The following is a 72,089-nucleotide window of genomic DNA, read 5'->3' as shown; positions in this document are numbered from 1 at the left end:
AGATATCAGTGGAACAGACACACACACACATACACACATACAGACGCACCAACTGCAAAGACTCCCATTTTGTGCTTCGCACACAGGAGTCAAAAATGAATATTACATGGTATATCACATGGATGACGTCACTGAAACTACTGCGCATATAAAATTGTTACACTGGTGCTGTCATGACCATTATCCTTTGGGCAGGCAACAAATCCTGATACATGTATTCCCCTCACAAACATGTGTTATTATTTAAATACCAGACATGGAGAAAGGGGGTTCTGTAAAATAGAAGTTCAACAGTTCATTATTTTACTCAACCAAACACTATGTAATACCGGTAACATGAAATACATGAACAATGGCTCATTTGCATGCAACATAAATATAGATATCAGATTTGATGTACCGCAATATCATCATGGTGATATGGTACAATATAAACTCAACAAATGACATTTCATTCTACTTCAAACTGATTTGTATAAGTAATCACTATATATAGCCAGCAGTAATGTTGAGAAAAGGTCTGCAAATGATTGCGTTTTTTTTTTGTAACCTTTTTCTTACATCAAGGCTTAGTAGATGGTACAATCAGCTGGAAAACTGTACTATATATAGGTTAAAGTGAAAGTTGCAGAACAAGTCGGCTTCATTCAACAATTTTTGCGTATTCTGATCATCACATGAATTGTCACAGATAAGAATGTTTAATGGAAGTAGCAATGCTATACAATTGCACAAAGTTTCAAATGACAAGACAGATTTATATCAAACATATTAGTCTCAATGAAGATAAGACGTCTCTTGCGAATTACAATTTATTTCGGCATCAAAATACTGTGGTAACCATGGTATTGGCATATGTGATGCCTGTACAAATATGATCTCTTCAAATCTCTCTGCACAAAGAAGTTAAAAATATTATTATTTAAACTTAAATACAAAGAAAATGTAATTCACCACAAGAAAATTAATTTAAATTTATGGAGTTATTATTATTAAAAGTTATTCATTTATCATACACTCTTAGCTATATATGTGAGAAACTACGCACCTGCCGACACTCTAGCAACACAAACTAACATCGTCCAGACTCATTAACTAAAAATAAACACAGATGAAGAACTGCGTCATGAATCAATCCATAGTTAGGAGGGTATCAAAAAAACCCCAAGGATTAACCTGATGGATGAGACCGTAATGCATTCAGACCTACGCCGTCAAAATGAGACCTTGTCCAATTTCACTTCTAATAATTGAACATTAACTCATACTTTACAGAGATGATTTATCTATTATTTAAAAGACTATGAGCATACTGATGCCGTACGAATTTGTCACCATGGCAGTAGCTGGTTATCATGAAACGGCTAATAATCATGGCAATAAAGCCCGAAATATACAGCCGTTGATATCACAATTTAGTTGAAGAGAAAAATACTTCACTACGTGAGATATGATGTTTTGAAGCTCGAAGCCTCAGGCACGAATAAAACATGCCTGGTCAATAAAAATTAGGCAACGATTACGTGACTTCCATGGTTGACACATTTGGTGTTTAATACGCAATATAAAATGCTTCCTGTTTCGCCGTAAAGGGATTGGCAAAATGCAAGGATAAATGATGACGTCGTAATACAAGAGAAGTTATGACTGCAAAGCCGCTGTACTGCATTTTACTCGATATCAAGATTTGATGTTTACTGTTTAGACCAATACAAAAGTGTTTTTTGCTGACTTTTCCTATAATACAAGGTGCAATGCATTCACACACATTCAAATTAAAGAGTATTATACATTGAGCTTCAATTTGATTATTCATGAATATTAGCAGTATTTAGTTTTGGGGAGGAACAAACAAAATTATTTTTTACTCCCACGAATTATATAATCGTATATAAATTGAATCAATATTTTGTATTTCATATGTAAATCATTAAAATATGTCTAATTTTGATTATACATGTATACACACGTCTTGGCACTTGCATATGCACATACGCTTCTAATAGGGAAAATATGACATTTTGTTGGATATTTGATTTTTTTCAGGGTGTTCACACAAAATAAACTTGACCATGACTTCTCATTGAAAAAAAAACAACATTTCACTGCTACGAAATTAAACGTTTTTCTCGCAATCACGCCAGTGATTTTTGCTTGTGTGGATAAGGTAGTTTTCACTATCACGCTTCAAAGAATACTGATAGAACCATTACACGATGTTGATTTTGAATTTCATGGTTGAACAGTATACATAAAACCGTGACAACCTTTATATGGACACCATGTCTATTTCTTTGCTTGTGCCATCATAAATGGACTGAATTGACATTTTAAAGCAAACAAAAATCAAATTGAATTTATTTTATTTTCAAGTTTATAAATGCTGCATAGTTTCCATGAATTACAAAGGTGACTATCTATATAATAAAATATTAACCTTATTAACCCCTGAGAATCTGAACCACTAATGAAGAGCGCCACATAAAAGCCATGACGCAAAATGATATCAAATAACCTATCATAGAAGCCTCTATACGGATTTACCATAAAATGGGATTTCTGAAAAGATCATCAAATTGAAATTTATGCGGAGCTCCACTTTATTTTAATATGATTTTTTTTTCCGTTTGCTTGAAATTCGCTTGCTTAATATAGGAAAATGAAAACTTGGTCTAAAGTGGTTTGATAGTTTTGTTACATAAAGCAATACACCTACAAGAGCTGCTAAGTGCAACGTAAAACTGACAGAGAGCCATCTCTTGTACATGTATATGCACGTTGAAATCATGAACCAGATAGAACCAGATAGATTCAATAAGGTTTAATAGAAGGATGTACTTGTTTTGTTTTGCATGCATGTGCAGTGACTGCTTGGCACACAGAGACAAAATAATGGCGTTGCTTTCATCAAATATATGCATCCAAATATATGCACACAGTTGTAGCACAGCTGATAATAAAACTTACGAGCTACCAGCAAGCCATATACGAGGATTGCCAAAATATAGGCATGCATAAGAAATTGGGGTTATGTCAACTATCAAACGAGATTTAAACAAGTTTGTTTAGCATTACCGACATCATGCTATATAAAAATGGTAGACACGTTCCAGAACAACTGAACCTCGTGATTTTTTCGAAACCATTAATTTTTCAATTCAATCATCAATACAGCAAGCGGTGTTTTCAAAGAGTTCGTTCAGGCCCTAATTTCAGGCTAATTACTGATCTACACGATTATATTGAACAACGATTTGATTTTTAAAATAAGGAACAGAATTTACGTCCATCAATTACCTTCGAATGGATCCTAATATCATTGGGCCAAGATGTGAAATAAAGGTCACGATGACAAGTCTGAAAATATTACATTTGTCTGTACAATGTGCACGGCAGACAAACTTAAAATAAATTTGAAGTACCGTATAGGCATTAATTATTCGCTGGGTTTTTATTTTGCTATTTTCACTAAAAACCCATGTGAACATGTAAAATAACAATAGAACTCATTGTTTACTGACAAATTCATGCACTTAAAAACCAGTGAATATGCTCAAAATATCAATATAATAAAAATGATTGGTATTATTGTAACATGGCATACGAACTAAAAATAAATCAGCAATAGACACTCAGCAAATCATTACAATCACTGTAATCAATTATGCACATACATTTGTACCATATTTGCATATATAGCTATAAAAACAAAAAGTGCATTTATTGTATTTTGGAAAAAACGACTTACTTTGACCAAAGCATGCTACTATGCCCCCCCCCCCCCAAAAAAAAACGAAATAATTTTGCTTCTCGTACAAGAGAAAATTGAAAAATGATGCAATGACACTGATTAATTAATTTGTTTTTTGTATTAAGATTATTACCACGAGATACCACAAGATCAAGTTCAACATTTATTAAATAATACTATCAAAGGTTGATTTAGAGCAACAAAACATCCCCTGAAACAGAAAACAAAATATTACCCCATTCTACCATATGCAGAAAAAAAAGTATGATGATACACAGGTACAGTGAAGCACACAATAACAAGAAGTATTAACAATATTTTATGTTTTAGCATACTAGAGCAAATACAGAATTTATTTTCATGCTAATAATCTTTTTTTTTTTCATGATGCCAAGAATGCTCAATGGTAAATGAATAAAAACAGCTAGATATTAATATAAATGTAATGATAAATTTAATATGTTTACGATGATCAGACAGCGTTACAGAAGGTCATAATATATTAAAAGGAAATAACATTCAGTCACTAAGAAACTTGGATTTAATATTTTTAATTCAATTCAAACATCTGTCTGTATTGTTTGGGTAAGCGGCAGATACATGTATGAAACATAATATAGTGTTATACTTTGTTAATACGAAACACAGTGCGTGTCAGCAGCGACTCATCCACAATTCATCATACATGTATGTACGTTTTGGCATGTGTGAATTTCGCAAATTTTTTCCCTGGTAAATTATTTTAGGAAATTACCAGTATCATGCATAAATTACAACAACATGTATATTGACAAAATATTTGTTGTCTAATCTGTACATTTAAAATGATACCATCTCAGCAATGTGATGTGTAATTTACACAAGTACTTAACCAGTGCCGAAATAGCGAAACACTCTCGGTAAAATCTATTCAACGTGGCTGACAATGTAAATATGAAAATGAATAATAAAATGAAGAAATTTTATCTCGGTTGGGAGCAGAAACAAAGAATAGCAATAATCATCAATGCTAATATATTCTCAAAACAATGGTAAGAATGAAAATCATAGAAAAAAACAAGAGAAAAAAAAATCAACAAGATGAAATTGTGATACAACCCCGATACGACTGAAAAAAAATGTCCAGAAGATATTTAGTATTGATAGGAGAATATCGCCACCTTTTTTCATATTCTTGATGTCACACAGTGTCAGCTATGAAATGTTACATTTTGGTAATACATGTACAAAGTGTGTCTTAGAAAAGTGCAATAAAGTAGTACACTGTAGTGTAAAGCCTGAGTTGGATTTGTAATACACTGTTACATTTTAATAATACTGAGTGATGTAAGTGGAAGATATGAATGGCAACTTACATTTTGTTAATACTTAGTGAAGTGTCACATATGAAGTATAATATGAGTTAACACTGAAGTGGAGAAAAGTGGCAGTTATGAATGGTAATAGGACAATAATTAAAATGAAGATTCCATTGGCTTCTGACGTCAGTTCTTAAAATTAGTTGTAGTTAGACACAATACGAATGTAATAATGAACACAACCCACAGTAATTTGCCATTCAACTTTCAGTTTTGATGAAACACACATGATATATCACATGCCAAACAGACCAGCAAATCCAATGAATTAAAGTAAAGTACAAATAATTAGAGTTCTTGAAAAAAAAAAAATTTTATAATCAAAAATAAATTAAAAATTCTACTTTAATTAGGAGCACAATTGGTGCTTAGTTGTGAGAGAACAGCCCTGTGGGTTGCTAGGAAACTAAACAACATACAGGCAGTATAGAGGTAATGTTTATTAGGAGGTGTGGAATTATCTTACAAGTGTGTTTTTATTTGCGTAGTTTGTTATGGTTGCATGAGTTTATTGCAGCGATATAACATTCAGCACATCCCCTGTTGGAAGCCTCCACCTCAGCGCCAAAATGAATGGGGGGGGGGGGGCAGCATCAATAAGCGATGTGTTTAGGTGTGTGAAACAACGGTGGGATGAAATAAACGTTGCATCACCGTGTAATACGAATTGTTGCCCCTGTCAGGGAATGGCAGATTTTACTATGTTGATAATATCCAATCCAGCGATCAGTGAGGCAGCGTAAATGGCAAGCAGAATTCAGTGAGCAATGTTCAGCTGTTCACCAAGCCTGACAAGAAATCACTACTGTGAACGGTGAGCAAAATTTGATTACAAAATCTGACAAAAAAACCTAACCTGTATACGGACGATAACAAATTATTTTAAAAAACAGTCCTTCAGTCCTTATCAGGAATTTGTCACCACCGCAGGGTTCTGCATCCTTTAATTTAGTTCCTAGTGTACAATGTATTTGTAATAAATGAAGTATCTAACCACTGGACTGGTATTAGTGCATAAGGTAAATTTACTCACTTTATTAAATTTAATCACCAAACATAATCTATTCAAATTTACAAAATATATATTGGAACAACTCAAATTTTGCTCACGTATCGCATTTGCCTGATTTAGTGAGCAAAATTTTAATAATTTCTTGTCTGATTTGGTAGAGTTTTACTCACTGTTTATCTAACTTGCGATATTATTTCTTCCAAGTAAATGTGCTATATCTTATAATATCACATGACCACATCGATAACAGTTATGAACATCCATGGCATGCTAAGACAGACATCATGTAAATTTAATGATCTGTAACCATGGTGACATAAAATAATAATTTTTGTTGTCTTCTGGCAGTCAGAGTCGGTCATATGATAAAAAGGTCACATCACTCGATACCACTAACTCATAGAGTAGGATGTGATGCTTTGGATATCATTAACAAATGCTGAGAGATAGCGGATAATATCCTATGTACCTTATATAACAATAGGACAAAAAACGCTTTATTTGTGGTCTATTTTTGCTGATGTTTTTGGTATTTTTTTCTAGCATTTTTACAACTTTTACCTGCACCTTTGAACTTAATGCATGCTGACAAAAAATAAAACATATTCAGGAGACTTAATGTACTTGAGGAAATTCTCCAAAGTGACTTGGCTTCAATCACCGAATTTAAAAGTGTGCCAAGCATTATATTTGATGTTTTGGTCAAAACTACTGGTAACACATGTTCATTGGAACACCAAGACCCAGTATTATAATGCGACACAGTCATGTGATCTTGTATGCGAGCTCAGATTAGTACTCTAAGCTGTCTAAATAAAGAATAAGCAAAATAAGCCTATTTGAATAAAAAAGATGGAATAAACAAATTTCTATCATATTATAAACTGCTTTAATTTTGCGTTAGACTATTTTTCATGAAGTTAGTAAAAAAAATAAAAATTTTACGGGCATCCTGCAACATGAAGTATTAGCGACTTTTGTCTGCCATAAAATGCCATAAAATCATAAAAGCGTGAATATCACTAGTAGCGAAAATTAAGCGGCTTACTGCACAAGTTGGATAATAAAAATAGAGATTCTGATTTGTGATTTTAATAACACAGATCTAACACAGATAATTAATTTCCTTTTGATAATAAAGCGCTTTGAATATTTCTGATCTAAATAGTTTCAAAATGATATTTATATCAGAACAGACAACATTGTATGATTGGATTCAAAACAACTCTTAGACTAACAACATTTTTTTTTTTTTTTCAGGATACTGTAATTTCTATTTTTAGCAAACACTGGATTATTGCCAGCCGGTTTTAAAGCTGGAAGCACGAAAGTGAACATATTATACATTCATAGATATAAACTATGGCACAGCTGTCATCACAAGACATTACCTATTGATTGTCAATTTTGAGTAAAAACACATGAAAGGTGGCATAAGCAGGTACTAGCAGTACATCTCATGAAAAAGGTTGGATGGGAACATTTCCATGGTAACTGCTTTCATCACATACAAATTAATATCTTACAGAATGTTTGAAAGAGGTATCTTTGCATAAAGCACATTTTTTCGTCATATTCCTACTGTTTTTGAATTTGACCCCATCATGATACTAAATTCAAAATGGAACTTGTATTATGATAGGGGTCATTTTTTTTATTAATAAATCTTAGTTACCAGCAGGGGATGATATGACAGTGTAATCCCATATAGTAGATTATAGAGGATTAAGATTCATACATGATTTAGGAAAAACAGGCGTGCAGTACTGCGGGTCAATTTTGGGGTCATTGGGTAAACATTATCAAGTTGCGGGTCACTTTAGGGTCAATAGGTAAACATTATCATGTTGCAGGTCAATTTAGGTACATATTATCATGTTACAAGGATGAGTACATGATTAAATAATATTCTGCGGGTTTTTTTTTTGTTTTTTTTTTGCAAATGAAGTCAATTGTGAAATTCTTTACACCAAACAAAATAGAATGCTTTATTTTTCATAAAATACAACACTATATTTGAAGGGCTTGAAGATAAAATAGCAATCACCTAGAAGCCCAATATTAAAGTTAGTTTCGATACCCTTTGATATTCTCTATACGACATGCATTCGTACATGTACCGGTTGTAATGCCAAGGCAATTTTAGCAATTTTGCTAAAATTTGGTGACATCGTCTCAACTGCAAATTAGATGAATGGTATGAATCAAATCACTGACAAAGATGCAACACTGTATGCTTTAAGGTTTTTATACAAGACTGGATGTTTAGAAATAACACTGAAAAGCTGTTTCTATCTCACCTCTAGACATGTACATTCAGGCACAACAAAATATAAAATGCAAATACTCCAATAATAGTTTCCAATAGTCTCTTGTAGAGATTATTTCTGGAAGACAAATTGGCAGTAATTACTGTAAAACATGTCTTTTCGCGAGCATGTTTTGATTCGCTAAATCAACATTTCGCTATTACGTCATTTTACCACAATTCGCTAAAATTGCATGTCGCTTTTTCAACATGTTTTACGGTACTTTATTTGGGAAGAATTGTTTTTAACCATATAAAAGTATATATTTTCTGAAAGCTCATAAAAATTGATCACATTAAATACTTAGACTTCTGAGTAAATAAATCCTTTATTGAAGATTCTGGGAAGTACTGGGAAAAAATTGAAATTTTTTTAAATGTAGAATATAACATGTGAAACAGAACAGCCACAACATTTCTAATGTCCATTATCACATCATGATTCAGGTAGCCAAATCTTCAGAATATGTAAATTTGACCAAAATTGGAGTGACTTTATGCTCATATATATATAACATCTGCCATCTCTGGAAAAAGTTATGAAATCTGATTAGTAGATTAAATTTAACTCATCATTTCAGTATCATAATTAGAACAATAACACTCATTTGCATATTGATAGATGTTTCATTTGAGATAGAGCTCTAAAATTTTTATAAAATAATCAGATACATGTATATGTATATTCTATAAAAAAAAAATTGACTACATCCTTAAAATAACATAAAACATAACAGAATGTGTTATTTGTTTTTGGGAGAAATTAATTGTACATGTACGAACAAGCCAGTAACATGTACTGTATATTAAAGCAATGACGAAATCAGTACTAGTAACAGCGATGAGAATATGTTATATTACTATAATTATAGTACAATAATTATTGTTTTTCTAACATGTTTGTCAGCAACATATTTTCAGCAATGATTCTAACATGACTATGCTCACTCCACCAATCAGATCGCCAGATTCGCGTTTTATATTCTCTGTATGAATTGAGAGAAGTTAGTTAGAACATGGTTTTGTCAGCTGATCTTGATTGACTGTACGAGCAAAACAAAAATAAAATTGAATAGATTATTGCAAATCGTTGCCATGTTAGAAGTCGGTTATAAAATGACACGCCCTTTATACATGGTTTTAAAGTCATTTACGCTTGCGCTCGTGACTTCAAAACCATGTCATTATATAGCCTATACATGTATACCATTTTTACAAGCTTTCTTAATATATTCCCCCAAACAACAACAGTATAACAACAACAACAACTCCTAATATGATATTGTAAACTGATAATTGGTGGTAGTTATCACACTGTATGTGTTTTGACATGCAATGGGTATTAAACTAAGCATAGCAACATACCTTGTATGAGCTTATGAATCAAATATGTTGTTTATTCACTCAAAATATGAAAACCATTAAAGCATTTATAACTCGTCAGTGTGGATTTAGTGGGTAGAAGTAGGAGAACCCCCTCCCCCTTCCAAACTATTCATATTATTCTCCATCCCAAACTATTACTCATACATATATATCCCACAAAGCATTGCAGCAACGACATAATTCACCAAACATACTGTATCTGCCCATGCTCGCACACACACACACACACACACACACAAAACTGTATTTTACATCTGAATGCCATCAACACGCGATAACACTGCTCAGAGTGAGTACACATGGTAAATATGGTATTAATATTGTGTTCTAAAATTAGACCACCACAAATCAGTGATATTACATTTTCACCACCTGCAAGATGACCTCAACACATGAGCAAGACTACAGGCAACCAGGGGACGCCTGTCAATACAATAACCACCATGCCATTATTTGTTGAAATATTCCTTTCATATTTACATACATATCAATTTACGATACACGGACATTCACATACCAGTTATTTTGAAGATCATAAACACTAACAAAGAGTTATGACAAACACAAATCAATTCTGGTAGAAATATAATTGTAAAATATTATAGCAGTAATAAATATTCATTGCCGAGAATAATTTGCATATACCCCATGCTCCCCTTGCAGGATCTGGAATACATGATGTACTTCAAAATACCAATTACCATATTTAAATGACTTTATCTTGTTCATTCACTCTTAATCAATAAGACTGCACAGACGGTTTACCCACCACGAATATAAACCAGTGGCCATTACACAGTGTACATGGTTATCAGGTTTAGGGGTAAACCATTAGAAATTCTGGGAGGGGACATGATAGAAAAACTATGCAAATTTGTTTTTCCCTTCATTCTTATTCGAGCTAGGCTTTTTCCAGGATATTTTTCCCGTAATTTTCCCTGTAGAATTTTTTTCCTCAAATTTTTTCTCTGTGAAAATATTTCATAATATCATTCATATTATCACTGAAATGAATAAAATGTAATACCGGTAAAAGTGAATAATTTGCTTAATTTGGAAGATTAAATTCATAAGGTTGCAATCATGGTTACACAATGTCACAGGTTAAATTACATCTACAAAATATCAAGACTGGCACTGGTTGAATCTCAAGAATGTACAGCAATCAGCCAATGTTTGATTCTGAAATTCACATTTTACAGATTTCTTGATAGTGCAAATCTTTCCCATTTTTGCAAATTTTGAATTTACCGGGGTACATACATTTAAATACCAACCAAAATTTGATATTAACACAAAATAAAAAACGCACAAGACCTACAAAATGTACGCACACTATCTGGGAATCTGGGATAGTGATTGACAGAACATGATTTACAATAAAAATAAGGAAATTGAAAAAAAAAAAACCTGAAGTAGTCATTTCGGATTTAAAATCAATCTGATATCGAGATTTAAGCACTGTTTCTAATAAATTGAGGAACTGGAAAGGTAAGTGCAGTTATTATGAATGCTTGAAGAGCTACGTTTATGACTAATGAGCCGAGCTGGCACGTAACTACCAGACAGTAACAACACTGCATGCATTCAATGAAAGAGTGGCAATTTAGCGACGCTGATTTCGTGGGAATCAATGAATGCAACAGGCATTATATTACGCGTAAATCATTTATCAATTTATTAATCAGTGTCTTAGAAGGCAATCATTAAACGGAGGAAAATGCATACTTTATATATTGGTACATAAACTACCCATATTTATCTATACACGTAATGAGACTTCTGTCAGTTGATGATGTATTCACACTTTGTAAATTTGTGAAATATCACTCCCAGAAAAAGCTAAAAACATTTAATGTGTAAAAATGATAATGTTTTTGCTGAATAATATAAAATGTTAAAAGTAGATATCCTGCCTCATCTTTCCAAAAATTTCATTTTGGGAGTGGCGGGCGGGGAGTGGGGGGCTCGGTCTTAACCCGAGATAAATAATATACCTACATATATAATGTATTTTATTATACATTTGTCACCGTAACGCCACAAGTTACAGCTTGTCGAAATTTTGCGGTACCGGTATTTTACAGGGTACTTTCATCCTACTATATAAGGAAATGCAAATTCCAAATATGGAGTGATAACGTGCGTAAGCGTCCTCTAATAATGAAAAACAAACATGGCTGCACATACAAAAAAGTTCGCTTATTCTGTTCTAAATTTTTTGTGTTTCGGCATTCCCATGATGTATCCTTGGAAGGAAAAGATGTATAATAATAAGGTTATTACGAGGATACCTCAAAGTACGCTTTCAGACAGTACGCTGTCGTATCGACCTCCGCTGTGCGTTGGTTGATACTCACGATGTACGCTTCGTAATAACCTCATAATATATATATAAAATGGTAGTAGTTAATCTTAGGCTATATATACATTATATTTATCGGTCCTAGCAGCTTTCACCTATTTTTAAATTTTACCTACAATAAAACCGACTTTCAAAGACAAACTCAATGAATTTCTATTGTTTACAAATCAAACTTGATTTAAGAAACACGCTTAATTTCATATTCTGCAGTTAATTTTTCATCAGCTATCAACATTCTTAAAAAATTTATAATATTGGTTAGTAGATAGTACCCCTTGGATTTTGCAAAGTGGGAATGCCTTTAATTGACTAGACATAATTTTAACTGGGTAATTCTGAAGATGGTGAAATTAAACCAACATCATCACGTTCTATTCAACATACACCTCTGCTTGTATAAGATATACCACAATACGGTATGCGGTTGAGATATGTGAGCAATACAGTAGGATCTTATTAGTCAAATAGTTGAATCAAACCATTAGGTTACATATTAATAAATAACACAGAGGGAGATACGCAGTGTAATGAAAAGGTAAACAAACCAATGAAGATGGGTAACAGTATATACTATGATATAAACATCATAGGATATCACAGTGTCATCAGCTGTCGGTTTGTTTTTTTGCAAAATCTTTCAGCTGTGTTTTTTTTTTTTTTAGAAACCTTTTATAATCTATGAAACATTGAACCGAAAATGGCCTGTATGATAGCAAATGAACTCACAATGTTAGGATGGTCATGCTTTGCATATGTAAACAGCCTGTACATGTACAGTGTAGACAGCTGGAAAATATTCTTGATATGATTATGAATATAAGTCAAGACATATCACCATGTGAGAGCCCTGCTCCTCCGCTGTAAACAGAAAGAGCAACGATACTCCTGACAAATTTAGATAAATGAACAAAATCTGTTGTACAATTATACACAGTCCCTCTATCTGTTATAAAAGTCACACAGACAGAGGTAATCGGTATTCCTGACAAACCTAGCTCTCTGCAATAGACCAAAGATGTGATGTGCGTCTTACTTTAGACTAAATATCTTTGTAAGACTATTTTGTATCAAAATTAAAATTAAAAATGGTCAAAAACTGTCCTTTATGTACCGGTACTACTAATTTTTTAGTACATGTATAGTGCATATTTTACATTAACAAGGACCCCTCCCCCCACTGTTTTACCGTATTCAGTGACAAAAACATATACAAATTATATGTTACTCTGATTACACTAATGTTTCAGATAATGGGCTGAGGTTCATTTTTTTTAAATATAATTATAAAATTAAACAATCTACAGAATACAATACTAGATGCTGAAAACAATACAAAATACTTATTTGGTGGCATGAAGACTTTTTTTTATAATTGAATCAAAGAAAAAAATTAAGTATAGTCTTATAATAAAGTTCATCATTATTATTACTATAATTATTATTATTAAATTATTTTTTAATAATTATTATTATGATACATCTGTCATAAATTACAGTGTGCCGTATTTTATGGGGTATTTTCATCCTACCATATAAGGAAATGCGAAATCCAAATATGGAATTATCACGCGCGTAAGTGTTCTCTAATACCTAATAGAAACAAACATGGCTGCCACCAAGGTTTGACCGGACTCCACACAAAGAAGTTTGCTGATTCTGGATTTCGGCATTCTCATGATGTATTATTAGGCCGAAAAGATGTATAATAATAAGATTATTACAAAGGATACCACAAAGTATGCACTTAGACAGTACGCCATCGCATTGACCTCCACTGAGAGCAGGTCTATACTCTGGTTGTACTGTCTTCGTGCATACTTTTCAGTATCTTCGTAATAACCTCATAATATTACAGTTAACAGTGTTCTCAGGTAGAGTAGCACGAAACAACTCCATACGATTCACGTATTCCAATAATACACCTGTACAATGCACAGACAATCGCATTTAAGTATCAAACGCAGGTGTCTCATTCTAATAACAAAGAACACAATTTAATAGCCAAATCCCAACAATAGAGCATATCAAGATGCATTGGAAAATCCACACCATAATAAACAATGCGTATGTACTGAAGCTATCAACCCTTGATGTCTGTGCATTATTTAGCCAGCATGCAACTAGATCAATATAGAAGCTGTATGAATTACTATACAAATGATGTTAATAAAAACATGCATTCATTCAGGAAACTGTATGATTATTACACTATGTCAACAGAGCACTTAATTACCACGTAAAAGCTCTACCGGGCAATTTGAATGTTCATTTCCACTTCCGTGCATTATAAAACCTAATGCGTAATGAAAAAGATTGTTTGGGGGAAGCAAATCCAACGTGCGCGGATGGTAGCTACCGGTAGATCACGGGCATGGCCATCCGCAACTGTGAATACACATACACATCGGGGTAAAATAAATATGACAATGTTGGGTGGAAAGACATTAAGTCTTGCGCTACACTACATGTATTAACAATTTTACTATCAATTTATGTGGCAATGAGGACAGGCTGTTTAAATACAGCACTATTTGAAACAAAATATTTATTTTATTGAAATATGCCTTTTTCATTCTCAAATGTTTCTTTTATTTAATTCTGTATTTTTTTTTTACTCATTTTTAGCCCATCTACCCCCATCTCCTCGAATACACAAAATTGATCTTACTCTATAATTTGTTGCATGCAAGATAGGAAAAACACCAGCATTTATCTGTGATTAAAAAAAATAGCTGCGCTCAAGGTTGAGAGTATTTCAAGTGGCTTTGAGTTAAATTTTAAACAGTGAGTGTCCACTACAGAATGCTATGTTGATATTGCAGAAAAGAACTATGAAAAATGAGAAAAAGTAGGAATTTAAATTAACATTTGTTTATTATTATAGGATGATTTGATACAGCTGTCCGAAAATATTTCTATTCATGTTTTATTGATTTAACCGGATACCAAAAAATGGTTGACAAAATACTAGTATTGCACATTCATTGAATAGAATGACCAGCCACAGCAACCCACGAAGCACTGCGATTTTGTGACCTCAGGATATTTGATCCTCTGAAACTTGAATTCGAATTAAGAAATATAAGCGTATTTTTCTATTAGTAGTACATCCACTCCCATACATGACAGAGGAGTGTCTATAAGTCAAAATAAATCATATTTGAGTGACTGGGCATACAGAAATGTAATTGTTAGCTTACATGCCCTTCTATTTGAGATGTTTTTATTATAATACAGTATATACAGCAAATGCAGTATTTACATTGTCTCCTGAGGGAATACTCACAACCAAGTGGGTGGACAATGTACTTTAAAAAATTAATTGGGAGGTTCCACATATAATGGATCTTTTCTAAAAGTTGAGTATGCAGGACATCTGTGGCAGCGAACATGTTATGTGTTTTTTTGGAGGGGTGAGGGGGGATAGAGTGAAGGAGGTTGAATCAATTCCTCCTTTCTACCACGATTTCATAGTTTTCACAATATATATACAATGTAAATTAGGTGATTTTGAAGACCAGTTTTAGGAATTATTTTCCCTGATTAATCCTAAATATTGACAGTATCTGGAGATGAAGGTTGAATTGGTACATTACCAGGATAATTCAAAAAACATCAAAACATTGTTGGTGGTGGTGGTAATAGTTGCGTTATTTTTTTTTTTTCAATTTTCATATGTATAGGGTAATCAAAATAATTTATAAAAATCATTGAAAAAAATAATAAATTAAACATCAGCTCAGCCACTCCAGTTGCTAACATGCATTTTGGTTATGATTGCTTTAATTCCTTTAAATTTCAAAATACTTATATATTTAATAATTTTTTTTTTGTGCTTTTTTTGCAGCTGAGTAGGGAACATTTGATTCAATCTTGCTGTGCAGATAAAATGCCGGATTTCATGAGATCTCACAATTTATCTCCCTAGTTACAGTACCTTATCTTATCCATGGTGATATGTATTTATAAGTATATAATTACCAGTCCATACTGGGAAACAATGTGTTGTATCCGTACAGGATACAATATCCTGTTCAAAAAACCCTAGTACTATGAAGACAACAATTAATTTAATACATATGTGTAAATAAATCAAGTAGGGTTAATCATTTTAATCAAAAAAATCTGAACCGAATTGGGATTTATCTGTTAATTCAGATTGATAAGGTATTTAAATGACACTTGCCTGTTTCCATAGAAACCAGTCGCCGCTGTTATTTGCTGCTGCACAAACAATATGAAAGAGTGCAAGACAGCACCCGCCTAGGACCGCTAGCCTCATCCTCACGGGCAGTAACGTGTAGATCATGTAGATAAAGAAGATGGTACACCAAACAGCAGCTGTAGCTGAAGATGGCACCGCAGACAGCACAGCAACCAGTATAATAATACACAGGAGAATGATTATTATGTAACAGACGATACTGAGTTGTCGCTGAGAAAAGCCGCTGCGATTACAAAAAAACTGCAGCCCAACAAGGAATATGAAGAAAACTCCGAGAATAACTCCTCTAACCCATGAAGTGTTCCCAGGGCCATAGTAGAAAATTATCATCACAATACAAACAAGAGCTATTAAGCCAATTAGGCACATCAAGCTGCTTTTGTTCAGGCTGAAAAAATATCTTTGATATAAACGTTCAAGTTTTTCTGATTTGAATTTTTTAGATCTGAACACCTTGGAGAATTCCCTCAACGAGTCTGTACATGTTCCCTCATTGTTAAGAATCGACTCTGCATCTCTGTCCTTTTTCTCTTCCAGTTCCACAGACTTCAACCTAATATCACCGTTTTTTGATCGACCATTTTTTATCTCAGGCCTGGCTCCCCTCGATAGTCGGGTCCGAACAGTGGGTTCCGGGTTCTCTGCCTCTTTTTCCCAGGCGGATTTGCGTGACCGAGAGCTCAGAATAGACGTTGCACTAGCAGGTCTCGACGATGTCAAATTTGGTTCTCCCTTATTTTTGTTGTCTACGTTCAGTTTTGTATTACTTGAGTCAACATTCTGTTGCTGTTGTTGCTGCTGCTGTTCCTGTTGTTGTGCACCTGGGTTGCTGTCCTCCCATGCAGATTTACGACTCCTTGTCGAGCCCGCCGAATCGGGTGGTGTGTTATCAGCTCTCGTCGTGGACATCTTCAATAGCTGTTGTATAGTAAAATATTGAAAATAAAAGTATAAATAAATAAATATAAAAGACCTGAGTAGTGTTCAAATATGACAAAGATAATACAATTGGGGGCATGTCTTACATCGGCGTTATTGTACAATGACGATGTATAGTTACTGTTCTATATTTGGAGTGTATCGTATCTAATAGGGTCGAAACAGACATACACCACGATACACTGTTCTTATATAAACAAATTTCATAGACAACCCCGCATTACAGGCCACACGACCAGCCGCACTGCACGAGAACGGTGGCTCTGCGACTAAACGGTGATTGTATGACTACGATCATGGTCGACCTTCATCATAGCGAAAATCATCGCGCATACAGCCCGAGCAAACAGAGTCTACACGATTTCACCATTGAAAAATCAATAAAAATTACGAGTGTGAGATAACGTAAGAATATACCTACGGTCTGAGAAATATCTGCTTGAGCTTGGATATCATCAAAAATGAAGATGGAACTTAAGATTCGGCGACTGCCGGTGAAACAATCTTAACCCGCGGTGCGACGATACACAGCAGCAATGACGGGAAACACCGACATTAAACACACACAATCAGGTTCTTACAGCTCACTATATCTGATTTACATTCTCTAGCATGCGGTGGGTGCTTGCGTCAACTGAATTAATACATCCACGCGGAATATTATGATGGAATCTGAAAATCTAATGTCTGCTGATTTGTTTTTCTCGCGTCCTGCTTGCCACATTGATCATCGTTATTGCTATTCATGTTCTCGGGCGTTTTACCGGTCATAAAAATCCAATTGGCTGATTGGTCCATATGCCACTGGCTGTTATTTATACTGTCGGACACCCCAGATACAGTTCCGCATTTTTTTCAAGACTTCTTTTGGTAGATTTGAATTGGCGACGTATTTGACTGCAGTTTTATTTTGAACTGCAAATAAATTGAATTAATCGTTTGTTTGATTGCTTTTCATCGCGCTTTGTTTTATAGTAATGTTTGTAAGTAATCGTAAGTCCATGTGAAAATCATAATGTAATGTATTTATACCATGCAAGTAGCTCGCCGAAGTATTAGGAACATTGCTTCCCTCATTTTGCAAACTTCTATATCACCTACTTATTTACTGTTTGTTGTATTATAATCGTACTAAAGCAATTCTGTTCAATAAGTTGTCAAGGTTGTTACTTTTGAAAGGCAGTGGTCGTCGCGCAGCGCGTGTACGCATTTTGTGTAAACAGTGTATTTTACACGCGTTGTATCCTCGGGGACGTTCTACGTTGCTAAGACGCGCACCACTGTACCACGTATTTCTATGGGCTCTGTGCGCGCTGCTGTGGAACGCCGGTGGAGCCGGTGAAAACTCGAGTAAACAACACAAACTCAACTTTGAAGTAATCCTGAACAACCAAATTCAAAAATGTTATACACGTAGGGCTAATCTTATTACACTGTTCAGGGGACTCTCAACAACCATCGCAAAGTACCGTTTTCTGCGAGTTTTTGGTCTTTGTTTTCACCGCGAGGGTTGCCAGGCGGTAGAAAATGCCCGGATGTCCGCCCCCCGAGAATAAGTCGCTATAAGTCCCATATCGAACAGAATGCGGCGCGACGACCATCGCCCTTTAAACTGGACATCGTGAATCACATCGTGTGGGGGTGAGTAAAATTTTGTAAGTCGGGAGAATCTTGCTCGCCAAATCAATTTGAAATGAAAGAAATCTTAGAAAGAACTCCCGTGTGCCGATTGGAGGCATAGTTAATATTCATTCAAAATTTAATATTAGCCTTTCAAAGAAGAAGCCTGGCGACTAATAATGGTCTGCTATTTGAGATGCACAAAATGAAAACAATGTGAACCACATCATTGAAGTTTATAATACTAGTACTCAGTCGTCAGTCTGATTTATTCCAGGGCATCTCAACCACGAGTTCAACTTAGATCTGAAAATTTTAGATATCAAAAATTGGCTAATAAACATTAAAAAATCAGTATGCATAGTTGCCTACATTTAACTAATGACGCCTGTGGATTACTCCAGAGCATATATGTACCGAATTTCATTGAAATGTGATAATTATGTATAATATGCAAATTAGGTAATTGGTATGCTCGAATTTCAACCTGAAACTAATCAGGTACGTGCTTTGTCTGATTTTCATTAGAATGGGATGATTAATTCCTGAAAAAGAAAAAAATCGGTGAAAATGCCCAAAATTAAATTATTATGCAAATTATATATTATGGATGAATTTCAGCCCGAAACTATTACATTGTCAATAGCACCTGTGTTTTTTCCACGTACACGTGTATCCAGGACCACATTTTCCCCCAATAGCAGTACAGTATGTGAATTTCAATATCACCGACTTTTAAATATAAATGTTAAATAGCAGCTCACTCAAAATGTGGCGCCTTGTCTGTTTCACGGGGAATTTTGCCCACCTTTCACAACAACTTGAAGAATTCCTTATCTGATACCGGTGGTCAAATTAACTCATCGAATTTTACTACCCCCATCGTCGAGGAGTCATAGTTTCTGAACACACTGCGACGGTACAGTTACTAATATTACTACTAATAATAACAAGATATTTGTGATATTTGTGATTTGTTCTGTATATGCATTTTTGTTTTCTTTGAACCCCAATGGATGGCATGTAAAACTTTCGTTGCGCCGAGAGTATGGTCAATTTAAAGTTTACTTTAAAACAAAAACAAAATAAAATAAACATTTACAATCTTAAAACATGCTTAAAATGCTCAAACTGACAGTTGCAAACCATTTGGCTGAATGTGCGTAGTGAAATGACAGATTTTGTGTTTAAACAGTTTACATGTAATTTAGAGGGCGCATATCGTCTTTCTGAAAAATACAATGGAACTCAAGTAATTAGAATCACCATGTAGTGCTCACGCTACATCACGGTTCTTCTAGTAACCGTGGCTACGGAAGTACAGGCTTTTAAGAAGATTTAAGCTAATCTCATATGTTTGCATATGCATCAGATAAACCACGCAGAAGGAAACGGTAGTTAGCACGGGCCTCAGACCACTAAGCATGGGCTAAGGAACGTCTAAACATGGAACTATAAACCAGGTTTATAGTTTCATGGTCTAAACTTGTTACGAATTTAAAAAAATTATCGATAATTTTAACTAATATATTTTTTATTAGACGCATAAAATCCTTAGGAAAGGATAAAAAGGGTCTTACAGAAAGAAATTAAAAAAAAACTACAATCTAAAAAAGAAAACAAAAAATAAAAACTTTTCTAAAAAAATAAAACAAATCAAAAACAATAAAGACAATCAGTTCCCTGGTTCTATGGTCACAAAACAATACGAAGCAACTTCAGAAAGTACAGATGGCAGAATAACAGGAAGTAGCACAGAGTCTCGTCGTCTGTTCATTTTTCACCAAGAACGTTGTCTCTTGATGTGCTCATGTCGATTGACATATCGGAAATGGCACGCCCAAATTAATACTAGTAGTTATGATGATCTGTTTATTGAAACACTTAAAATTCCTCAGAAGGAACACACAAATAAATATAATAGTAAATCATGGAACTATAATATATAGTTCCATGAGTAAATCTTCCAAATGAACATTGAATACAATGGTGTTTTTGGCGCTTTGCCGAGCTAAACGTTCACGCACACTTTGTTAGTCCGTGCTAATGGACCGGGTGTTAAAAACACATGTATTCGACGTTCTTCCGTAATAATGATTTTTTTTAATTGATCAAGCGTAGGAGCTCAACGACTCCCACTGGGGCATTGTCGACTCAAAGACCATTGATCTATTGTCTAAACCAGTGTTCGTTGGAAATCGATCGAGATATCATTTCATCACTATTATATCCACGCTGGCACTAATCATCTGCACTGCCTATCTGAATACTAGAATGAAACTACGTTCCATGGCACTAGCAATTATCGTCTTCGTTACCTTGAATTGCGTGAGAGTAAATGTCTGCCGGCGGTCAGACACGTTATGCAATATGCACATGTAGGGCACAGTCACTTAAAGACGACAAAATAAACAAATGTGTCAGAACAATCACAAATTGAGCTCAATTACAAGAAACGTATTTACTCAATTATTTAGCTTCTATGGCACGGATAATGATGTATCGCCAATTTGGACGATTAAAATCGTACATGGAAGAAACGCGCAAATTAGAAGTTGTCGATGTTTGTCGGGTGTTTATTCACGAGATTTTCACTGAGGCTTTGTAGTAAATGTAAATGAACCACAAACCACTGTGGTGTGGAATTTCATGAATATATCCAATATATCGAATGTTTTTATACAGCGGAGACCGAGAATACGAACATTAAAGGGCGATGGTCGTCGCGCCGCGTCCTGTTCCATATGGGACTCATAGCGACGTATACAACGCATGCAAAATACATTGTTTGTTTACATGAAATGCGTACACGCGCTGCGCGACGACCACCGCCCTTTAATATACGACAATTCGTTGCATGACTAATTATTAACCACAGTATATCAAATACATCCGATATGAATGTTTTAAATATGCATGGATACTTCGATATATCGGATATATACGATATGAATGTTTTGAATATGCATGGATATTTCGATATATCGGATATATACGATATGAATGTTTTCAATAAGCATGGACACTTCGATATATCGGATATATACGATATGAATGTTTTCAATATGCATGGACACTTCGATATATCGGATACATACGATATGAATGTTTTCAATATGCATGGATACTTCGATATATATCGGATACATACGATATGAATGTTTCGAATATGCGTGAATACTTCGATATATCGGATATATACGATATGAATGTTTTCAATATGCGTGGATACTTCGATATATCGGATATATACGATATGAATGTTTTGAATATGCGTGGACACTTCGATATATCGGATGCATACGATATGAATGTTTTCAATATGCATGGACACTTCGATATATCGAATATATACGATATGAATGTTTTAAATATGCATGGATACTTCGATATATCGGATATATACGATATGAATGTTTTGAATATGCGTGGATATTTCGATATATCGGATATATACGATATGAATGTTTTGAATATGCGTGGATAATTCGATATATACGATATGAATGTTTTGAATATGCGTGGATACTTCGATATATCGGATATATACGATATGAATGTTTTGAATATGCGTGGATACTTCGATATATCGGATATATACGATATGAATGTTTTCAATATGCGTGGACACTTCGATATATCGGATATATATGATATGAATGTTTTGAATATGCGTGGATACTTCGATATATCGGATATATACGATATGAATGTTTTGAATATGCGTGGATAATTCGATATATACGATATGAATGTTTTGAATATGCGTGGATACTTCGATATATCGGATATATACGATATGAGTGTTTTGAATATGCGTGGATACTTCGATATATCGGATATATACGATATGAATGTTTTCAACATGCGTGGATACTTCGATATATCGGATATATACGATATGAATGTTTTCAATATGCGTGGACACTTCGATATATCGGATACATACGATATGAATGTTTTCAATATGCGTGGACACTTCGATATATCGGATACATACGATATGATAGTGAATGTAATAAATATTCACAATTCGAAGCGGATTTTCTTGACACGAACTTGCCACATCGGAGCTATCCTTCGGTTCCCTTCTCGGTAAAACACTCGATCCATCGAATATATTCGATATATTGAAACTATGTACTTGTATATCCAGGGAACACATAGAATCAATATTCATATTCTTTGTACAGAATATTCTGCATAATACGTAATTAGTATCCTATTAGTATTTGTTCTAGGTAGATAAACATTAATATTCCGAATTCATTTGGTATTCGCCTGGAATTTAATATTAATATCATGGTAATGCTTATATGAATATTAATTAGCGTCAATATATCGATTTTCTTTCACGGAGACCGACAATATGAATATTAATTTCACAACAATATTTATTAGTATCAATATATCGGATATATTGGTTGTCTTTAACGAATCAGAAACAATATGAATATTTCATTGAGCTTCATTTATATTCGATATATTGTGGTTCAAGATTAATTCATGTGATACATTAGTTTGATATAAATATTCACCAATATATCCGCAGTATTGATAAATACATAATGTGATTCCGTGTAATATATCGATGGTATATATCCGATTAATTTGATATAACAGGTGCAGTCAACGAAGCTGTTCGTGCAAAAAGGTGTTCGCGAACGTTTTTCTGTGGGCAGGCAAAATTTAATTTAATCAGTGGGAGGGAGAAAAATTTGACTTAATATTGTGGGGAGTGGGTGTGGGTAATGCATTTTTGGAAGTGGGCAGGCAGAATTGTTAACATATGGTGGGCAGACAATTATAACTATCAGTGGGTAAAGGGGAACTTGTGGTTACAATATCGGGAGGGAGAATATAGAGATAATACCCGTAGAATACAGATGAATCGTCAGGTTGCCAGATTGGGTCAAGCGAGGTCAGTTGTGTCTTTGATATGATGAACGCCACTAAACAGCGAAGAGTTCAGTGCGACGAAGAAGCCGACAGGATAACATTCGTCCATCAGTGATCAATCGAGTTTTATATTTGTTGATATTAGTTTCTTTTGTTGATAAATCAACGTCTGCCCTTATATGGGAAACATGTGGGTGTGGGCACGCCAATTTGACAACATTATGATTAGATGTTGACAAAAAGTAATTAAATTCAAAATAATAATTAGCAAAAACAAAACAAATCCCGTACACTACTTGAGGTTTAATGAAATATGCTGAGTCATGGCTGAGGTATGCTTGAGTATGGTTTGAATATACACATAAAACATCAAGTTGAAGAATTAACTGCATGTAGGATTGAAGTAGGTTGAGCTCTTGTACAATGAATTTCGAAGATGTGTAAGAACAGGTGGAGAGAGGGCTCTGAAGACCACTACCCAGTGGGAGGGCATTTTTTTGCAGGCACTAGTGGGAGGGGAGGTAGCGAGAGGGGTGATGGGTGGGGAGAGGGCAGCGGGAACCAAGATGCAGTGGGAGGGCATTTTTTGACCTTAGTGGGAGGGGAATTACGAACAGCTTAACTCCTCCCCACCAAATTTAAAAACGTGTCAAATATCGATAAAAAGTATGTACATGATGGACAATTATTAATAATGACGGTTTTGGAAAATTTTGCCGCCGGCTGCACCTGATATAACACTTTCCCTGTTGATACAGCAAAAAGCTGCGGGCCCGAACGTTGTTTAATAGAACTGTCAAACTAGTAGTTCAGCACACCCACAAAACAAGACAAGACAACCAATACCATAGGTTGCGTTCATAATTACAATGTTGACTTCGTGGCATCATATACCAGTTCTTAATCTATTCATTAAAACAATTTTTCATATTTTTGACAAAGAATACAGGTCTTCGAGGCTCGTTTTCACCAGTTGAATTGCGCCACCAGCGACCGCATAATGAGTATTGTTGGTACCTGCGTGTTCCCTTTCGCTGGTTCCCGCCTCCAGTGTCACGGCGTACCAAGCCACAAGAGGTCGGTTGGCTGGTTCCCGCCTCAAGTGTTATGGCGTACCAAGCCACAAGAGGCCGGTAACTAGTAACGGTTCTGGCATTCTGATTGGTACATCACTTTCTCGTTGCTTGTTTCATTTCCCTTAGTTACCTGACGTCAGCGCTTACGCTCGTGGCCGTTCAGGGGTTTCCTTTTGCTTTCGAAAGTTGGGCGAATAAAAATAATTGTTTCTGTTGTTATAAATTTGCACAGAACATATCAAATCTGTAAATCTAAGCAGGCAGTATGTATGAGCATGGCTTTATTGTAGCATTACAGACACGTTTACGCAAAACGGAACTTGGAATGTTTTCAAATTACGTCACCCAGTTGCGTTCCTTCCGGCCGACACAACACGACACAACGACCTGCGTCCTACCTGCCATTCGCAAAGGACGCCGGGAACCAGCGAACGTGTTCCCTATATTAGTTATTCGGTCTTCGCGGACTGCGTAATATTGATTACCTGCACTAAACGAATCGCTAGGCTAAACCATTTGTTGTGGGGAGTGGCAGCTTAGAAATGTGCACTCTAACACGCCGTCCATGGAGATAAAGTCTTCGGGCAACTGAAAAAAAACGACACTCGGGAAAAATAAATTCAAGCTCTTCGCTTTCTGATTACAAAAATATAGTTTTCATCTTCACTTATTATTACACCATCAAATGCGAGTAACTTAGATTAACTTCCTGGGTAAATAATGGTTTAAACTTCACCAGAGCTAGCTTTCAAAAAAAACATTTTTAGGACCTCAAGTTAACACATTGCGTGTTTCGAGTCTTCATTCCCTAGAATCTCGTCGAAAAATCATAACTGAGTTGAAAGTCCCAAAAAAAAGGAGCTGATTCAACCAAAGACAGTAGAAGAAAATCTCTTTCACTGTCTTTGATTCAACCACACTCAGAATGGTGATGGTAATTTTGAAAAAGGTTGACCACAATGATCCACTGTATAGAGCAGCTGTGGGTAGACCCATAGAGCTAAATAGAGAAGAAAGTGAACTCACACTGATGCTATTGTTATCATGAATTCTGCCGAATATTTGCTCCGCAACGGGCTTTATCTGGGATTACCAGACCAGAATTTCCAATTAACAGTTTTGCATAATTACAATTGAGTATAAAGAACAACAGAAAGCCGAACATGGTGAAGACAGTTTTAAACATTCTGCCGTAAACTCCAAATGACTTGTTCTTTAGCAAAAACTTATTAGAAAAAAAAAAAAAAATATTCACCGTTAGTATTTAACGATAGCATAGAAAACATCAACTTCAATTACAGAAATAGTGAATTCAAAACTTTATATCCGACCATGGTGTTGTATAAATATTGCGTCTGGGTGCTAATTTCTTTGATTTTAGACAGACGCAAACCTAATGTTTTCTACTTTTTCGAAAGCACAGTGTGTGATATATAAAGTATTTCTACGGCAATTGTATCAGTGACCATACTGTGAACTAGCATCGGGATGAAAGGCAAAGCTGCACTTTGTTACGAGTTCCCGATTGACCCATTCCAAAATTCCTGGCATCGTCGTTCTCATGAAATTAACAGTGTCCGTGTTCATTTGAGATTCACATTTATATTCGCGTGATGACAAAACGTCATCAAATTATTTTTATGTTGTTTACATTTCTGTTGAGATTTTAAAAACTACAAATATGATGTATTTTCCGTCTTTTAGATCATATACAAAACAAAATAAAATTAGCTCAGAACAGAAGACTCAAGTAAAATTAGAATTTGTTTTTACTGCCCTTTTTTACCTTACATAGAAGTAAGAAAGCTCCATGCAATACGTCAGTTTGTCATTTTAAAAACGTTTTTGTTATTAAAGTTTCACTCACAAATTTTGATTATTACTATTTCATGTTTTCTCGTATTCAAATGAAACTCTTGAATACTTTTTCGTAGCCGAGGTTAGTTAGTAAATGTGACACAATAGATTCATATTCGTGAAACAAATATAGCGCCGCCAACGTCACATTTTACAAACACTAAGTAAAACAGTGCAACAATTAAAATCTTGTGCTTCATAGATTTAACCCGACGATGTTTTGAGTCAGATTGAATTTAGGTGAGTAAAGTTCTGACTTAAAATTAAAATATTTCACTACAAGCTGGGTTTGACAAGAAGTAAAACATATTTAAACAAGCAGCCTGTCGACTGAGATAGCTCCGCTGTTAGCCATGCACATTTCAATTAAGAACTGAAGATATCATTAGAAAATAAACAATATGTCTAGTATCAACGCAATCAGACTCGTGGTTTTTAACAAGAAGTCTAAAATATCACTTTTTACCAAAAATGACAAAAATATTCACCAAATTTAGAGAATTAACGATATCATCACGAAATGAAAAAATCTGAGAGAGGTCCACATGTTGTACATGTACCTATATAAGTAATATCAAAGAAATCGTTTTTCAACAATTAGTCGAAAATATAAATTTTGACCGAAAATGACAAAAATATGAATAAGGCCCAGTTTTAAAATGCTTGATTTAGATAAATTGTCAACATTAAAATGGTCGCCATCTTGAATTGGGTTATCAAGTTTAAACATGGCCAATGATTGGTCAAGGCATTAAGAGATTAAAACAAAATGGCCATCGGTTGGCCACTTTTGAATCTGATATGAAATACAAAATGGTATGCATTAAGGTCCAATAATCTTTAATGTTTGTACCAAGTTTGTGAGACCCATCCAAAAATGACAGATCCTATTACAGAATAGTAGAAATGCTTGATTTTGATGATTTTTTAGCACAGAAATGGCTGCCATTCAGACATCTTAAATCAGATCATGAATGCACATGCATATATCCCAAGATGTTTGATGCAAATGGGAAGTTCAAACTAAGCATACACAGTCAATATCATGGTTAAAATTAATATTTTTATTTTACAATTAAAATCCAAGATTGGAAATGTACATGGAAGTAATGAATTTTGGCACACATCTTTGACAAGATTCCCTCACATACAGAATATGTGATTAATATAATTTGTTCTTGAACTCCTAACATTGTGAGTCATTACAATTTTTGTATACCAGAACATCCTAACAAAACTGATCGTAAATATAACATGAAAACACACTGTTGATTTATAATAATAAAATTGTATTGTCAGCAAAATTAAGTTTGCGGCAATTTGACATGTCAAGTAATCTGCATAAACAATCTATAACAATTACAATATTTGCAAGATATCTGAATCAGCAGTTACTTCCAAACATCATCAATTACAGCATCCAGCCTCTAAATCTCATGCAGGCATTTCTCTTCATTGAAATTAAAATCGATATTCAATGTGAAAGATTTCAAATTAGGATTATTCAAAGATGCAAACCATGCATTCTATAGCCAGTAGGACTCGTCCCGTTTGGATTCAGGAGACAACTATTTTACACATGTTTCCTCTACAATTAAGCAAACATTGAACATTTTTGTACTCCCTAGGTTAGTTGTCTGTAGCATGCATTTGAATAAATTAACTTTCGATCAGTACAATTTACGAATGCTGTAATATTTAACTGTGAATTTTAATTTTGTACAAGTTACCTAAAATTGAAAAAACTTTCAACTAAGTTTTGCCAACAATACAACTTTCAGAGCTCCTTAACTTTAGTCTTTTTATAAATATCTAGCTTCGTTAGTCAATATTAATCAGTCTTCTAATTACATCTTAACATTAACTCCAAATATTAACCACACTTATTGACTGGAAATGGACCTCTTTTGCAGAAACATGATAAAACAATAAAATGTTGTTTAAAAATTTGTGATAAAAAAAAAAAATATTAAGATGTGCTGCCGAATATGCTACTGAAGTTCGTGGGCAAGCAAATACTAAAATAATTGTATCAGATAGTAACAAGTACTAGTACACCATCTTTAAACAACGAGAACCCAACTTCAGTGACATTACTGATTCATACCCAAGCACATCAAACCCAGAATAATTTATTGAAATATGAAGAGGCTGGCACCAAATTTGGCAAACATAACCAGGGCTTGTTTTTTTTTTCAATGCCACAAAAAGAACTTCTTATAAACACAAATGAAATAAAAAATAGAACAAGAGAATGCTGAAGTAAAAATATTAAATTATTAAGAAAAATAAATTAACTTGCATTGGCTTGTGCAACCTGTGTAAGCGCTCTTCATGTCACACTAACCTGAACGTGATATTATTTGGCAACAGACCACAAGCAAAATACAACGTATAAAATGATAAAACTAAAAATCCTAAGTTAAAAAGCCAAAATTATATATTCAGTTCTACGTCTGCTGTACATTTGCACAATCTATCGAGGATCTGTTTACATCTCTTCAAAAGTAGGAAATATAATGTTACATAAGCTCATGATAGAACAGAGTATGGACAATTTTCAAGTTAAAAAAAAAAAGCTTCTAAAATACACATGTATTAGCCCTGTAATAGAAGTTGTTTTACTGGTCATAATGGTAGGCGAGTTTTACACCACTAAATGAATTTAAATTTTAAATTGAGCCTTAAGCCATTTACAAAAACAGACCATAACAAGGAGGTAAAGACAAAAAAACGTTTGCATTTCAGACAGTGACATCAGTTTAGTACATGAGAAATGGCGTGAAAATTATTGTGATCTTGCACGCGATTGGTGTTGGCATGGTTTCGGAAGAACAGTGATGTTGCTCTAGTTTTGAGAATGCAACAAAGTTGCAAAAATTGCATTTAAAGATTTGGTCAGTAGCAGGTATTTAGGAATGTAACTATGTACTCACTGTAAACTACCGGTAATGTAGACTGAATCTTTATTTCTAGGCGTGTGACGAGTTACACTCGACGAGACTATCCCATAATGTGTTACTACTTTTAACTACACCGACTCAAGCTCGACTTGTCTCTCTACATTTATATTTGAATATCAGTCAAAATTCTTGTGCACACACATACATACACTGTATTACTGTACTAGCAATCTGTAATGTACAATTGCTACTGATTCAAAAGATGCAAGAGACCAATGTTTTTTATGAATTTCATGAATCTGTGAAAATTGAAATATTTTGTAGCAATGAAAATTTCTTTGGGGGTACTTACGACACTGAGTGTCAGTGAATCTTGCAAAATTGAATGCCATTTAATCATCAAGTCGTGAAAATTTCTAGCAGCGAAAAATTAAACGATTCACAGAACATTCGAACATGCGATTCAAAATCTGAATGATTTGAGTTACAGATCTGTCCGAGCACAGCAAAATTAAGTAGGCTGCATCAAAAAAAAACTTCTATTTTACAAACACTATGAGCTCGTGCATGAGACTGTCTCTCGGTAAACACACGTACACAAAATGCAAACTACCATCAGACTCTAACCAAATCATGCTGGTAAATCACAAAATGTACTGCGTACCGTAGTTCAATAAAACTTTGTAAATGTTTACACGTGATACACTACACAATATGTCTAACACCACAATTTTAGAATACTAAATACAAATGTATCGTAGTCTTTTCACCACCAGTTACCTTATTTTATCACAAATTAACAAAATAGTCTTGTGTATATTCTGCCCTTTTCTTCAGAAGATTGGAACAAAAATAGCCAAATATTTTGAGTAAAAACTGAAAATTTACTAAAATTGTGTCTGTTGCCCCCCCCCTCAAAATTTGGCAAGAAAGACAATGTTTTGTAAGATAAGGGTACACACAACTTTGATATCCATGTACTTGATATACTATTCTGTGTCGAACATATTTCTGACCAAAGGTTTGATCGCATAAACAGAAATGAGTAAGATTGTCATATTTAATTAAAAATGCAAAACGTATGTGATGTTTCGTGAATGAGCAAAGGCACTAGCGAAACAGTTTGAGATGAACACTAAACAGTTCTTTCACTGAATCACCTCAATGTGCATTACATTTCTAGAAACGTAAGTTTATCGAGCACTTTTATAACAATTTCGCAACTCTTCTCTTCTCGTGAGATCTTCAACACATATGACACCGTTTGCAAACCCTTATCTTATTAAACCCTTGTACAGCTAATACACAAACGATTTTCACATACACGCAAAGTTATAGGGTCCTTAAACAACTAGAAATTGTTTTTAACAGGGTCAGACTTCTTTGCATGACATAAACATTAACTTTGTAAGACACAGATACAGAACCGACAGTTAAACGAGTCAAAAACGGACAAAGACGTGTCCCATTTGTTCAAATCGCTGTTTCATATTCATATATATATATAATATATATATGTATATGTACCACTAGAAGTTACGAAAATACTGAACTGATTTCCTTTTGCTGGTTTATCAGGAATTGAAGATATTGTTAACAACAATAAATACACTGAGCATAAATGTATAATGAATGACATAATCCCAGTGTTCACATGCAGGTTTCTTTATAAAAAATTAGGTGAGCATTTAAAAAAAAAATGAAGTTTTTATTCTTGCACCATTATGGCAGAGCTAAAAATGACATAAGTCAAATAAAAAAAAATTATAAAAACTGTAAATAATCACAGCATGGGACACTCATATGTAAATAAACATTATAATTATTTCAACAGCCCCACCCCACCCATGCAACAAGTCACAAAATCCAACTGAGCTTGCTTGCTGTAGATGGCTGGGTGCAACCATTTTCAGAAATAGGGATGATGGATATAAACTGAGGTGCATCTACACAGCTGCCGCATTAGTATCTGTCAGTGATGTACATCCTGTTAGCTGTACTTGTAGTTGAGTTTCCGATATAGAAGGGGGTGTGGGTGCCAGGTGCGTCTTGGATGCTATCTTTTTCATCTCTGGAGAAAGCTGGCTCTGTATACTTTGTAAATATGCCTGTGTAGAGAGATAGAAATTGGTAGATCAGACATCAGACCCCTTGATAGCTGGACATGTAGGTGTAAGTGGCGCACTCGCCAGTCGGACGACATCACACCTCACTAACGCCTGACAGAATAGTGTATGTCTCATCGACAAGATCAGTAATGCAAATTCGCAAAGTTCACCACGCCTTCTTGCAATGAGTTTCAATGAATATTTATTTTGGTAGTCATGGTAACACCATCAATCAAAGCCGTGTTTGCATTGTCAGCAAAAATCACAGACTTTTCAAAAAATGATAAACATTGGGCGAAAATAAACTCTGCTGTGAATTTATACTCTTTGGGGAAGTGAAAACTACATCTTTCTGTCAGGTGTTGCGTTTGGAGCACTGCAAAGGGCACAACTCATGTGACCTTGTCAGGCTTACCCCTTCAAGGCCAAAGTCAGCTACTGTAAAACCACTTTCATTTAGCAAATTTTCAGAGAAAACCTCAAAATTATGTAGTAATCACAATTTCTACAACATTGGAGTCTATTTATTTTTATCTCCCTGAAAAATTTCTAGCAGTGACAATTAAACCATAAAGCACTATAAATTATTTCCATATTTTATAAATATTTTAATTATCTAAACTTGTAGCCAATGAGAAATAATGTCTATTTGGCCCAAAATTAACAAAGAAAAAAAAACAAATTTTCGGTAGGAAAAAAAATATGGTGTACATAAGGATTAGGCTGTTGTTAGGACGTCATTATCCATTCATTTTGGCTATCAGTGGAGATTTCCAGCAGACAATGTATTAAAAAAAGACATTTACTTCTTCAGTTATAATACAAACAAAAAATGTAAGTAGACACTACACCACTACGACATCAGTGAGCGAAAACAACTGGGTCAAAAACTGACCTGAGAAACTACATCACCATTGAATCTCCTAGTTTTATACACAGTTCTATATCGTTGATGCCTTGTTTCACGAGCTTCACGTTGCCGTATTTTAGCTAGTTCAACTCTTTTGCGCTTTGGGCTAGCAACAACTGAAAAAGAAAGAAATAAGAAAATGCAAATAAGTTATGAATGAAAGTGGGTTGAGGTGATTGGATGATGGATTATTTATTAGCTGTGTGAATAGCGGAACACCAATACAGTCCAACGAGCGATAAAAATGTGCTATCGTAAAAGTAGCTACATATATATCACCTTTTAACATGGATTGCCACCAAATAGCTTAATTTTGCAAATCCAAATTCCATCTCATTTACATGTAAAGTATTTTTAAACTCAAGATACAGGTATAAAAGATTAAACCTATTAATAGATCTTGCGTTATGCATGAACTTGAACGTAAAAACAAAACAAACAAACGTCACAGCATGTAGTGACGGTGAAACATGGCATATGATTTGACAAGTGCAAAACTATTTTTGGGATATTTCCACGCTCAATAATGTGCAATATACATTTGATGATGGTCAACACTATATTCCTCGCACAGAGATCGGCATTCCAACAATGAGCTATACACATAAGGGAAATCAAATTCAATATCAAATCGTTAGATTTTTGTGACAAATGTTTGTTTCATGCAATACGCAAGATGAAATGGCTAATTATGCGCACCAAAGTTTTCAAATCTTGCAATTATGCCAACGATCTTTTCTGAGATTTTCGTGAAACAAATTCGTGCAGACACACATAGAGACAGACAGACAGACACTAATTCAACAACACTTTTAATTTATGCTCGGAACACATACAAGTCTAAAACTAACTAAAAATTTGAAAAAAATATCAGCAATTCAATTCAAATATGTATTCATAAAGAACACTTATGTACACAGTTATTGCATACATTACCATGATTACACAGGATACTATACGGTACATGCAATTGAGATAAGATAAAATATGGGGGGGGCAGGATTTTTTTGGGAATTTGTGTTAATTGTGTCCAAACCTGTTTTAACAGTTTCCTTTTTAGTTGGTGTGCATGGTAAACAGCCTGTGATGATGTTAAAAAGAGAATTGGAAGAGAGAGCTGGGAGAAAAAATAGAGTCTTGTCAGATGCATCCACATGTTAAAGACATTTTGATGTTATTTTGAAAATGCAAAAATAGATTTAACATTAGTAACTTGGATTGTATATGTTGTCACTATAGGCAGGTCAGCATGAATGAGGTCACTATAGACAGGTCAGCATGAATGTGGTCACTACAGACAGGTCAGCATGAATGTGGTCACTATAGACAGGTCAGCATGAATGTGGTCACTATAGACAGGTCAGCATGAATGTGGTCACTATAGACAGGTAAGCATGAATGTGGTCACTATAGACCGGTCAGCATGAATGTGGTCACTATAGACAGGTAAGCATGAATGTGGTCACTATAGACAGGTAAGCATGAATGTGGTCACTATAGACAGTAAGCATGAATGTGGTCACTATAGACAGGTGAGCATAAATGTGGTCACTATAGACAGGTCAGCATAAATGTGGTCACTATAGACAGGTCAGCATAAATGTGGTCACTATAGACAGGTCAGCATGAATGTGGTCACTATAGACAAGTCAGCATGAATGTGGTCACTATAGACAGGTGTATAAAATTGGTTGATATAGGTCTGTATACAGTCTGTTTACAAATGTCTATAATCAGAATCTATACAAGTTTTATATAATCAGTAAATATATGTCTACAATAGACACAAGTTATGATATCGTGGGTGATAATACCCAGGTAAATAGATATGGGACTGATATGGGATAGAGAATAAGGAAATCAGTGAGTAGAGTAAATTACAAAATATTAAATATACAACATTTTGGGCTTAAAAGTGTTATTGAATAGTTCATAGGTAATAGCATAAATTGGTTTATGATACAGATACATGTATACAATATTATATAAAATTATATCTATATAATAAGGAAATGGATAAGGTACGAGATCAACAAGAGTCTCATCACAGAGCCCAAGAAAAGTGACTGAAAGGTCAGCTAGGTTAAGAAATATGAAAAGTGACAAAAACATATTGTTCAAACTTACCTTCATGATGGTCGTAATTTTTTCCAGTGATTCTGAACTGGATGATGACTCCAAATAAAAACAATAGCGGCCATACAGCTAAAATAATCCAACTAAACCAACATACAGGAGAGGAGTTCACGGCCGTGAATCGATCCCACACATATTGCACCATGTCAAATTTTTCTATATAGTAGTCGACACTTGTTGTGATCATGGCACCCCCGATTAACGAGGTCGCAAGTATCGTACATGTCTTTTGCCACTGTAAAGTCACAACGGCGAATAAAAGTCCAGTGCCGAAGAGTATTCCAACTGGAATCCAGAGATTCGACGGGTGCCAGAATTGTTCTAAGGCAATGAGAATAGCTGACGCGAGGAAAAGTCCTAAGTGGAAACCCGTCATGAAGAGACCGACGTACTGTACTAACATGGTAATCATTCCACAAAGTACACCAGCTCCCATGGCAATGCCAGCATTTAATGCCGGGGTGAGAAAACCTTCTTCGTTGCAGATGGCGTAGACAAGAATAGAACCAAAGATAAAACCAATTAAAAATAACACTGCTTTAAAACATCTGTAACCTGTAAGAAAAATATAATTTATGAGAATACAAGTTTCTATTTGTCATAAAAATCAAGCAGTAGCAATTTGTGTTCCAGATACATGTATGAGGTTTGTCGGTACAGTAAATGGATAAACCAACCTTCTTGGGAACAGCGCCACCTAGTGTCCAAATTGAAGATGATGAACCAATGCAGTAGTATAAAGAGATACAAGTATACACTGGTATGTAAAAAATGTAATTATGTGTTTTATAATGATTTTTATAATTCTTTCATTTTGAGCATAACCTTTTTTAAGAATTGAAATGGCTAAAATACTTTTGACACAGAAATTACCTTAATTTCACTGAATCATACTGTGAAAGTCTAAAAAAAAATTTATCTAAATTGTGTGTTCTGATCATTTTTCAATTCAAAATGGCCACCATGAGCAAACAAATTCATATACCACCATTTTTTATTTACTCTTATTTACCAACAATTTGATGGACCTTCTCTCTCTGATTTTTGAGTCATCTTCATAGTAAAAATGTTCCATCATACAATTTTATTCAGTTACATATGGTGGGGAAAAAAAAAACATTTATAAAATAATTGAAACAAATATTTCACTCCCATTTAAATGGCCACTAACGACTTTAACTGAAATGTATCAGGACCCCTTGCTCAGACAATTTTTTTCAATCAGTTTTGCCATATTTCATCAAGCAAATGAGAAATTCACATAAATTATAGAAAAAATACATAAAAGTGTGCAAAATACTACACTAAACTTTTTAGCGAGAAAAAATTATGAAATTGAATCAATAGATAGCTTGGAAGAAGTGTATTTTTCACATCACAGAGGTCAGAGGTCAGGGGTCCTTTATCATGTGACACTTAACCAAACACATTACTGTAATCTTGAATGATTTCATAACGTAATGTGACATTAGCAGGAAAGATGCCAGCATGGTATACTGCCGACAAACAAGTCTACTTACTCAATCCAATAGAGAGCGACACAAATTCCATTAAATTACATTTTCAGAATACTTTCCAACAAGAGATAAGATATGTAATGCTGTCAACTACTTTATTTTCCCAGGAGAACAAAATTTCCACATATTTTAAGAATCAGAATTTTTTTTTAAAATATTGCAGCAGTGAACATTCCAAAATACAATGTAGTAAATTTTCTGAAATTTTGTTTGTACTAATGCTAATTAAATTTAAGAAATAGCAATAATTTTGAGCGGTGAACATGGTGAATTGCGCTGCGCATGTTGTTCATATCATGTAATACATTGTGATGAGAAGACTAATCAATATGTAATACACAATAGGTGACAACATAACAAATTAGATGGCAAATTTAACGAGACACCTGAATTAAAAGAGATGCGCGATGCAGTAAAGATCCTATCATAATATTCTCTGTAACTGTTAAACATAGCACCCATGGGTGTAGTAACTTTAGTGCAATATGTAACAATTAATTTTGACTAAAAAAAACAAAACTCAGTAATACTGGCATGGAAACCAGTATATAAATCAAATGTGGTTGACAAATGTTGGTCTTGCATTTTTGTTAGAATAGTAATAATTCTGCAAACGTGTCAAAGACGTTAACAGTCTACATTAATCATAGTTTAAGTAGTTTTATAACACACTAGGACAACTAAAATTGCCATTTGGCTTTAACAGACTACTGTAAATACCGGTACTGTAAAACATGTCTTTTTCAGCTAGAATTTTATTTCAGCTAATCTGTGATTTCGTAAGATGGCGCTAATTTAACAGAAAGTATATACTGGTACTCACAGTGACATTGTTGCCAGTTTAGCTAAATTAAGATTCTATTAATTAATTAATTAATGCATGGAGTCAAATTTGCAGAAAAGGCATGAAATATTGGAAATCTGTGAAATCCATGGAAGCTTTTAAGCAGTTGTTGTGTTGAACTATTCACCACCAGTTTTACAAAATAGTCTGCACTTTCCTTCAGAGAATTGAAACAAAATTAGTCAAATTTTTTGAGTAAAAACTGCAAATTGACTCACATTTTGTCTGTTGGCTCCAAAATTAGGGTTCAGTTCTAAAAATATTGAAAAATATGAGAAAAAAGTACAGACAAAATTGGGTGGTAAAGTCTGGTAATGAAAGGGTTAAAATGAATTATAGATAATATGCTCTACATTCAATGCTAAAAAAAATACACAACTTTAAAACATCTGTTGAATTGTATTTCACACGATATTTAAGTATCAGCATTTACATTGTGTCTACAATACGGTTTTTTGAATAACCTGTTTAGGTATGAATCATGTGACAGGACATGCCTACTTGAATTGGTTATTACAGTCACAGTCCATTGAACTTTTCTATTTGTTCTGTCACTCTGGAGGCTTGGATAAGGAAGGAAATAGTTATCATAAAATCAGTCTATACCGGTAAGTCAGTCAGCTATATCTCCTCTACCAGCTGCTCAGATTTTAGACAGATAATAATTCTCATTGATACAATAAATGTATTAAATTGGCAAATTCCAGAACACTAGCTTTAATTGGTTGGGAATTAGGATTAGTGGTTGCATGTGGAGGTGGACAGTGGTTGCATGTGGATGTGGGCAATGGTTGCGTGTGGAGGTGGACAGTGGTTGCGTGTGGAGGTGGTCAGTGGTTGCGTGTGGAGGTGGTCAGTGGTTGCGTGTGGAGGTGGACAGTGGTTGCGTGTGGAGGTGGACAGTGGTTGCATGTGGAGGTGGTCAGTGGTTGCATGTGGAGGTGGGCAGTGGTTGCGTGTGGAGGTGGGCAGTGGTTGCGTGTGGAGGTGGACAATGGTTGCGTGTGGATGTGGACAGTGGTTGCGTGTGGAGGTGGACAGTGGTTGCGTGTGGAGGTGGACAGTGGTTGCATGTAGAGGTGGACAGTGGTTGCATGTGGAGGTGGACAGTGGTTGCATGTGGAGGTGGACAGTGGCAGCATGTGAAGTTGGCCAGAATGCTTATGGTAGAAACAAACATAGTTCGACATACTGCATTATGGATTTGTTCAGGTGCATGGCCAGAAACTTGATGGAATCACTAATTTCCCTATGATGGGATATCCCTATAACCAATGAGATCTTTCAATCATCGTTGGGAACACCCTATTACCGGTGGTTCATTGATCATGATGAAGAAGCTTGTTTATCTTCATTAAAATTGCATACAAAGAATGACATTTTTAAATTCTAGCGGATAAAATGTTCATTAAGGGCCACATTTTGGAACAGTCTATTCAAAATACAAGATCATTAATAGTATTGAAACTGACAGCCCAATAAAGTGAAAACCAATTTTCAAAGACAAGCAGTACATCATTAAATCGAAAACTTGGTGCATAGGCAATACAAATGGAAAACAACTACATTGTATTCCTTGATTAAGATTTCTAGGCTTGTTATGACTCTTCACAGCTGACTTATAGTATGAGTTATGGTTGTTATGTTTGATGTTGGGATGTACAAGTTTATTTTATTCTGACATTTTGAGTTGGATCTCATCAAACAATGGTGTGCATCAAGTTTGCACATGATTGGTAAAGGTAAAAACAAAATAACGTGCATCATTCCAGTTTTGGAATGGCAGAAATGCTTGATTTTGATGAAATTTTAGCACAAAAATGGCCACCATTTGGCCATCTTGAATTGGATCATGAAATGAATGAAGGTCTATGTCGTCAAAGATATGCAAGGTATTTGTGAGGTTAGAATGTGATCGGACCAGGCATGTGCAAGATACAGCCGGAGATCTACACACATACATACACACAGAGGTCAAAATATATGTCCCCGCTTTCAGACTGTGTCAGAATGGGGACTAATAAAATTACATCATATTAATAATATATTTTGTGTAAAAGTGATCAGGTTTTTGACAAAACTAGTCAAAATTTTTTTATGTCAAAACAAATATTGATAAAATGGCTTACTGGTGAATCAGTTTATAATACAACATGCACCATTACATGCTAAATTATCAAAATTTGTGTATTTTAAAAACTCTTATGACAGAAGTTACAAGTAGTCAAGTTTTAAGATTTCTATTATAGATGCCCACATCTAGTATCAAAATATCATACTTTAATTAACAATAATTTTTGTATCTTAATTTAATTACAATCAATCAATCAAATTAAATAGTCTGTACAAAGTTCAATTAAGGCCAGGAAGAGAGACAATCAAGCCATGTTCATAAGACCGGCAACAGTGGATTAGATTGCAATGTAGAAAAACATATTAGCTGAGTCTGATGTTTGATGACAGTGCTGGAAATTTAACCCTGCTTTCACACACTATTCATACTTTGTGTATATTTACAAAACAGTTAATTAAAGCTCCCTGTCACTTGCATTATTTTTGTTTTTACACTTTTGCATTATCAAAGGTAGATGTTATTTAGAGGAGAGGCAGACACTGTCCTCCCTACCTCTCTCACATAAAATATACTTCTTTATTGAGCCCTTTGGTCACCATATTTTGTTCCCGTCCAAAATTTGAATTTTTTGCACATTTGTATGTATTTTTCTGTAATTTATTCAATAAATTTAGACCAAATGAATATATAATGATATTTTGCTATTGGCTAAAACTATGGATCAAAATTGTGCAAAAAATATGGAAAAAATGATGTGGATGTTATTTTGTGCACCCGAAGAGTTGAATACTCAACAGATCTCCTCTTCTCTTCCCTCCTCCCCTCCTTCTCGTCATCATGGATAACAAGAATCAGATTGTCATACCAATCATTATGAATCTATGGAAAACTTCAGAAAGTGATAAAATAACCACACTTTACTCACCGAAAAAACAGAAAACAATACCAAATACAAACGATAAGGCACAGATAACAGCAGTGGCAATCTGGTAATCAAACGACAGCTTCTCACATGGTGAGGTAGTTTCGGTTGGAACTTCTGTTGCGATGTCCTGGCGTTCAGTTGCCAACGACATCAACATTTCTTTCATGGAGGCCATGGTTACGATTCAATACGTGATCAAGTCACAATAACCTAACAGCTACATTTCTGAAATAAAATAGAAATTAAACATAATGATCAAAGAGTCATTGCAAAATTTATCTCCAAATAAAATGAACTGTCAATGGTTTATGTGTAATAATAAGGATAAATTATAAATTAAATGAGATGAAATTACTGGAACAATGAGCAGACGAATGAGAAAACGGGTGAACATCAGTGACATCGGTTATCAATCCTGTTTTATAACTCAACAATAACGATCAAGCAAGTCTATAATGGGTTGCGTACTCCCACGTAGATAATTGCATTTAAGCAGACATACTGATAGACACAACATGTGATATTCCTATCAAAACAACTAATACACACTAGAGAAACGATATCATTTAAAATAATTCAATGGAACTAGATAACTAAACCTAACATCCTGAAGGTTTGATACAAGAGGAGGATACATTATACACTATTCTCAGGTGGATATACCTTCTGTTAGGTTCATACAGAAAGATAAGTATTAAAACAAGCAGCCTATCGGCTGAGATAGCTCCGCTGTTAGCAATGCACATTTCAATTAAAGAACTGAAGACATTATTAGAAAATGAACAGTATGAATAGTATCAAAGCAATCGGACTTACGGTTTTTAACAAGAAGTCGAAAATATCACTTTTTACCAAAAATGACAAAAATATTCACCAAAATTAGAGAATTAAAGATATCATTACAAAATCAACAAATCTGAGAGGTCCACATGTAGTACCTATATATGTAATATCAAAGCAATTGCACTTGCGGTTTTTAACAAGAAGTCGAAAATATCACTTTTTACCAAAAATGACAAAAATATTCACCAAAATTAGAGAATTGAAGATATCATCACGAAATGAACAAATCTGAGAGAGGTCCACATGTAGTACCTATATATGTAGTATCAAAGCAATTGGACTTGCGGTTTTTAACAAGAAGTCGAAAATATCACTTTTTACCAAAAATGACAAAAATATTCACCAAAATTAGAGAATTGAAGATATCAACATGAAATGAACAAACCTAAGAGAGGTCTACCCAAGGGACATATACACCAAGTATCAAAGCATTCAGGCTTGTAGTTTTCAAGAAGAAGTCGAAAAAGTAAAACATTGACACGGACGACGACGACGGACGACACCGGACAATCACTCATATGATAAGCTCCGCTCGACAAAGTCGACAGCGGAGCTAAAAAAGGTACATGCAAATACGCATGTATTTTTCAGTGTGCTGATTGGAGGCACGTAATTACAGCACTTGTAGAACCACATTCGTACATACTGATGTCACAGTGACGAATAACAAATAGTTCTTACATTCGACAGAGAGATCATTTGGTTCAACTTAGGTGTGAATGTTATCACAATGAGCTGATAGAAGATAAGATCCAAGTTTTATAAATACATTATTCACATCACTGCCTGTATGATAGCCATACACATGTATTAGTTGTCACTGTACTCAAGCTAAGTTGACAGACCGCATATTACACAATAACCATATTTGTTAGTCAAGACATGCTGTTTACAAGCAGGCATTTCTGTGAGTAGCTTGCGGCAAACTCACAACAATTGCATCAGAAACTACGTACTCGCTGTATTTATTTCACTGGGGGAGAAATTAATGAGAGCAGTTTAGAAATAAACATGATGAATGGTATATAGGTTACTGGTTACATGAACTTTGTACAGCGGTATTAAGCCAAAAGAAGTCAAAGAGTGACTTAGTATCTCAACACAACTCCAATACTTGCACAATTCAAATGTTTTGTTTGTCTGGACTACTGAACTGTGACAAATAGTTTTATCTCTGCAAGTCTCAACCAAACACACATTGCACTAACAATTCTCTCTAATGAATGATTCAACAAACATTTTTTGCAAACTTTGATTTTCCATAAATTAAATTTGCTAAATTAAATCATAGTAAACTTGGAAATTACATTCATTTTTTCACGAGCAAATCTGTGAATTTAAAAAAAACAAAAAACAAGACAAAATTCATCCAAAATTTTGTAACACAAGTTGGTTAGATATCATTAACATTGATTTCTTAGTGCAGAATGAAATGAATGTGGGATACTAAAAGGTTGTCATAGTGTTTGTGAAGGAAAAAATATTTGATAAAAAAACAAAACAATGATTCTTAAAACAAAATCCATTAAAAAGAGAAAACAAACCCGCCTACCAACTCTCGTACTCAATTCACCGGATTAAGATTGAACCTTTCTATTGTAAAGTTGGTTTAAGGTAGAAGCATACTCATGATTTCAAATACTCAGAATTTATTCACATTCCAATAAGTTGTACTTCCGAGCAAAAGGATATTGACTTGTGACCTAGGCTGAAAAATTATATATTGTAAATGGTGAGGTACCTTTTGTTGGTCTCAATTATTTTAAAAATCTGGGTTTTAAAAAGTGGCAAAAAATGTAATGGAACTGTTCTAAAAATAGAATTTTTGGAAAAATATTAGGACAAGTTTCTCAAAAAATATCACTAAAATAAGACGAATTGATAATAAAATCATCCATATGAAATCAGCATAGAAATTCTAAATATGCAGAATCAACGAAAAAGCTTCCAGAAGAAATCCCACAGTGAATGTGCGTTGCTGACGTTTTGAAACATTCGGAGTGTTCGGGGCTTTGTTATCCAACAGCAAAAGCCATTGGTCTATGGGGGTGGTACAATAGAGTAAAAGTAAAATAAAGCATCTAGGTAGATCAATGTACAGCAACACAATGTCAATACCATGGAATGGATAAACCACATGGGTTAGCAATCATCGGATGACATTGCTGTTCCCTTATTGACATTTCGAGACAGACAAAGTCAACGATTGTGAAAGAAATACCCGGTAGTATCAACACTCAAAAGCCTGGTTCTATGATCGCAGCAAAATGGACTACACTGTGCGGCACTGGTCACGAAAGGAAAACAGTGACACTCACTCCTTTGATTCTTCGCTTGGGGAAAAAAACAAATTGGAAATGCTTGATATTATACAACATTTGTATGTTAATTACTTTATAGCAAAACAAATCATGATTAAAAATTTAATATAGTATGGATCTACAGATTAAAAACATACTATAATTGCATATGATGGATTGGAGGACACTGTCAACTGGCATGGCAAATCACAAAGCACACACACTGCTGGATTGCATACATAGTACGTGTACTTTCATGAATATATATATGTATATTGAAATACATCTGTATAAAATTGTAAGTATCAACCAAAACGAAAATTCAGCCACACTATAAAAGATGTGCACATTTCAGTTAGCAACGAATACATTACGTAGCATTTCATGTAGAAATACACACAGCCAGTCATATTGAAAGTGTGAATAAATATAAATTTCAACTCGCCATGATATTAAAATGCCGATATCAAAGTTATACATACCTAAAAAAAAAAATCAGCTTGTATAAATCAGAATATCGTTAGACACACTAAGGAATAGACTATACAAGTAGCTCTCACCTTCGGCAATGAACACACATATGCGCTGACCCAATTACATACTTATCTCTTGTTTCCTACATACTCTTGACTATATAATATTGTGTTAGCACTACATCAAGTGCTGGAGGTTAGAATTACAAATCAAATTTAGTTACACCTTATTCTGATAAAACTGTTAGTTTCTATGGTAGCTATTAACAAGCTCCTTCTCCGCTGAGATAACTCTGCTGTTCAAAACGCACATTTTCATTAGAGAATTAAAGATATGATATGAACAAGTCATGTGTAGTAACTATATGTATAATATCAAAGCAACCAGACTTGCAGTATTCAACAAGAAGTCGAAAATATCATTTTTTACTAAAAATGATAAAAAATATTCATCAAAATTAGAGAATTGAAGATATCATTATGAAATGATCAAATCTGAGATAGATCCACCTTAGATACCTATATGATGCATAATATATCAAAACAATCGGACTTGCGGTTTTCAACAAGAAAATTTAACTTTTTAACAAATATAGAGACAGCAGAGCTCAAAAGGCATGCATGGTTATGACAGCAAATTTATTACAATCTATGATCTCAAATGGATTAAGAGATTTATACTATATCAATCATGAAAAATATAAACCAGAAAAATATAACAATTACAAATAACTGCATACATTACTCTTTCCATGAACCCATGTGGTAAATACTGTAGACACTGAAGATACTGTAGAATACTTTACTTTCGCTTGGAATTAATTTTCACTATTTTCGCTGAAAGAACGATTCAGTGAAAATAAAATCCAGTGAACTAAGTTTTTTTCCTATATTTTACATTAAACTTGTCAAAAATCAGTGAAAATAAATTCCCTACAAAATACCCAAATAGTCTTTTCAGCAAAATTAATTCCAGCTAAAATAAAGTATTTTACAGTAGTCTATTTTGTAAGCGTGCATGTTTGAGTGCTAGTTGTATCATAATGGATGTGACGGCAAAGCTATGGGTTAATCGTTTTATTACTATTTCAAATACTGTGAACTTGTGAGTAGTTTGCAATGATTACGATTTATTTTCAAAGTGTTTCCAGCCTATACACTTCACCGTCATCTCTAGTGTAAAGAAGAAAAGTTTCAATGTAAAAATATGACACCTAATTATGTCTGTTACAACGGTGTCATCGTATTTGATCGATACCGTTCACGATCCTTGGAATATGTAATCAGTAATATAAAGTGCATACTCTTTTGTAACCAATGTAAGTTAATAGAGTTTCAATGCAGTGGAATTTTGAATTTTGGACAAATTTTTGGTTTCTCGTGAAGCGATATGCCTTAATTGTTGACGTCACTCAAGAATATGTTCATTCATTCCTGGCATGTGACACCGGAAAAGTTAAATTGACAAATTGTCAGAAGTGGTTATGTAATTTTATACAAGTAATTACTATCTGAGAAGTTGCCCATCCAGAAAAAAAAAAACCAAGAGAAGCCTCTATCAAAAACATTTATGCCTGAAATCCCCTTCACATAGGAGATCAGAATATAGTTTATATAATATGTATACTACATAGAAGAAGCAACCTAATTGGCTAAACATTTGAACTATGGCGGTGCAACTAACATATATCATTTTCTTATAAGATATTTCAAGGTAATATGTGGAGGCAGTGAGCTAGAACATCACACCTTGACAATCAATTTATATAATGTCTATACGACATAGAAGAAGCAACCAAATTGGCTGCACATTACTCTGTTTGGGCTGTGGTGGTACGACTACCATACGCCACATTCTCATACATATAAGTTACTTCATTGTAATACGTGAAGGCAGTATGGTGAGCTGGAATATTAAACCTCGAAAATTTAAGATGCCGGGTATCCATATGTACATGCAAATTAAGAATTTATCAGACCATATGGAAATACCTGAAACGACAAAATTTGTCTACTTTCTGGCAGTATATACAGAGAAAGTTCAAACTATTTGATATAGATTTGCATGATAGTAGTACACAAAAATGTATACATTTGACCAGAGGCTTGAACAAATCAAAGAATTACTACGCTCTTGGTATCGCTCTTGGTATCATGCAAAGAAGACTCACTCACTGGATATCCTATACGTTTTAGTTCTGAGCAGTAACGTCTTTTATACACATGGACTGTATATACTATGAGTGTAAAAATCAGTTTTCAAGGCACGCAGTGGGAACTCCAGAAATGAGAGAATGTTTTCCTTCTGGTTAAACTAGCAATCATATCCAGTACATGACTGCACAAATTAACGTGGACACAGGATTAGGAACCATTAATAAGATTTTACCAAGGACCTTGTCACATGTACTGAATGAATGAACAGAGAGTTGCTTAGTGCAATACAAACTATGTAAGTACTTGACATGTGTTAAGCCATTAAATATTTAATTGATTGGTGGAGGAATTCAAATCAAGAAATTACAATTCCTGACAGATTCTGGTTTCTACTCTCTGGGCACCCCAAGGAATAAAGGAATATCACTGGGAAATGAACTGTGAAATGAACAGAATGAGTCGGAAATGAAGTAAAAATATCAACGACAAACAACACTGTTTTTTTTCTTCAAAAGTACAGTGAATATGTGTAGATTATAGTTGATGTCTGTGCACTCCATTTCTATAGTTGCCAATTTTGTTTATACAATATACTTGGCAGGGAGATTATAACTAGCTTATATAATCAGTTTTCACTCTGTAGACTGAGTATTACCGGGTGGTGATACATTAACGCACACATGAATATAAACCGACAGACTTGCAGACTCAGCTCAAAAAGATGAAAGACACATACAAATACGTACATTCAAACACATATGATTCATCCAATAAAAATTGCCGACCTACCAGTTTGTTATTACTTCACAAAATCTGTTTCTAAAACATATATTGCAAATACTTGCATACATCATGTAAACTAGCTGAGTTGGCCAGTCTCCATAGCAACAAATTGTGGGATGCACAAAATGTTTATAAACTAAAATTGGAGTGTTACTACACGCAAGTTATGACAAAACACATGATGTATGAAAAAAAGCAAATTTTGATTAATGCAGTACGTACGTTGCAATAATAATGTCATATTCATACTCACCATAAATCTAGAATTCTAGTCTCTATTTTCAAATTGGAGTAGAGAAACTCCTTACAAACAGACCTTGAAGTAAATCAGAAATCAATTTGTGCTTTCACATTCGATGCGCACATTTCATTATACGGCAGGCCTCGTCAATATCCTTCTTTCTAAATATTCCCCTATAATTTGTACGTCCTGAAATTAGATTAAAGAGAAAAAGGTCAGGCGAAAAAATCATAAAATTGGAAAAATAGATCACTTGATTTAACTAGCCATCAAGTTTATGTATTCTGAGCTGTCATTCATAACTGATGACCTGAGACAACCTTTAATATAATAATCAATACACAGTAGTGAAAGGTGACAGCACTGAATATTTTAGAGGCAAAACATTTTATATTTTGATATTTTGCTGTTTGTCACGCAAAATGTCAATTCTCAATAGACCAATTAACCATTCATCATGCAACTTTAAATTGCTCAATGTTTTGAATTCATTTGTACTACGACAGTTTTATACTACGCCACACTACACTGTTATACGTGCTATTCTACTAGTAAATGTAATCAACACTGATTTTCAACCGTAGTCTCCTGCATACCCATCTCTAATATGGCCGGGTTGCAGGAAATCTGAACTGGTGCAACCGGAATTTCCCAGCAGGCAACTAGGTAATTAGCGATATCATATTAAACAGTGAACAAGATTTCTGTAGTACAAGTGCAAGTTCACGCCCAAAAATATACTCCATGTACACTGCGGTCAGATAACCTTAAGGGCTGTATGTTGCTACATGAATTAGGAATTATTACACAGTGAGACCATCCTAAGAACTGGCCATGTCAGAGACGACAGTTCAGTGACCCCCCTCCCCTCCAGATGACACAAGTCATCACCTACCATTAATTATTTACAATGTTAAAACAGTCCCTGACATGACCAGCCAGAATCACAACAATACACTGAAGTGGAGATTAATTAAGCACTTTGTATGTAATCACATTCCCTGTATTGACTGGTGTCATTATGTGTACAGTACAGTACAGTACAGTACAGTACAGTACAGTACAGTACAGTACAGTACAGTACAGTACAGTACAGTACAGTACAGTACAGTACAGTACAGTACAGTACAGTACAGTACAGTACAGTACAGTACAGTACAGTACAGTACAGTACAGTACAATGACAGGGACAGGAATGAGAATATTGACTAGTGAAAAGTTTACTGTAGGGCAGTTACAGGAACAAAGTTGTAAACTTTAAAGTGCAATAGTCGCTATGTGGCATACGTTGAATTTGGGTCAAATGAGATAAGTACAAAGCTGGTAAAAAAAACTTTACGTATGTCTATATGGTCAAAATACAAAACACTTTTTTTTATTACAGTTTCTTTTAATACTGCAAAACAATAAGTCATGAATTAATGAATTTCTGTCTACACACTACGAGTTAATATGATCCATACATGCAGAGATAATTTGTTCCACAAAAATCTGCTTCTCTCTAGTACGAAGCATCTAAAAAGACTCCGAGCAAGACGTGAATATTCACATATCACTTCTGAACATGATTACGATCGCACAATAGGAAAAGTGAAACACTATGAGCATGCAATCATCTTGATATCACTGTCAGCTGGTATCTCTATTACCCAACAGGAATATAGAAACCAAAAAAATGGAAAAGAGCACGTTCAACTAATTTATTTAATTTTCACATGAGTTTGTAATTAGATAAACACATACACAAGACAAATGTAAGCAAGACACACAGGTTATTTCAATAACATGGTAACTAGACAACATAATGTGTAAACCTGTCATGTTTCTATCAGAATCTGACAGTGATTAATGTCTAAAAAGCACAGTCTAGTTTTGTCTACGATTTCCCTTGGGTTTGAAAGCGTGTCATTTTTGTGTTTATGTTTGAGTTAACCAATTAGAATACCATGTGTGTACATTGCTCAAAGCTACAGTTTAGTTATTCAAAAAAAAAAAAAAATATCCCAAAATATTGGCTAATTTTTTTTATTGCAAATTGGCAAGCAAGTTTTGGGGCCAATGATACTTCCTTGGGCAGCAAAAACCAAATCTAGTTCTTAAAGGGCGGTGGTCATCGTGCCACGTCCTGTTCTTATTTTATGTAAATAAACAATGTATTTTACACGCGATGTATATGGCGCTATGATGAGTCCCATATCGAACAGGACACGGCACGACGACCACCGCCCTTTAAGAACTACATATGGTTTTTGCGGCTCAAGGATGTACAGTGGAAGCGCAAGAGCTTGCGACGTTAGCCATACAAGAGAGTCGTGTAAGCATATATAGTTTATAAAGGTTTTATCATATATCAATACAGTCCATTAAAAAAAAGGAATTGTTTCGAGCTACTTGTGTTTTATTAATTTCTACCATTTATTCAAAGTTTCGCAGTGTGGATTGATATTTCCGTGCAAGGACGTCACAACACGTGCAAGGACGTCACAACACGTGCAAGGACGTCACAACACGTGCAAGGACGTCACAACACGTGCAAGGACGTCACAACACGTGCAAGGACGTCACAACACGTGCAAGGATGTCACAACACTTATAAGATGCACAAGTGTTCTTTATAAAGACATTCGGTCGAACTCACAACTCTTTTGAACTACAACCCCCGCTAACATCCAGACTAAAACACATAGTCGCATTTCAGCCCTAAATACATTTTCATGGTCAACAACGAATTGTAGTCCATCTGATCGACGATTTGTAAGGCAAGCCCGCAACATAACAGCAACATTTTTTACTAAGATCAATATAAAATTACTACAAATGTTGTCTCCAGTGATGTACATGTATTTGCTGGAAACCAGCTCAAGGTGCGTTTTGTCATTTCCACATATCTGTGTAAAGGTAGGTCAGACCCACAAGAAGATAGACACCGCCCAATACTGATTGCGAAAAACTCACACTGTGAGCAATATTAATCTAGTCAGTTTTGACTCAAATTTATCCTTGAAATCTAATACATCGTGAACAAATCAGCACCAAATATTTTTCTGCAAACAATTTGACTGGGGTTAAGCAGATAACAAGAGCATACACAACGTAAACCACATTCTTCCTAACAATCCAGAATAAAACACGAGAGAATGAATTTTCACACTGCTACAAAGCCTCCAACCAGACTGGTTTAATTTATTTGCCGTGATTTCATTTACTGAAAAGCCTTAAAGGTATTTCATATTCTGTAACTTAATTCTTATCAATCTTTTTACGGTGGTTATTCTGGCGACAGCAAAATTAGGCACAATTCAATTTAGGCTCATTCAAGGTTATTTAATTCCGTAACTAATACTCTTGATTACTTTTAAAATGATGATAAAGAAATCTTGAATCTGTAGAGGCTCCATCTGCCATGTTGTGTAATCTGTTTTCCATTCTCTGGACTCTCTTTCTTCTGCCATATACATGTAGTTCCACGGACACTCGTTTCCCTGGCAACAAGTGACAGTAATGGTGGTATAAATATTTAAAGAAGAATCCAAATCAACTGGCTGACAATCAGCAGAGCTCTTTCCGTTGGCCATTGGCTGACAACCAAGTCAGATATTTAGTAGAGCTCCTACCATTGGCTGACAACCAAGTCCCATATTTTCTAGGGCTCCTACCATTGGCTGACAGCCAAGCCAGATATTTAGTAGGGCTTCTACCATTGGCTGACAACCAAGTCAGATATTTAGTAGGACTCCTACATTGGCTGACAACCAAGTCTGACATATTAAGTATACAAAACATGCTATTAATCCATTTTCCTTGAAATGAGTATGGTAACGTCATATTTTTATATCATTTTTGCCATCCTTGTAACATATACAAGTATCATATATATAAAAACAAAATGACCATATTTTTGCTTCTGTGTCGGATTCTACCTTAATATGTAATTCAACGTCTACATAAGCTTCATTTTTTAGCAGAGAAAATAATTTTTCAATTTTTATTATTAAGACAAAGAGATGAACAGCTGACAGGGACATACAGTGATAGTGATAACACATGTAATTAGGTCAGTCCGTATAAGCCATCAATGATAATGAACCATCAAGTCGAGAGAATAATTCATATACATGTAGCAAATATGCCAAATTAAAGAAATGTAAATGGGTGGGGTGATGTATAATGTACAAAATGGAAAGTGTATAATTTTGTGAACAGCACTTAAAAAAATCAGTTTTATGAGTAATTTTTGCTTGGCTATATTAGCACCCCGTGCAATACTACTATATTTTTGGAGATTATATTGGGCATATAGCAATGTACACAACGCATGTGAAATAGATTGTCTACATGAAATTCAAACACACACTACGCGATGACCACAGGCCTATAAAAGTGATTGATAATTCAAAATTTGATATGTACTCGCATATAATTGACTGTTTTTTCCAACAAGCAACCAAAGAATCATACCCACACATTAGTCACTGATTTTCCTATCTGTACAACAAGTTTCAGTATTTTCATTAGTTGAAAATAAAAGAAAAATTCAACACTTGTTTTGTCAAAAATTATTTAATAACATAGGATACCCATTCAATGAACTTTTCAGAAATACATTCACACATCAAAGACTGATTAGCCGACCTGTCATCAGAACGCAACCATGTATCAGTGGCAGATCTGCCCATCTACTGTCAAAACACATGTACCCATGTATAGATGACTGGTCTGCCAACCTGTCTTAGAAGAAAATGAAACAATGTGCTAGGGATTGATCAGTCCATCTACTGTCAAAACAGACGTACATGTACCTACCTATTGATGTCCAATTTGCCCACCTGCTGTCGGATTTGCTTACCTGACCTTAAAAGAAAATACAACCATGTGTTAGGGACTGATCGGCCGGCCATCTGCTGTCAGAACATACACATCCATGTATCCACCACCTAGTGTATGATTTGCCTACCTGTCTTTAGAAGAAAACCCAACCATGTGTCAGTGACTGATCTGTGCACCTGCTTTCTGATTTATCTACCTGTGCTTAAATGAAAGCACAACCATGACTACAATGAATCCACCTAGTGTATGATTTGCTTACCTGTCTTTTAGAAGAAAACCCAACCATGTGTCAGTGACTGATCTGTGCACCTGCTTTCTGATTTATCTACCTGTGCTTAAATGAAAGCACAACCATGACTACCATGTATCCACCTAGTGTATGATTTGCTTACCTGTCTTTTAGAAGAAAACCCAACCATGTGTCAGTGACTGATCTGTGCACATGCTTTCTGATTTATCTACCTGTGCTTAAATGAAAGCACAACCAGACTACCATGAATCCACCTAGTGTATGATTTGCTTCCCTGTCTTTAGAAGAAAACCCAACCATGTGTCAGTGACTGATCTGTGCACCTGCTTTCTGATTTATCTACCTGTGCTTAAATGAAAGCACAACCAGACTACCATGAATCCACCTAGTGTATGATTTGCTTCCCTGTCTTTAGAAGAAAACCCAACCATGTGTCAGTGACTGATCTGTGCACCTGCTTTCTGATTTATCTACCTGTGCTTAAATGAAAGCACAACCATGACTACCATGAATCCACCTAGTGTGTGATTTGCTTACCTGTCTTTAGAAGAAAACCCAACCATGTGTCAGTGACTGATCTGTGCACCTGCTTTCTGATTTATCTACCTGTGCTTAAATGAAAGCACAACCATGACTACCATGTATCCACCTAGTGTATGATTTGCTTACCTGTCTTTTAGAAGAAAACCCAACCATGTGTCAGTGACTGATCTGTGCACATGCTTTCTGATTTATCTACCTGTGCTTAAATGAAAGCACAACCAGACTACCATGAATCCACCTAGTGTATGATTTGCTTCCCTGTCTTTAGAAGAAAACCCAACCATGTGTCAGTGACTGATCTGTGCACCTGCTTTCTGATTTATCTACCTGTGCTTAAATGAAAGCACAACCATGACTACCATGAATCCACCTAGTGTGTGATTTGCTTACCTGTCTTTAGAAGAAAACCCAACCATGTGTCAGTGACTGATCTGTGCACCTGCTTTCTGATTTATCTACCTGTGCTTAAATGAAAGCACAACCATGACTACCATGTATCCACCTAGTGTATGATTTGCTTACCTGTCTTTTAGAAGAAAACCCAACCATGTGTCAGTGACTGATCTGTGCACCTGCTTTCTAATTTATCTACCTGTGCTTAAATGAAAGCACAACCATGACTACCATGAATCCATCTACTGTATGATTTGCCTACCTGTCTTTAGAAGAAAACCCAACCATGTGTCAATGACTGATCTGTGCACCTGCTTTCTGATTTATCTACCTGTGCTTAAATGAAAGCACAACCATGACTACCATGAATCCATCTAGTGTGTGATTTGCTTACCTGTCTTTAGAAGAAAACGTGATACTGTATCAGTAACTGATTTGCCCATCTACATGTACTGCACCCAATCATCAATTTCGTAGGAAGTCACTCCTATACTGTATACCAATATTTACAATTACGCGAACTGATTAGATGAGTGATGTCATAGGTTATATTCCATATCTACACAAGTAAGTAATTTCAGCAGACATAACAATTGCCCAAAATACAAAAATTTTAATTTTTCAAACAGATACATAGAAATCATATTAGATTAATGCTAACCAGACATGCCATTGCTTGATATTTAGCTGTTTCACATTTGCAGTCGTGATAATTGTGAAGCACAGAATTGTTACTCTATTTTATGCCTTTACTTTAATTTGAACCAGAATATTATAACACTGTAAAATACTTGATTTTAGCTGGAATTAATTCTCACTGAAAAAACATTTATGTGTGTTTTGTATAGAATTTATTTTCACTGATTTTTGATGAGTTAAATGTAAAGTTTAGGAAAAAGGTATATTCGATGGATTTTATTTTCACTAAATCACTCCTTCAGCGAAAATTAATTTCACGCGAAAATAAAGTATTTCATAGTACTATAATTATAGTAAATACAACCTGTATATCTTTTTTTCAAGCATACCAAATGATAACAGTAAATACTGGAATGTGATAAATATGATAATGATCAATCAATTAAAAACAAATCACTTGTCAGCTGTATGTTTAAAATTCTATTTATTTACCTGTATACACATGTCAATCAAATAATGGGCATATCAATTTCTAATACAGGAAATATCATTGTCTGACCTCTAATGGTAGTTATTTGTCCAAACAAGATATTCGAGAGAGATTCGTGTTAAGGTGTAGAAGTCATGAAAGAGAACGCTTCATACTATGGCATACTCCATGAAAAAAATATTCTAATGCAATATTCATTCATCAAACCTTGAAGGAATAGGGGCTGAACACCGAATACAGCTCACATCATATAGTCTACATGTGTAACAACTCCTCAATGAAAACCACCTGCTGAAAACATCCATGAATAGATGAAATGAATGGGGGGAAAAATGGCGTCAGTAGGCTATGTGTTAGTAGGCAATATTACATGAGAAGTTCCATAACTGACCTATGACACTTGGCAGTGCTGTGAACATATAAACTGCACCCATTAGGTACACATATCTGTTAGTAACCGCACCTGTAGCTTTATAATGGCTTTGGATCATGTATGTAGTAACATATAACGACAGTCACTGAAAACGCCAAACTTGCTGCAGTCCTAGTGACATTGTAACAAGTAAAAGCGTCTCAATAACAGTATACATGTATTTGTAATGCAAATGAAACATTCATGTAAATTCATACCTCAAAGATGAAAAGCTGTTTTTCGGAATTCTCCAATTTAACAGCGAGAACATCATACACAGAGCGCAGCGGTTGAAAAGAACACAGCTATTGATACAGGGTACATTATGATTCATCAATTAACATACAGCAATCAATCTTTACACCGAGAATTCATTCACCTTTGTGTTTGAAGGCCACAGCAAGATAGTAACCCGTCACATTCACAGAAAAGAAAACGCTGACAGACAGCGAGTTACTAACATCACATTCATAGAAACTCCTGAAATCTAACTAGTATGTTGACAGATACAAATGTAACATTTCTGACAACGTGATGGCAGTACTGCTTTCATACATTATTGAGTCCGAGGATGATACTAATAACGAAAGCAGGTTAAGGACATGTAAGAAACCGTGTTCACGTAGTACCACGGATGAATTTAAAATGTTTTTAATTGAATATTTAAAGCTATTAAGCATTTAGATTCCAATTCCAATTTGCACAACACTTTACGACATGTGAAAAAAAAATAACTGATGGTTATTTTTTTAATTCATTATTTATCATTTACATAATTAATAATTTGTTTAGTTATTTTTCTTCAGCTGATTATTTACTTCTGGATCAAAAATTTTAATTTTTTTATTTTTGTTAGCTCTTAATACTTTCTTTCTCCCCTACCGAGCACTTTTTAATTTAAAGATCACTAAATTGCTGAGATGTGCAAATATCAAAGCATTAAAATATGCAAAATATGCATTATTATGCAAATGAAATATTGAAAGATTGACAGCACGATTGAAAGGAGATTTTTTAACTCTGAAAATAAAACACTAATTGGCATAATTACCCAGCATTACAAGTAGACTTTTATAGATATACATTGTTACAATATTTATAGCTTAATAAAGCATTTATCACCTAATTAATATTCAAGGCCATATTGAAATGATTGACAGTGAATTTTGAATTTCTTTTTTTCATGAAGACAGTGTAAACATTTTTCTATCATTTACTTATACAGTATCTGAAAAATATTATATTTGTAGAGTTAAAATGCTGAAAAATGAACCAATATGTGGCCACGATTTATAATTACGTATTTGCATATTACATTGCATTGACATCAAATTAAAATGGACCCTCAGGCAATAAATGTTTATTACAATTTTGACCTTATTTTCACCATGGTGATTCAGTCAGAAATAGAAAATATACAAGCCACAATTGAAAAATCAAAAATTAATATAAATATATCTGCTTTTACAACTATAGGTACATGCACGCCAGGAGCAGCTTTGCAAAAACATCGCCCCCACCAACCCCACAACACTTCACCCCACCCCACAACACAACCCCACCCCACCCTATCCCAACCCCACCCCAAACACCCATCAAAATAAATACAGATAAAGGTTGGTTAGTTATAAGTTAGCATAATGATACTTTTTTTTTTCTCAAAACATTGCGACTTTTATTTCTTCTTAAAATAGTCTTTATTGTGACTGTTATGTTTTACACGTCTATCTTTCTGGTTTCTGAAGATAAGACAATAAATACTATTATAGGCACTGATATAGACAGCAACTCCCAGCTTATAAGACTTATGAAGTCAGAAGCTCTTAATTTCTACTTATTTCAATCTGCTTATTATCTCAAGCCAATGAAATATCCCATTTCTATGGCAACTGATTCTCTTGAGAGAGAATTAAATGTCACTTGGTGCATCTGATCTACAGTATCGAGTCAGTGTAGATGGTCTTAACCATTTATATCTTTATAATTGCACAATGGGCTGCTAAATTCCTTTAATAGCGTCGCACAAAATCATAACTATAGGTCAAAAAAAATAGTGACCTGTATAAAAATCACATTACAGGAAGTACAGAGATAATAGATGCAATCAAGCAAGTGTTAGGTGTCAATTTTTAAATCAACAAATTTGGTGCGAATAGCATTCAAATTTCCTGATAGGATAAATTGCATGTTGAAAAGTCGGTATTAAGAGTCGAGATTGCAGCAAATGAACCAAAGTGATGGCATGAATAACTCATGTCACTCATGAATCAGTTAACAATCTCTACCAAATTATTTGTAGCAACGAGAAATACATTTTTTTTTTCATTTTGTAATTTGTAAAACACATTTTATTTAGCAAGATTAATTCTTTTTTACTGCAAGAGAACAGTCAATGGCATCCAATTTCCAAAGCAACTTGTGATGATTCCATATGACAATGATATACCAAATACATGAATTAGAAAAAATCAACCACTGATATTTTAAGCTACATTTATAGATGAAGCCAGCTTGTAAATGTTTGCTATAATAATCCCGGTAATTATTGGGGTCACCGTAAATCTAACAAACTGTCAGGAGATAATATCCCCATCAATCGTTCACTTTGCTATCTGCTCTATAACGATCTCTTTCTATGACAGAATATAAAATAGACTACAACTTAATAGCTATTGCAAGTCTTGTAGGGCTTTTACAGTATGAAATTCTGACAGTACTATTTGGTGCCTGTGGCTTTCCCCTCTTACGTCCCCTGGGAAAAGAGCCATTTGACCTCAATGTATAATTCAATTGCCAAACATTGTTTCTTTAAAAACTCTTGCAGAATGTCAAATGCTCTTCCATATCTTAATAGTGATACAACTCAACAACCTCATTAGACAGTGAATTATGGATCTCATTAAAATTCAGAAAGAAAACCTCCAGTGGCCTGAATGATAGATACTATTATGGGATAAGCATCTAATGATATTGATCAGCTCATTTATCAACCTTCTCAAGATATGACCTTAAACGATTAAATTTTATAATTAATATCAATATCTAAATGCTAATGATGGATTTGGGAACAATTGCAAGGGCACATGGCAAAATTCTGTGAAAAAATTAATGCTGTACAAATTGCACATATACAATATTACAAATTCTCTAAGATTACAAATTCTACAGAATTATAACTGTTCACGGAAAGGCCTCTCAGAAAAAATGTCAAACAAGACTCAACCATCATGGACACTGTGCTGTGCTACTTTGCTTGGTGCTGCATTTCAAAATTTTTCCTTCTTCTATAAACTTGTAAATTTATTGCCATAACTACTGAAAACGCATAATTATTGACTTTAAAAGCACATACCAGGCACCCTCAGCTCAATAGAAACTTTAAGGGACTCTCCAACTTTATCAGTTCTAGCAATACATCTATTTAAAGCTGGGGAGTCATCACCTACGCATGCACCAGGTGGCCATAGCATGTCACTGTTTACAAACAAGCATCGTCTACCCATGAGCCTTTCTGTTCTTAGCGTGTGTTGTTATCATCGCTTGAAACTCAATTCCCACGCATGCGCAGGTGACGATCGACCCTCTCACTTTAAAATAAAACACAAAACTAACAATTTTATTCCAGTGAACACTAGTATTGATTATGAAAGGATCTTTCCGCTCCCTAGACAGACTCATTTATGTATCCATAGTACGCTGACAACACTGTTAGCACTGACTATTTAGCTTGTGGCCCTTTAATCGATTAAAGGTATCAGTTTACTTTGCTCTGCATTCATGTGGTAGAATTAATGTGTATTTCAGTTTAGAATGCAAAATGGGAAAGAAAGTAACAGACTTGTATTCTCCACAACCGAAGGAGTAACCCCAAATTTACATTTAAATGGGCAGTAATCATCCTGTAATGCACACATTTTGTATTTTGTGTAAATAAACAATGTATTTTTCTGTAAACTGTTTAATCTTTTCATTACCAGACTTTATCGCCCAAATTTGTCTGTACTTTTTTGTTATATTCTTCAATATTTCTAGCAATGAACACTAATTTTGAAGCCCAGTTTGGCTATTTTTGGCCTAATCTTCTGTAGTAAAGCGCAGATTTTACGATTTAATGGCATTCATGGAGACAATATTTCGCCCTGAGAAATTTTCAGTGCTATATATTTTGCTCCTTCACTGACTCACGAAAAATGTTTCTCTTATAAAATTAAAGAAGTATACAATAAGACCCATATCGAACATGACACACCTTGATACTTGATTTTTACATGTGTTTACCGGTATATGTGTTCACAAATCACAAAAACAACATTTTTTGTTTGTTAACTGAATCATTAAAATATTACTTATTTTGACCAAAGACATATCTCTGTCATTTATGTAAATACAGTACCCTATTTGCCCTATCAGTAGTGTAATAGAGGTACATACTGTGTATATGTTCAACAAAAAGAGTGCCAAGTACAAAGTTCATGGGGAACAGTTAAGAAAAGAAAGTGCATTCACTGCAAATTCTTCACAATACTCAGAATGGAGAGAAAAAAAAGAGACGAACGTGGAACATGACACAGGTGCGTACAACCGTAAAATTATTACATGGCTATTAAAAAACATATTCAGCTATTCTTCTCAATATTATTAAATACATAAATCATAGTGAAATGTCAAAGGTTGCAGTCAACACTAAACCATCCATCAATATCATAGCCATGTTACCATGGATACAACGATGAGAACAGGAAGACAGATAAGAATCTTTCTCAACATAAATTGCATTATCAAAGGCACAAACTAGATTTGTGGAACCCTCCATATGAATGAATGAATGAATGAATATTTTGGAATTGTATGGCATTATTATTTGGAAGGATTTTCATTATGTGGAGGTGTAATTTACCATTATTTGGGGGAAGGAATTCACTAATACCAGATGATGGGATTTACTATTATTTGGAGGAGGTTCATCTTTATTTGGAGGTGGTTCACCACTATTTGCGAGTGCCATGGGTTTCACCATTATTTGGATGAGAATTCATTCCACTGGGGCTTATAAGGCTCTTGAAAACAGCCTTAACCTGTCATCATTTCCACTGAATTATTTTATATTGCTTGAATTACTGTTGATGAGATTCCAATACAGCTTCCCAGTCTTAATAGGTTTCCATTTTCAAAATTAAAATCGATTATCCTTAATTAGTTTATTATGAAGGACATGAATGATGACTCATTTTAATTCAATATAAAGTGGCGCCTCATCTCAAGAAATGAGACACAAGACAGATTAAAAACTAGACATAAATAATATTATTGTAATAAGTGAGTTACTGAACTACAATGAATACAACGATGAGTAACAGTGCTCAAATCAGATTAACAACTGATATCATTTAAATTCAGCAATAACAACAGTGGAAATAACAATATATAGCAATATAGCTTCAAACAGACAAAAGTATCTTTTGCAATTTTTTTTTTAGTATTTGAAATTAAGGTTCATTTTCTCATCACATGGTGAAAATAAAATTCTCGCTTTTTTTTATAGAAGCAAAATGTGGCAATATGTTGTTCTAAGTATTTGAAATACTGTATTTAAGAAAGACTGCTTTTGGTTGGCTGCTTAACAAGATAACCAATCAGGAAACACTTTGATTAGTTTGCAAGTAAATGTATGTTAAAGTATGGTGACCAATCACAATGTGGTATATATCAAAAACACATATTATGACATAACTAAAATGTTTTTACACAAGATTAATTACCGTACGTTAGCACCCACCCATAAAAAAAAAAATTGTGATTTTCTGAGTCTAGGACCCTGGGCGGTTACGCAGTCGAGTACGGTACATGCAACATATTTGCATAAAAAATCTATCTAACAATCACGTTAAGGCTTGGGAGCTGGGAGATTGGAAGGACCAGTTACATTTGCTTGAAGTCGTCCGCTGTCTAAAATAACACAATGGCCATACAGCTTCAATACTGATTTGGGTTTCCATGGTTACTCTCATCCTCCTTTGAAGTTTAATCATTCATGACTTTGTAATATTAGAATGTTCAGTGATTGCCGAGCAACAGCACCATTGATGTGCCAACACGACCAATGAATACTTGCATTACAGACCCAAAACAGAACATTGACAAGTATCAGAACCGTTTTAACAAGCCTCGGGCAACCACAACAAACATAACTTACACCACAAACAAAACTATGACATCTTTTGTGACATGTAAATAAAACGACGATGTGGAAAGTAGCAAGATAATGGGTAAAAATAGCAATGACCTTTTTGGGGGGGGGGCGATTTGGAAGTGAATGTTTTGTATTGCATATATTAAACACAAACTTAAGTGTTCCTTCATGCTGGGATGTCAAGGAAGGCCATGAGAAAAAATGGAATCTTTACAACTAATCAAAAACCACAGGAGATCATTTAGTTTTGAGTACACAGATAAGAATTAGTGAGAGTGAAATCATTAGGATATCACACAGTTACAATTAGTTATATTAGTTTACAATATCTACAGCAATATTAAATATTAAAATTCTATACTTAGTGGCTGCTGTAAAGTAAAGCATATTTGAACTCAAAGTTTCAGGAAATGGAAAAAAAAACAGGTTATTATAGTAACTTTATAAAACTTAGTAAAGAATTGAATTGTACACACTTCTGTGAAAAATAAAACCCTAAATAATCAGTTTGGTAATTATGAATTTATTTAACTAATTATTAAATTTTAAACACAAAGAATATCGCTTTTATTAAATAAAAACCAGTGGGATGTTAAGCCACATATTCATCCGGAAAGAGTTTTTCAACATTTGCCAAAGTAATAACCAACATTTTACTCAATAAACACAAATATTCATTATTATCATTATATGCAAGCCAAGCATCTATCCATAAGTCTCAAATTGTACATCACTGGCAATATACTACACTGAAAACACTGGAATTCCGCCAAGCTTTAATTGCAAAGATATGTGATACCTATCCACTTGATATTAAGAAATACTACTCAGTACTCCCACATGAATGTTAGCATTTTGAGCACCCCCTTGATGCTGCTTATTTATTCATAATATTTAGTTTCACAAGCACGAGCTGGGTCTCTGAAGTGGTCTGGTTGTTGAGTGCTATGAAAGAATCATTTCAGTGTGTAGTACAACAAGGTGATTAACCCTTTGAGCCTAATATTTTTCATGACAAACACTTTTATATATTTATTTTGCTAATTTTGAACCGGATGGACTTAATTTGTGAATGTTGAAAAAAGTGATAAAAGGTTAAAGGTTAAAGTAATAATTGGGTACCAGGATGCAGATAGAGAAGATTTTTCCACTTTTTTTCAAATAAAAAAAATAATTAAATGTGTTGATATATCTTTCTTGTGGTTACTTTAATAATAGTTTAACTAACTCCTTTTCAAATATTGATGCTAAATACAAGATTTATTAGGAAGAGGATGAGAGGTAACTAACATTTCTGGGAATGAGGTGGTAAAGAGAGGAAGGGCACAAGGCAATGATATCCTGAATGTGAGCCTTCCTCTGATTAAAGCTAATGTACAATACAGTTATGCTAAACAAATGGTGGATGTCAGACACAGCACACAGCTGACCTGTATTGCATTGACAAAAAACACAATGTGGTATTCATTAAAGAAGTCCCAGCTGAACTTGAAACTCTGTACTCGTGAGCACATTAGTCATTACTAAGCATATGTACAATGCATTATTACATTGGAAATTCCCTTTTTTTTTAAAAACAAAATTAATTTTACACTGTAATATATTAATAAAAGTATGACATGCAATCTTCAAATCTGTCTAAATCTTCTAAAAGTCTACAAGCAAATGAGCATATGCAATTCACATACAACAGAATGGAGTTAACAAATCAGTAGAATCATTTCCCGATAGATTGAAAAGTTGACGGACTTCATAAAGATCACCAATGTAAAACAGTGTAAGAAAAATACCGTATTAGCTTTATTAGAAGCGCATCTCAAATCTCCACGTAATAAGATCAGACAATGTGATGCAAAGTTGTTTTTATTAAGTTTCAAGTGAATGATGAAAAACAATTCAAAAGTAATGACATCTATCTATTATCTATGCACATGTCATACTGTATTTGCTCAGAAGCGTAGCTCCATATAGTGTTCGTTTCAAATGACATCACTACACATGTGATTAATTAATAAATAACATTTTATGAAAGTGACAGATGTATTTCTAACAGGTAATAAAATGTCTCGGGATTCTTGACAAGTTACCAAATGCCACATCAAATTAACGCATTTGAGAATGTCTTTATCGTCTGATTATTTCACACGCTATTCCATGTTGTATGATTACCGTAGGTCAGTTTTATTTTAGTGAGATTCTGTAAACGTAATACTGTATTAGTACATAGTGTACCAGATCACGGGACTCATCATCGGCACACTGACACACGCTACTAAAAGCGTAAATATGGCACTAGTACATGTACAAACAGCAAGACAAGTATTTTAACTTAACTTTTTCATTACCAGACTTTCTCACCTAAATATTTCTGCACTTTTTTCTTATATTCTTCAATATTTCTGAAAATGAACCCTAATTTTGGAGCCAACAGACAAAATTTGAGTCAAATTTCAGCCAACAATTGTTGCTATTTTCGTCCCAATCTTCTAATGGAATGTGCAGACTATACGCGGGGACTATTTTGTGAATTTGTGATGAAGAGGGAAACTGGTGGTGAAAAGGTTACAGCATACAGTTTTTCAGTTAAAAGTTACCATAGTAACAAGGTGTTACTCACAAATGATTCAAAGGTATATTAAGAGTGTGCTCTAAGGATAACTCATCTGTTAACTCACTCAAGTCACCAGGCTGAAAAGACGGCACAGCAGCTGTAAGTAAAATATACTAACGTGATGAATGACAACATGAATGTGAGTGAGCAACTTGGAATGTACCCTTGTGGGTTTCACTCAATAATGGTTTCAGGAGAAGCATAGAGGTCAGAAAAGGCCATCTCAAAGCAAAAATACTAGTTCCATCAGTATCTGTACATCTGTATGGCAAAGCGGGGATTTTATTTTAGTTTTTATTACAAATTCTTGTTTTTTCAGTCTCCAACATGTGATGTACTAATGATAGCCCATTATTTAGTGGAGCTTTATGACATGTAGGCGATTATGCTTCACATGTGTAACAAAGTAAACATACCACAAAGACAACATATGGGATGAGATGCAGGGAGTCATTGAAAGAAAAATTCCGAGCAAGTTTACCATTTTTCAAAACACTGTAGATCATTACTGTATTTTCTCTATTAGAAGTGCTCTTGTGTAAATGATCGAAATGAGTCTGTGTTCATAATAAAGCACATTACAATGATCTCGCACACAATACATGTAATTTTCGATTTCTGTATTATGAATATAAAATCACCGACACAAGTGATACAGATTTCACTGCGAGATCCCACATTATGTGTTACTGTAAAATAATTTATTTTCACCGGAATTCATTTTCACTGAAATTACTTTTTCAGTGTTTTGTATGGAATTTATTTTCACTGATTTTTGATGAGTTGAATGTAAAATATAGGAAAAAATGTATATTCGCTGGATTTTATTTTCACTGAAGCATTCTTTCAGTAAAAATTAATTCCAAGCGAAGATAAAGTATTCCACAGTATGTCACAGCGATTTTTAACAAGAAGTCAAAAAATATTTATCAAATAAAAAATTAATTTAGATAATTAAAGATATCGAGATGCAATCAGACAAAGTAAACAGTTGAGGTGAACGACAATAAACAATCACTAATATGATAAGCTAAGAGAGTTAATAATTTGACATGGTCACAGGACAACATACCACAGCAGCCAATCATTAATGATTATTCCGTTTGCATGCAAATAGAAGCATTTATAACGGCAATGTTTATTACTAATGCTGTATCAAAGTAGTTTTAACATTACATAAGCACCAGATGCTCAATTTAGATTATTTTAACCACAGCATCTCACACACTGAAGTTATGTGGATTATTAATCTTTATCTCTAAATCAAATTATATGTAGCCTGGAAGTTTTTCAAATATTTACAATAATTAACAATAGTTCTAGTGAAGCTGATATTTGTTAATGAAGAAATAACAGTTAATAACCTTTTGAATAATTTTTTTTTTCACAAATTTCAGAACAAAAATTTGCACAATTTTATGATTTTTTATCCTTTCCTTTTTTAATTTCCTTTTTTATTTTGAACCGTATGAACATTATTTCCTATTGACTGCAGATTTTGATCGAAATTTTTGAACAAATATGGAAAATATCATGTAGATTTATTCTGTGAAAAGTGACAATAGCTGATATTGACATTCAAAGGGCAAGGGGTTAAATTTTTTAGTTGACAGTTAGAGCTATGCATTAGACATTGTGTTGTATGACGCATAGCAACGCTTCCAGCAGAGAATGACACGGCTTATACATTGCTACTGGCTGTTCTTAAAGATAGAGAACTATAATCTGGATGAGCTTAAACAGGATAGGTTTAATCCTAAGTGTCTTCATCTCTAAGCATAATCCTACCTGATACCGTGCCACAAACCACTGACTGTCTGTATTAAAGTTGATAACAGACGCAAAAAATAAATCCAAGACACCAAAAACATCTGCCTTCTACCAATGTTATGTCTCCAAGACAGTTGTGTTGGGTATTAGATATCATCAAGATGTGACTGGCAATCAGAAGAGTACACACACAAACCTTCCAAACAACCTCTGGCTATAATCTAGTGCATCCGTCTCCATGTCACTCTATATGCCCTTTCCTTTACAAATGCCATGTGATGGTCGGTTCATTATCTAAATGAAACAATTCTCTCTGAAGAAGCCCCGGGACGGGAATTTCACTTTAACACTGCAGGTTAAATCATTTCTGCCTTAGATACTTTTGATGACTGACTGACTGAGATGAAAAGATGTTGCAATAAAAAATATGTCAAACAGATAATCGACATTACTGAGAATTTTTTGGTCAGGGTGAAATGGTATAAAAGTACTTGCCTCTTCATCCATATGATATACAGATTGCGATTTTTAACGAGATTATGACGAGAATATCGCAATTTGAGCATGAAGGCAATATAGCGATCGTACTTACAGAAGGTGCGTTATAAAGTGCAAACTTTGCAGTATTCTCATGATAATATTATGATACATCCTTTTTCCAGCTTGTAGTTTTAATTTAGCGAGATATTCAGTTGGAATGCAAGTGAAAACGCATTTTATGGGCTACTGCATGATCACCCATATTCAGTGATGTCATTAAATTTCTATTCAAATGCAACATTACAAAAGTACTGTAGTCGATGCAAAAAAGGGAAAATATATTATTGTGATAAGAGAAGGTGATATCAATTTTGACTGTTAGAAAGAATTAAATTACATGTATATTCAAATGAAGGCAAATACATTTCGCTTTTTGCAAAAACACTTTCAAAACAGTAACAAGGTTATACAGATATACTTTCGTAGCCAACCAAGGATATACCAATTGGTGTTCATTATAGTGGATTGATCTTTCATGTATGTCATCATGAATGGAATTAAAGCATCCCATGAATTCCATGCATATTATCATGGAGATTCTGCACAAGTATATATCCATATGTCATGTAGTTTATCACTGTGAAAGGTGCTATGTTAATCAGAATGGCAAAAAAAAAAAATTTTTTTGAGTGGAAATACAAAAGATGGATGATTGTGTACTGTTGAAAAAAATACAACTCAGCAAGAGTGTTTAGCAGGAGTATGAATGAACCAAGAAAACATAATACATACGAAAAACAAAGAAACATACCTCTTCGCAACAAGATGGTTGTGTTTCCATGAAATACAACATCATAAAGACGCTAACAGAAGAGCAACAACAGTCTTAAAGACTCGCTAGGACTGACAGGAGAATTGTCATTAATTTACCAGCCAGTTGTCTAGTACACACAGACATGGTGACAGACGGATAGCCAGCCAGCCGGCTTCCATTAAGTATGTAGTCCCATGCATTTCCCCAATAACACTAATAATTTATGTCTGTGACATTGACAGTGGTATTACATTAACAACATGTTGTTTGTTTGTCTATCCACAGTCTGGATTGCATTGCAAAGAGCAGTATACATGTATCTAAGTGAATGTATTGGCCCTCAATATTCCCCGTCTTTGATACATTGTGATGTCCTCTTCACAAAGCACCCATATTTTTAAAAATTTTATGAAGTTCACTGTACACAATGTGAAGCAAATTAAGATGTTTGCCGAATCAGTGAATTATTATATCAACTCAAAATTTATTTAAAAGAAATTTGTTTAGCCAGGCGATGCAATACTTGACATTTCATTAAAATATTGACACATGTTGAGAAATATAGCATGTTGTTCAATGTCAGTTGTTCTAATTGGTTGGAACAAGCTGTATGAATGCATTTGATTATTTTCACACAGTATCCTGCTATCTGACCTTCACTGAGTCAAAGGTCAATGAGTTCCTTAATTATTTTGATGTAGAAACATAAGCACCAGCGAACAGTGTTTGCACAGCAAACTGGGTAGTTAAGGATGGAATTCTATGATGCAGACATGCATCAGGGTGATAATATTTAGGCTTATCTGGCGAATTGGCATAATCTCTAGATCAGTGTCTGATTCATGCCACTTATCTCCCTATGATGTAGTTATCACCATGGCAACAGACATAAATATGATCAAAATGGAGTCTTCCTATTTAATTCCCATACCACTGGGAGTTCCATAATTTAAATACATTAAAATTCAGATTATTATTATTACAGACCTACAACTTGTGAAAAGTTTATTGATATTATGACAACATCAAATACAGAAACAGTTCAAAGACTGCGTTTTTTGTTTGATTACCATAACCAAAATTGAGAAATGACCTATATAGTAATGTATTGCTGTAACTGTACAAAATGTGTTTAATTTAATTTTGTAAAATTGTTGGGAGTTTTATTTTGTGTTGTTGGGTTTGAACTACAAAAAAATAATAACTTTAAATTGAAATTGACTCAATATTTTCATGTTTTGAGTCTGACTATGAAAAGTTCCTTGGTAAAATATACATGTATGCTAGTTCTAACATTGATAGAGTGGCAATACTATACCCGTGGCCTGACTGGCTAGCTGGAACAAGTACAAACTATAAAATCTATTGAATATAATGCATATTTATATAGAAATAATGACATGTTGATGTAATTATCAGTACTGACCATCGTTATTCACCTTGGATGGGAATACATGTATGTCTTAATTATGCATGACCTCCAAAAGGTCATACATCCTGGTATTTTTTCACTATCAATGAGAATTTCTCAATTATTTTTTTCAGAATGTCTGCAAGAACTTGTCAGTGATTTGCAATTATCACCATGACAATGATGCCACGATGTACAACTTCTCAGGGCTTAGCATAATGCCTATACAAGAATGCATGAAAAATTACCATATTTGCTTTTATGTCACATTAATGCCACTTGTTTGCCTATGGTTAAAATAAAATTTTAATTATAAAGCATAAAATAAATGCAATTTTCGGTTTATGTGCACTTCTGTTAGAGATGATGCACTTCTAATAGACCAAATACGGCATAGTAAATTCCTGACATTTACAAAAAGTGAAAGTACCGGTAGCTTAGCAAGTCAAAAATTCAGAATCTTCCTCATTATTTTGATTGGTGCATCCATATTTTCAGAAGACAATATGCCTCCAGCTTTTATGGTACAGAAGACAATATGCTTCTAGCTTTCATGGTACAGAGCGTAGGAGTAAAACATTGAAAAGAAAACAATAACAACCATTAAAAGCCATGGTTGAGCAAGCCTAAGCCACCCACATCCATGAAAAACATTCCCACCATCAAAACAAAAAAAATCTAAGAGCGGGAACTTTAGAACCAAAATTTTGATATTTTAGATTTCAAGTTGAAAAAAATGCCATCGAATAAAACGATAATGTTATTTGCCTGTGAGATTTCTGGGTAAAAATTGGTTATATGAATGGAAATCAGCTTTGTCTTTGAGCAAAATGAGTCATCAACTGTAAAGTGGGAGATATCAATAAATACAATAAAATCGGCCAATCTTGCACATGTGGAGAAAATAATAATGAATCAGATTATAAAACTTTTTGAAAAGTATTTAGAGTTGTTACAAAGGAATTGGATCAATCAGAAATTTATTATTATTTATAATCTAGATAAATAATTTTAAAAATGTTACAACATTCCATTGTGTATTGGTCTGTTCTGGCATTGTAGCTATCATAACACGTCAGCCTTAATTAACAATTACGTCATGTTCGTCAGGTTTTTTGATACGCACACACCCAATTAGTAACAGCAACAAATATGTATACAGTATGTACAAAACAAGATGTTCAGGCATAGGGGGAAAACACTGATGCATACTAAAAATATCATTAATATATATATTAAATGTCTCAGAATGTCTAGTGAAGTGATAAAACTGAATATGTACAGCGCCTGAATTTTATTTTTGAACTTTTGAAATTAATAACATGCAGACAAATTTGATGAAATATTTAAATTTTTTTGTTGTTGATTATTTTTTTTTCACTTTATGGTCCAACAAACATACAGTGAATTTCTGGGAGGCATTTTAGGGAAATTTTAAAAATATATATGAAACATTTACCCTGAAACACCCTTGAGCTTTATTCGAATACAAAGAATACGCTTTTTATTGGCTAGAGAAGACATTTGGTGATGCCCTTTACGCACAAGTCTTTTGCTTGTTTTCTCCAATCATTGGCCGATTTTTTGCCATGTATTCGTTGACAAGTTGTGATTGTGTTTTAAACGTCATTTGAAATTTATAAAACATTTATGATTATCCCATAATCATGCCTTCACAAAATTAATTTTTTTTAGTATGGAATTATCAATTAAGATTACATTTTGCATGGGTAAGTAACAGTAATAATAAAGAAGCCATGGTTGAATAGAGTTTACAGCCAAACACTGAAGGAGTTTAATGATAAGCTACACAATGAAAATTGAACAGGTGCCAAAACAGACAGCATAAACAAGACTTAAAGTTTTGTACCATATCCTGTGACATACAAAATGTAGGCATACGCTACAGTACTAGTTCTTCAAATTTCAAACCAACAAAGTGCAGAAAATTATCAGTTTAATATAAATAAATAATTGATACTTTATGAGTAACAGTATTACTTTATAATAAATGAGTAACCAGGTATCCTCTATAAATAGAATTTATACATTGATTTTTGAAAACTTTTCCACATGATGTATCAATTGAAGTGAATCATAATCGTTGACCATCAGTAAAGTCCTGATTAAAGTCCTGTCATGAAAATACATCAATCCCCCTTACACTTTGTCAGTGTGTGCTGGGAAGGCCAAATTTATCTTCTGTATATGAATTTTGAGGAGCCTTGTTTTAGCTTGACCCTGGATAGACCAAGGTCATTTGAATGTTAAAGCAGTATGAAGGACAACAAACAGCAAGAAAGATTTCATATAGCGATTTACAATTTGAAACTTAGAAACCGTATAAAATGGCAATTAGAACTTGAAAACGAGCAATTGGTCAAACTAATGCAGTTTAATTTTTTTATTATTGTTTAAATACTTTTATCAATTTGAATGCCTAGTCAGTATTCTAATCAAAAACTTTAAAGTTATTGAAAAATTTTCAGAATTAAAACAACATCCACATTTTCAATCCATATACACTTCTGTAATGTGAATGCGAAATTTCCATTCAATAATCAAAGAAGAGAAAAAAAATTATCAGTCACCAGATATATAACATCATTTAGAAGAAGCATTTTTATGCTAACCCTTAGCATAAAAAAACAAGCAAAATGGAAATTCATTATGCATATAATAGCAAGCGACTATAAATTTCAGTCCCACAAGATATACGAAAAAAGTTATTCTGATACGATTACACAACTTAAAACTATATTCACATGCAAGAATAATGAAATATTTTAAATTTATTTTAAAAAGTTCTCAATAACAAACAAAATATTTCAATTTCCATGTGGGAAAACAGATTATGATTAATATCCAAATCAGAATATTACTAAATTTAAACAATAGCAACACCCAGCATAAATTTTGTACAAGGCCACTATTCCCTGAATACAATGGATACACACAAAAAGGGACGACGGATGGAGATCCGGGGACAGTGCGTCGGTTAACCATATGGCCGGGCAACTCTGTACAATGAGTATATCCCAGGACGTACACTGAAACCATACAAGTTAGAATGAATTGGAATTAAAATATATATCCAAAATATGGAACAAGCGATGTGTAATCTCAGAAAATGAAATCGCTTTGTGTATAATCTCGGTTTCACTATGCAAGTTGATATGGGGGTAAGACAAAATTATCAAGGATGCGACGTAAGAACATCACATGACCCACACAGTTCGCGGTCGACGATCGATTCGTTTTTTTTTTTAATAAACACGCATTTCACGGTAAAAGAAATGAAATCGCTACTCGAAATAATATTCAAGGCAGTTACACAAGTGATTGGGACTAATGAACACGCGAAAAGACAGCGGACGGTGATACAAACGATCAAAACACGTTTCACAGCACAGACGGTTGCCCTCATTCATTTCAATGGTATTTCCGTTGCTGACCCACTCTGAACCAAGTGACGAGGGATAGTGTACGCAAGTGCGGTTCGTTGCGCAAATCCATCGCATTAAACATTATTAAGAATGAATTCTACGATAATTGTACTCACAGTTGAAGTAGCTATTAAGAATATTAACTTACCGATAGAAAACAGCGGTATTTCGACAAGAATTGGTCAACCTTTCGTTCAAAACACGGGACAGAACGGAACAAGTGATCTTGAAAATGGTGTCCTTTCGATTGCGGATATTTGCATAACAGGCATCAATTAGCATAACAATGCGTTGACGTATACGGTTTGAAGTTTTACGACTTTTTAGCTCTTGCACAGTCGCTATATTACCTAATAGGAAAAGTGACACATTCACTACCATAAGTACATACAATCACTATAACCAACTAATAACACGTAACTTTTAATTTATCGTCTGGTTCCACGGTTTACATGTAATAACGCTACAACCAATGGTCGGTTCAGCCAATCAGAACCGCCAAATCCTTATATTGGGTGGGGTCGGAATAAATGAAAACCGGAAGCATTGCCATTTGTTTACGTGCCAATCAAATAAAAGCCCGCATTGACATCACTTTGTCAACGGCTATCGTCGGTATAATAAGCGAGATATGGCGACAAAGGTGTAGAGAATTCCCGATAGAAACTGTCCTAGGGAATAACTGTGAACCGTTAAGAAGCCATATACCCGGGCCTTGTACCTTCATAAATTCACAGTCCATGATTGTACCTGAGACTGTTACACAAGCTGAATATGTATCGAGTATGATTTCAAGACTAGTA

The 72,089-nt window shown here is 34.3% G+C and overlaps 2 protein-coding genes across 4 annotated transcripts; both read right to left on the bottom strand.

The window, feature by feature from the left end:
* Positions 1–15,848: 15,848 nt before the first annotated feature.
* Positions 15,849–18,079, bottom strand: LOC146740862 (adenylate cyclase type 6-like). Of its 2 annotated transcripts, none has more exons than XM_085501313.1 (2): positions 17,762–18,079; positions 15,849–17,323 (listed from the first exon to the last, which is right to left on the bottom strand). In XM_085501313.1, exon 2 carries the CDS (start codon positions 17,312–17,314, stop codon positions 16,352–16,354), a length of 963 nt encoding a protein of 320 aa, XP_085357439.1. In that variant the 5' UTR covers positions 17,315–17,323; positions 17,762–18,079; the 3' UTR covers positions 15,849–16,351. The 2 variants fall into 2 exon arrangements, with proteins under 2 accessions (XP_085357439.1, XP_085357438.1); XM_085501312.1 differs by having other exon boundaries at positions 17,766–18,079.
* A 9,760-nt stretch (positions 18,080–27,839) lies between these two features.
* On the bottom strand, positions 27,840–71,540 carry LOC100376630 (transmembrane protein 198-like). 2 transcript variants are annotated; one of them, XM_006819026.3, is made up of 7 exons: positions 71,435–71,540; positions 47,023–47,199; positions 40,214–40,438; positions 34,845–35,408; positions 33,754–33,834; positions 32,703–32,833; positions 27,840–31,807 (listed from the first exon to the last, which is right to left on the bottom strand). In XM_006819026.3, exons 3-7 carry the CDS (start codon positions 40,386–40,388, stop codon positions 31,646–31,648), a joined length of 1,113 nt encoding a protein of 370 aa, XP_006819089.1. In that variant the 5' UTR covers positions 40,389–40,438; positions 47,023–47,199; positions 71,435–71,540; the 3' UTR covers positions 27,840–31,645. The 2 variants fall into 2 exon arrangements, with proteins under 2 accessions (XP_006819089.1, XP_085357436.1); XM_085501310.1 differs by lacking the exon at positions 33,754–33,834.
* Positions 71,541–72,089: the final 549 nt, after the last annotated feature.

The sequence above is a fragment of the Saccoglossus kowalevskii genome, chromosome 7 (genome assembly GCF_978046115.1).
Source record: "Saccoglossus kowalevskii chromosome 7, keSacKowa6.1, whole genome shotgun sequence".
Taxonomy (NCBI): domain Eukaryota; kingdom Metazoa; phylum Hemichordata; class Enteropneusta; family Harrimaniidae; genus Saccoglossus; species Saccoglossus kowalevskii.
The sequence above is the reverse complement of the archived record's forward strand: the minus strand, read 5'-3'. Positions and strand labels throughout refer to the sequence as shown.

Coding starts and splice junctions, on each gene's coding strand:
- LOC146740862 (XM_085501313.1), bottom strand. CDS start 17,314: ATGTCCACGACGAGAGCTGATAACACACCACCCGATTCGGCGGGCTCG.
- LOC100376630 (XM_006819026.3), bottom strand. CDS start 40,388: ATGGCCTCCATGAAAGAAATGTTGATGTCGTTGGCAACTGAACGCCAG. Junction 35,409..40,213: donor TATTGTTTTCTGTTTTTTCG/GTGAGTAAAGTG, acceptor TTTTTCTTACAG/GTTACAGATGTTTTAAAGCA. Junction 33,835..34,844: donor AAATTACGACCATCATGAAG/GTAAGTTTGAAC, acceptor TTTTTCTCCCAG/CTCTCTCTTCCAATTCTCTT.